Source organism: Hippopotamus amphibius, chromosome 9 (genome assembly GCF_030028045.1).
Source record: "Hippopotamus amphibius kiboko isolate mHipAmp2 chromosome 9, mHipAmp2.hap2, whole genome shotgun sequence".
Lineage (NCBI taxonomy): Eukaryota > Metazoa > Chordata > Mammalia > Artiodactyla > Hippopotamidae > Hippopotamus > Hippopotamus amphibius.
This window is the reverse complement of record NC_080194.1, coordinates 101,938,390-101,999,337: the sequence shown is the minus strand read 5'-3', so window position 1 is coordinate 101,999,337 and position 60,948 is coordinate 101,938,390. Positions and strand designations below refer to the sequence as shown.

The window sequence follows — 60,948 nt, the reverse complement described above, 5'->3', positions numbered from 1 at the left end:
CAATATTGCTCTAATAGGCTGAGAAAGAATTTATAGGCAGTTCTCAACTTAAGAACGCGTTGCGTTTCAAAAGGCTGTGTGTAAGCCAGGTGTTTGAAAACACATCTTCCATGAAAGTGGTGTTATGCAGGCTGAACTGACAGTCTTCACAACTTATTCAAGCCAGGATGCACAGCCTTGCAGTACGGATTATTATTTAGTTGGTGAATGCCATTCATAGCATTGCTGCTTTGGAACACTGAATTCTGAGTTTTAATTTGGGATGCCCAGATTGGAACTCCTCTGCCCCTTTCCAAAGGGAGCAAGTAAGGGGAGACACCAGGATTTGGGGTGATGGGTAGAAAGAGAGCAGAGTAGGATAACTTACTCCCTACAGACATGTATCTGCATAAAGGGCCTTATTTTAGATCACTCTCCCTTTAAATGCTCTGAACTGGACCAAAGACAATGTGCATTTAATAATCATTCAAGAAGTGAGATGACCAAAGGACTAGAAAGATGATAAAAGCTTGTTGACCTGGAAGAGCTCAACCCACGGTGAGGAGACACAGCTAAACGGCAAGCACCTCAATTAAGTGCTACGAGGAAGATGTGAACCAGCAAGGGCCCTGAGCACCTAGAGGAGGGGCACCCAGCCCAGATGGCCTAAAAAAGGCTTCCTAGTAGAGATGACGTTTAAGCTCAGCCTCAACAGACGTGGGATATTGTAACCTGAGATTCTCTACGTCACCACTATCCCTATACACACAGGTTTATTATTCAGCAAGATATTTTAAGAAACAATCAGTGTATTAATCAAACTGGAAGTCTTCCCCAAAAGGCCAAACATTTTAACATAAGCTTTTCTCCACTACTGACAGTTGTTAATAGTAAGGAGTGAAAACCAAGCATCAGCTTTAATTGGCTGCAGGAATATTTCACTCAAAAATGTTTTTTTTAAAGCCCATTCAGGTCATTCAAAATTTTTAAACATTTATTCCAGCAAATGCTCAGGGAGCTTACTCTGATTTACTGCCCATTCTGATAGGTAGGTTTGCTTTGCCTTAAGAAGACAAGATTCTTAAAAAAAAAAAAGTTGGATATGAGGAAATATTGACTATATTTAAAATTTAAAATCCACAAGGGGAAGTGGTAATCAAAAAAAACCACACAGTAAACATGTTTCCATGAAATCAAAATCTTTTAATAATAGGAATACTTACCCTCCATTTCTTTATTATGTTTTTACCCACAAAAGTTTACATAGTTTTTGTAAAGTGGCATCCTGGTAGTTGACATCATAATGATGCTGCGTATTAACACTCTGTATTGAAGAAGTATCACAAAAATCTCATGGCACATGATTTGCTAAGAAGTAGCATAGTAACAACTGGGAGAAGGTTGCTGGGTTTACTGCACTCTACTGTACGGCTTCTGTGGTACTCACAGTTTAGCTCAGGATTTTGCTCAAGTGTTGCCCCACCCATTTCCCCAGCACTTACAATCACTCACCAGCCTTCATCTAGTGGCCTAAAGGCCACGAGGCTTGTGGACAATAACTCCTTAGCAGGACAAAACTCAGATGCTTCCAAATGAGGAAAAAATACCATGGGCTGTCCCTCCTCCTGACTGCCCAGCCCAGCCTGGACAGCCTGTGCTCAGGCTCTGTGATGAGGCTGACACGCACCTGGGTATCTGCCCGATCCTGCTTTCCCACTTGTGCCCCTAAGACCCCAGTGTGGGCCCCACACCTTGTCTCCCTGACACTAACAGGTATTGGCCCTCAAACACACAGAAACACAATCTTGGCCTTGGCTTCTGCTCTATTTTGGTATTTCTACTTTTGATAAATTATTTTGTATTCCTTCGTAAAATCTAACCAATCCAATCCAATGCCACAGACTGTTCACTCTGAGTCTGATAATTTTCCGAGTGTCCTAAGGCAGTAGGCTCAGTTTTATCCAGGTGACAGCTCCCAGCGTCCCAGGAAACCTCAGATGTACGTGTGTGCTTTCTTCTCCAGCTACAAGGCCACAGAGTGGGTCTCCTGGAGGTTCTCCTCCAGCTTCAGTCCCAGGTTGTCGATTCCAATGCTGGTGACTGGTGGCACGCTGCTTTCAGCCAGCTCTGCTGTGCGCGTCGGGGTGGAGCAGTACAGAATGAACCCCACCATGATGACAGTGAAGGACAGGATGTAGAGTCCTGAAAACTAGGAAGAGAGAACAGGCTATGGACAGTGCTCCCTCACATACACATCTTTGCTGCTGCCTTTTGTCAACTGAGCTTTGAGGGTCACCTTCTCATAATCTTTTTTTCTGAAAGTTGCCCAAGGAGATGCTAATGGCCAAAGCTGTCTCATGTGTGTGTACTGGTGAATATGTGACTCTGCAAGGACCACCCAGACGTCAGCCAGCATTCCCTGGCACATCAGCCAGCATCCCCCAGATGTCAGCCAGCATCCCCCAGACGTCAGCCAGCATCACCCCGCACGTCAGCCAGCACCACCCAGACATCAGCCAGCATCTCCCAGATGTCAGCCAACCAGATTCTTGGATTTCTAGGAAATGGACTTTTGCCTTTCTCTGTGATAATCTAGCTGCATCCCACCTCGCAACTAGTCCCACTTACTTAGTGGAGGGAGTAAAAGGTCAGCATGGTACCGTGAGAGACCCAGTTTCAGACCCTAGTCACAGCTTACAACACTGGTATGAAGCAATTACAACACAACGGGGACTTCCCTGGTGGCCCAGTGGTTAAGAATCTGTCTGCCAATGCCGGGGACGCAGGTTCGATCCCTGGTCCGGGAAGATCGCACATGCAGTGGAGCTACTAAGCCCACGCACCTCAACTACTGAGCCTGTGCTCTAGAGCCCATGAGCCACAACTACTGAAGCCTACTTGCCACAACTACCGAAGTCTGCGCACCTAGAACCCACGCTCCACAAGAGAAGCCATCACAATGAAAAGCCCGAGCACCACAACGAAGAACAGCCCCCACTCACGGCAACTAGAGAAAGTCCGTGGGCAGCAATGAAGACCCAATGCAGGCATAAATAAATAAATAAATAAATAAATAAATAAATTTATTTATTTAAAAAAAAAAAAGAAAACACAATGGGTTGGAGGAGAAGAGAAAGAAGATGAAAGAGAAGAAAAAGTAAGACACATTCCCAAAGATAGAAGGTAAAAAGAAATGGGTTTGGAAATGAGTAGATTGCTGGTCATCTCCAGCTGTGGGCTTCAACATGTTAATGTTTCATAGACACTCAATTACTTCTTAACCTTAAACCTTTAGAACTTTCTAAGGAATGCAATAGCCACAGCCCTCCTGAGAGCTGGAAGGCCTCCCCTGGACTCAGTTATGATGCAAAGCCAGTGATAAGGTCAGGTGGACCAGCAGCCAGTTTCCTCCCTGGGTTTCATTCTTGGGTCCAGTCTCAGCACAGCACCCAACATATAGCTGAATAAATATTTTGGGGGGAAAATGATTCATAGAAGATTAAGGAGAGTTAAGGCTACTTAGAGAACCCAAAACTTTTAAAGTCAGTATCATAAAAGTCAATCATGCTCTCCAATAGAATGTTCACTGTTACCCATGGGAAAACCTAAGTAACATTCAAAATACATCCTGTTTGGTTTGATGGTTTTCAATATTTATACGAGAAAAGTATCTTGTTGCTCTTAAGAGGGCAGGTGATTAAATTAAATTAAATGTAGGCACCTTTATTAGAAGAGAGCAACTCTGAGGGAGCGAGATAACAAGTCTCCTGAACTAGAGGCTCCTACCTTGTTTAACTCTACCCTTTGTGTCTGCATCAACACAGGAAGTTCCTTATGGCTACTCTGTCCAGTGAGCATTTACTCAACATCAGTCAGAGGAGGCAGAGTCTGACAGCAATGAATGTAGAAAAATTTACTGTCTTTTTCAACTGTTTCAAAATATCAGAGCCAAAGTTATTTTAGATACTACAATTTTTTTAATTGGTCATACACTGAGCTTATGATTCTGTCTTTAAAAATGTCTTCTAAAATCCTAGGTATCTTCTTTATGCTCTGAATGATTTCCCTGTAATGTACTCTGAAGATCGCAGCAGACCTCCTCTTTGCTCCACAAGTCTTGAAACAGCCTTTGACCAAAAAGAATAAAACCTGATCTGAGTTAAGAGTGAGCTGCTAGACATGCAGCAACAAAGAAACATAAAGCAAAAAACTGCAAAGCAATTTATAGTTTGCATGTTTTACTTTTGAGAATAATAATATAAAATCATGTGCCCAAAAAAATGACACACAAAAAGGTTTGTTCTCATTCAAGTTAATAGCAGTTAAAGAGCAGATAGCTACATTAAGGGAGCTTATAATACTTAGGTAGCAACAAGTATACTTTCACTTTGAAGCTTTTATTTTTTTAACCTTACTTCCCCCTTGGACATTACTTTACTTATGAGTGAAAAGTAAAAGTTAAACTACTATAGCTATCTCAATATGTTTAGTTAAAAAAAAAAAAGGACTTCCTAGGTGGCGCAGTGGTTAAGAATCCACCTGCCAATGCAGGGGACAAGGGTTCGAGCCCTGCTCCAGGAAGATTCCACATGCCGTGGAGCAACTAAGCCTGTGGGCCACAACTATTGAGCCCATGTGCCACAACTACTAAAGCCCAGGCACCTAGAGCCTGTGCTCCACAATAAGAGAGGCCACAGCAATGAGGAGCCCACGCACCACAATGAAGAGTTACCCCTGCTAGTCACAACTAGAGAAAGCCCATGTGAAGCATCAAAGACCCAACACAGTCAATTAATTAATTAATTAATTAATTAAAAAAGCAAAAAGAAAAACAAAACAACAACAACAAAACAGCACAGGTTAGCAGGGCCAAATGTTACACTGCAGAGCTCTCAGGCTTTCTCTGGGTGTGGGTAGCTATCAACTGGCCTTGAACTGCAGAATAAAAACACCATGGTCCACTAGTGGTGGCCATGTGAAATGCAAGAATAGCACCAGAGAACAGCTAACTCACTTTTAAGGCCCACTTTGTACCCCTTAATGATTATTATCAGAGGAAAAAAAAAATCTAGGCCTGTCAGGATCACTTCTCTCATTCACTTTGACATTTGTTACTTTTTAATGATGCCACCAAAAAGCTATAAATACTTCTTCAGTCTCAGTTCAGGAATAGCTTAACCAGCAAGTTTGCAAAGATAATAGCTGGTTCCTGAGATATGTAACCTTGCAAAGCAAAAATGGTTTATGCTTTTTTTTTTCTTTTTTGGCCACACCATGCAGCATGCAGGATCTTAGTTCCCCAACCAGGGATCAAACCGGTGCCCCAAACCCGTGCCCCCTGAATTGGCAGCGCAGATTCTTAACCATTGGACCATCAGGGAAGTCCTGGTTTATGCTTCTTAAGCAGAAATTTCTGAGAACACACTGAAGTAGGCATTGTGAGTTCATGGCCAATTCCTGGGAATAGTGTATATCAGTGCCAAGCAATTTCCACCCAGATACAAAATTTCATAAGGATAAGGAAATATAATTGCTATCCCCAACTAAAACTAAAATTATCAAGCAATAGCTGACATTCTAACTATTTGTTTAAATGACTGTCATAGCAGGCAGATCAATAAGCTTTATATTACGGAAAGATGGATTTCTAAGGCAGTAGTTCTCAAAGCAAAACTCTTATAATAAGACTAACATGCTATTTGCCTGGAGTGAGTGTCCAAAGAAATTCTTGTCAAGGAGATGAGAAGGTTTTATTTTGGGATCTAAAATCTTAAAAAAAAAAAAAAAAAAAAAACCATTACTTCTTTTAAACCAAACAAGTGTCCTTATTTGAACAAGATCTATTTGCTCACCTTATAGCCAAACAGAAAGAGTCCAAAAAAAAGACTGTAGAGGTCAGCTGTCAGGATGCCCAGGTTGACAGAAGTGGCACTAGTGACTTTAATCACCAGTGGCATGAAGCTGTACAGGCAAAACATACAGAGGGCAAATGCTACAAACAGCAGGGCTGTGAAAAAAAATGAAATATCTAATGTTATAGGAAGAAATCAAAAGATAAAGGTGCTTTTAAAGCTTGATTGATATATAAAACTCCCTGATACCTTTAACATACTATCCACAAAGCCCCTTGTTAACAGCAAACATTGCAAATGAGATATACAAAGCTCTCAGGAAAAACATGATAAGATATGATGTAGATGAAGAACTTAAATTCAACAGAGTGTTAGATGTTCAAGGCCACAGACTCTTGCTTATGGTGTGAATAAGTCAACAGCTCTCATCACCCCCTGCTATCCACCTGCCCAGGGCAAAGAGATGCCGATGATAAAAGGCATCACGGTTGGACATGGTTTGTATGGCTGAATCAGAGTAAAGTATTTTTAGGGTATCAAAGCCCATTAGGTCCATTATCTTCTGTTCATCTCATAAGAGCTAGTCATGCGGGTGCTTATAGCAGTATCTCTACTTCACTACCGCTTCTCCAGCCTCACTCCACACACACACACACACACACACACACACACACACACACACAGGCAATCTAATTTATTTACTTGAATGAAATCATCCATGCATGGTAAATGAATTTCAATGACACTTCATGTACTACTCAATTTCTTTCCACCCATCACTAAATAAAGTTCAAATCTTTCCTAACTGTCCCACCACTGTTTCCTTCTGTTATTTACCAGTGCGGACACCTACAACCATCAGATGAGAGTAGCAATGGAAGGTGGTGGTGACTACACACCATCAGATTATTCAGGTTAATGCTTCACAAATTACATCAAGCAGACAGTCTTCGCAAGAAGTCTGAGGACTCGAGATACAGATCTAGTTGAAAGCTAGTGTGACCAAAGGTCAGTCTTGTTCAGAATTCCTAGTCAAGAAAGGCTATTCCCGAAGGTAAAGATTAAGGATTAACTTTTATGGGGGTTCATTTACATGTTCTCAGAGAAAACTCAAGGTAAACCACTACAGATCTCTGTGTACTAAAAATGCCTAAATAGTTTTATTAACATGAAGTATTTATTTCTTGGTGTGTGTCAGTGAGGGGAAAGACTAAAATGAATTATTACATATGTACATACCAACTTTCCAGTCCCACTGAATGCTGGCAATATCCTTATACTCCACAATCAATCTGTGATTAAAACAAGAGGTCACAGAGAGATCTTTATACTAATTTTCACTATTTTACAAGCAATTAAGTTGCTTCAAGCTTTAAGTACTTCACCAAGGTGATGAATTATGTTGACTTTTCAATTTTTCTTAGAGTATAAAAATAATTATCTTTAATTAAAGTGACAAAGACTAAAACCCAAAGGAGTCCATAAACACAAGTTTGACACCCTTAGAAGCACTCTCCAGTAGTCAACTACAGGAGGAAAACATGATACTGTGTGTTCCCTTTGAATAGGAGGTTACTATTTTCTAGGAATAATTGGAAAAGAAAGTCTTCACTGGTAATGTAAAGTCTACCACCTTATAAGCAGGAATCTTAAGCATCACACATTATAAGAAAATGAGGCATAATTCTTGACATTTCAACAATCTTCTAATAGATATTTAGCAAGTTATTGATTTCAAATGTGAATTGGGGCCAAATAAATAATGAATATTAGTAGCTAGAAAGTAATCATCTATGACATGTTTGCTTATATTGTTTTTTAAGGATAAGTTTAGAATCTTACAGCTGTATGCCACTGATAATTGTTCCAAACAAGCCCACCATTCCTAAAAACTCCTGTCTGCTCAGCTTCTTCACGATGTATTCTTCACACACATTAGAAACAGCATAGAGGGAAGCCCCAAGAAGGACCAAGATGTCACCAATCAGTACATTACTACCTATAGGGAGATAAGCCAAAAAAGGAACACATTTGTCACTAGGGAAAACTCTCCAGCTTGCTTCCAGGAGTTTATCTGGCTCATATTCATTTAAATAAGATTTTACAGAAGAAGAAAGCCCGATTTTTAGAAGTTTAGACTCTTGCTCCTCTCACTTTCTGGCACAATTCCGCTTTCATTTTTATTTGGGATCCTCAGGAGACTAGCAGATTGGAAGATGGTGGTGTATACCATAATGATTCTATGACATGAGAAATTAATGGAATTTATTTATGGGAATTCATTGAAAACTATAGGTAAGGAAGCTAGGTAAGAGGTAATTTTCTCAATCAAAGGAGACACTGAAGTCACTTGTAGATTGGGTGAATTCACAGACGTTATTCAGATTTTATGCTATCAACTATCTGAACCTTGACATAAAGAATATCAAAATGTTCTCATCTACAGAATAACTGGAAAAGAGGTCATTCAGTGAACACAAAGTCTCCTTTTCGATGAAAACAAAAAACCAAGAATCTACAGTAGGATTTCCAGTAACTAATCTAAATGTATGGGCCAAAAGAAGATTATTGCAAATATATAAATTTCTCTCTTATGACACAAAACAAACTATTTAGTGTGACAAAAAACAGCAAGGACTTTGGGCAAGTAGGCACATAAAGACAGCTGTGTGGAAGCAGTTAGAGGACCAGAAGCAAGCAAATCTAAAAATTAAATTTTAAAGACAGTTAATCAGGACATGTTCTCTGCCTTTATCTTTGCAAAATAAAAGTGAGGACATAAGCAAAACGTCTTCTGTGACAAAATCAGAAGCAAGGAACACAGTCTCACCTGAATTGTCTTCCCTCCCTGCTAAGATGTCTGCACCAACCATGGTTCCTACGCCCAACAGACAGACAGCCACGGCGATGAAGTGGACCACTCTGTATCTCGCATAAAGAATAAACCACGAGAGGGCCATCAACACAGGAATCCCAAAGCAATCCAAAAGCTGCATGGAAGGAGAAACAAATGGCGTAAAACACCTCTCATTAGCTAAAAGATGAGCAAGTAGTAACAGGAGTCAGTGCTTACTGAGCGTGTATTATTGCCAGCCCCCTACTAAATGCTTTACCCGGATTAACTCGTTTCATCCTCACAACAACTCTATGAGATTGGAACTGAGGTCTCCATTTTACACACGAGGAAAACAAAGGCACAGAGAGGTTAAATGAGTTGCCCAAAATCACACAGTTAAAAGTGGGGGAGCCAGCTGATGAGCCCGGGAATTCTGCCCAACAGCCTATGATTTACCCCTACACTCCCACCTGTGCTTATCCTGAGGCCCAGCAGACACTCACTCAGCCAGCAAATACGTAAGTACGTGGTATGTGGGAGACACAGTGAGAGGAGCTGGGAGACAGAGGACAACAGAGAGACACAGAGGGGACCACACAGAAGGCCAGACAGACACAGGAGAATCCCACAACCAATATTTAACTGCAGCTGGGCTAAGAGCTACAAAACAGTACAGGTTATTATGAGAAAGCAAACAGACACCATCTCCCTGACAAAGTGTCCCACCCCACCATAGAAGACAGATACTTGCTATAGCAAATACTCCTGCTCATCTTCATTATATACTCCTCCATCACCTGTTGATCCTGGGTCCAGAAAATACTTGCTACACCCCTGATATTGCCAGTCTGAAAGGCAGGGGGATTAAGAGTGCCAAAATTACAGCAAATCCAAAATCTCTGTCAGATAACGGAAAAAGAGATTCCATTCACTGGATTCTTACTCACAAATTTTGTAACATGCACTCAACGATAAACTGTATTCCTTTTACTAACAATGTTCCTGATGCTGTCTCTTGATTGCTCATCCTGTTCTTTTTTTAACCTTGTCCCTGATTTGCTCTGTGTCTGTTCAGTCTTGGAAAAGGCAGGCCCCTAAATCTCCAGCAGCCTGTTTGATCCTGTCCACAGTTATTTACTGATGGCCTCTCACTGCAATGTCAAGCATAGGAATGGGCACCTTGCCTTGTGTTATTTATTACAGCTGCAGAACTCTAATCTCTTAAGTGCTTTATTGAGCCTGCCTGAATAACAAATCATTAAACAATGCAAATGATAATAGCTTGTCCTGGAAGACACCAACAGAATCCAGCCATAATGAAGTAACAAAGTCTAAACTACATTCCTCAAACAAAAAAAGTAGAAAAAGTCACTCTAAAAACTATCACAGGAGACTCCCTATCCTCAAATTGTGCCTGAAAATCAAACTTAAATCTGCTCTATTTCTAACAGTTTTTGGCGGGCAATGAGTGGCCACATAAGGGAGTCACCTACATCTTGGTAAGAGCTCCCAAGGCCTCAGGACCCAGCCCTGCCATTGACCAGCTGTGTGATCTCCAGCTAGTCACCCTTTGAGTCAAAATCTGAAATCAACAGGCCAGACCACAGATGAATGGATAAAGAAGATGTGGTACATACATATAATGGAATATTAGCCATAAAAAGGAACGAAATTGGGACATTTGTAGAGACGTGGATGGACCTAGAGTCTGTCACACAGAGTGAAGTAAGACAGAAAGATAAAAGCAAATACCGTATATTAACGCATATATGTGGAATCCAGAAAAACGGTACAGACAGACCTATTTGCAGGGCAGGAATAGAGATGTAGACGTAGAAAATGGACATGTGGACACAGTGGGGCAGGGAGTGTGGGACGAAGTGGGAGATTGGGAGTGACATATATGCACTGCCATGCGTAGAACAGATAGCTAGCAGGAACACACTATACAGCACAGGAAGCTCAGCTTGATGCTCTGTGATGACCGAGATGGGTGGGATAGGATGGGGATGGGTGGAAGGGAGGGGATACATGTATACATATAGCTGATTCACTTCAGTGTACAGCAGAAACTAACACAACATTGTAAAGCAGTTACACTCCAATAAAAATAAATAAATAAATAAAAATTGGTCAAACCAAATGATCTCACAGGTACCTTCCCACTCTAAAATTCCATGACTTCTAATCTGATATCTATCACATTCAGTCATTTATCTACAATGAAACTTTCAAAATGTATTCTTGGTGACAGATGTCTTCTGTTTGATATTTTTAGTTCTAAGAGCCTCCCGATTTAATTTAATCTTTAAAAATTATTGTACAGTCACAGTAAGCAAGGTACTAAGTGAGAACCTGGAATGAGGGGGAGGCATGGGTATAAACATGAATTAAGACTTTATTAGAGATACAGTGGAGTACAGAGGAGAAAGTGAAATTGAATTAGGCCTTAGAGAAGGGGCATTCTAGAGAGAATAGAGCAAAACAAGAGAGAGAAGCCTGCTGAGGGTAGGGAATGTGTAGATGTGGCAGTGAAGTGGGAAGAGACATGACCACAAACCTAGGCCAGCAATGTCAATGGCCACATCATGAACTACTATCTTACTATTTGTAATTACAGAATCTTTGAAGGAATCCTTAAGAAGGAGGTTCAAAGACCATCCCATGTAAACCTCCACCTTTTCAGGCAGACTTCCCTGGCCATCCAGTGGTTAGACTCCACGCTTCCACTGCAGGAACCATGGGTTCAATCCCTGGTCAGAGAACTAAGATCCTGCGTCTCATGTGTGGAAAGAAAGAAAGAAGGGAAGGAGGGAGGGAGGGAAGAAGGAAGGAAGAGAGGAAGGAAGGAAGGAAGTTAGTTCCACCCTTTCTGATTAACCAGGGCAGAGATTTACTCAAGGAGAGAATCCGTTTGAAGAATTCCAATGACAGGCACTCTCCAGTGCTGGAAGGATCTTTAGTTGTTAGATGTGCTTTTTACAGTAGGGCTTGCTAGTACCATAAGTACATAACTTTTGACAACCAAAAGCTTAGGTTTTTTTTTACAAGGCTAGAATGAAAGAAATTGTTTGAGATTAGTTTGAGGCACCATCTTTAGTCACAAAAACCCAGCTGTAAGTGTTTTGTTTGGCTGTGTTTAGACCTTCTACCAATTCAAAACTTCTAATTCTCATTAGTCAGAGATCAAAGTTTCTGGAAATTGTAATCAAGTAAGTAAATTGTGTATGAGATTATGAGGGTAGATGTGACTAGAAAAATGCCATTTTCTACATACTTATACTCATTATTCATTGCTAAAAGTACACTTAATACTATTTGTGATGAACTTCATCTTCTAGGTAACTTATGGTTTTAATTTTTATGAAATTCTGAGTTTTTCATGTGCCTCCTATGATGTCTGTCTTAACAAATATTTCCTATCTTGGCTTTTTAACCCATGCCAGTCAAAACCAATGAGATTTGCTGAGGACAATGCTGAGCACAATATTAAAAGGCATTCTGGTAATAATAGCATTTAATGCATATTCACATTGGAAAAATACTGTTTTCATTAATCCTTCTCTTTAAAATAAATCTAATCTCACTTCAATTTTTCCATGTTCCTAAAATTTGAAGACAAGATCATCTCTGTTTTATATAAAAAAAGTGATGCATCAGGACTTCCCTGGTGGTCCAGTGGTTAAGACCCCGGCTTTCACTGCTGAGGGGGCAGGTTCGATCCCTCCTTGGTAGGGAATTAAGATCCCACAAGCCGAGCTGTGCAGCCAAATTAAAAAAAAAAAAGTGATTCATTAAAAGTCATAAATTCAGTAAACTGTGAAGTCTAAAGCTGGCATTGGAATCCATCTTACTTTCCTCTCCATTGAGAACACATGTTGCTGCAGCAGTGGGGAGGTAGTGTTATGCTACATTCCATAGTTTGCTAACAGTAAGACAACTTTCTGTTTTTGGCCGCCTCAGGCGGCTTGCGGAATCTCAGTTCCCAGACCAGGGATGGAACCGGTCCACAGCAGTGAAAAGTACTGCTATATAGGAACATTCTCCTTTCAATCCAGTGAGAATAAACCTAGAAAAGGAATGAAGATATGAGTTTTACTTCTGGCTACCATCTCTACCCAAGATGTCTAATACGTTCCTCCTAATTTCTCCTTTGTCTTGAATATCTACTTTACCCGCAAACCTCCAACTTTTCTGGAGCACAGTGGTATATCCACTTTATATGCCATGTTTAAGCAACACATAAAACAGAACTCGTGCCAACATCACAGCATCCATTGCCAACTAAATATTTATGTTTATTTTGGTAGCAACTGTTCTATTCTGCTACAGCATTAGCAGTTTGGGAACTGATTAACTTGTACACATTCTCACTAATTCCTGGAAGCCTTACTCATTAGCACATAAGCTCCACGGGAAAACAGCATCCACCTGTGTTTAGGTTTTCCTCAAGTGAGCAGGTTCTTAAAAAAATTAGGTGAGCAAATGTAAGCTCAGATTCTTCTCTTAAAGCTATAAAATCCAAACAGGTCAGCGGACTCCTTCTTACCTGGACACTGGTTAGAGTTGTGTACTGGTATGCTCTGACAATCAGGTAATTAGCTTCTACATCTGCTAGTCCAAGCAGGATGTACTTCCACCATTTCTTCTTTAAGATGTAGAAAAGGTTATCACTACCTGGTTGAAAGAAATCTAGATTAGTACATGTTACTTGAAAATGACTCCATGCATGTTAATTTAGAGATAAAGAGTCAAAGCAAGGGTTGACTCTGTATTTTGAATGTGGCCCCTACTAATGTCCATTACTCCTAACCCAAACTCCTACAACAGCTCAGCAGAGTCAGTCAGATTTTTTTCCAGTATGATGCCCAAGCTAAGTTGTCATCACAGACCAACTGTTCAATGAAAATACCAAAGAGAAAGGAAGTAAGAGAAATGTGGTTAAATTCCCTTTCCTACTGCAACAGAATTATAGCATCCAGATCATCCTAGGAAATGAAATGTTTTCTTATGAATTCATTGGTTATTTAACCTCCATTCATGGGCTTCTTCAAAGAAAACTCTGCATGTGGTCATTTTTTTGGAAAGGATGTGCTTTCAAGAGAAAATTAAGCCAGTGGTAAGTTTGGAAAAAAGGACTTAGTGGCACCATTGAAGAAACACCTTTTATCCCCTAAATTCCATTTATTCAAGTTAACTGTGATTCATTTTTTTTGGAGAATCTAGCATCACAAGGAGATATAGAGTTGGCATGTATACAAGAAGGCTTTATGAGTAAAATAACCTGCAAGGAAAGAAAGGCAATGAGAATCACAGCCAAATAATTATCATTAAACCCCAATCGGCAGGAACATCCTGAAAACACAGTCTTCCTCAACATGAGATGACATGGAAGGCATCTAATAACCATCCCTTAGGGTGGCTGCAATGATATATTTACAAATCACACTGACTTCCTAAAGGCCAGTGCTTACACACAGGAGCAAAGTCTGGGGTTATTAACCATGCACCAGTTCTATTTCCAACTCCTAAAGTTCTTGCCAGATTTGGTGCTTTCCTCTTAAGACACTTACCCCTTCCCACAACTGGTTTCCATTTTCTTTCAAAAATAAGTTATTCATCCTGACACACAGGAATACCACTGACACATTAAGGTTCATATTAAAAGAGGATTAGCAAACACCACCCTGGTGATTTTATTATATGCCTTAAATGTGATAAAAATGGGAGTACTGCACCCTCCGAATCAGTCTGGGTTACCCATTGTCTTTACACTCTTGAATGCAATCTTATTTAATTTATTTTATAACACATGCTCTTCTTTTGTGGAAGGGATGGCTCTTATCATGACTAGAATCCCCTAACACAGCAGGTGGTAAGCGCATGGGCTCTGGGGCAGGCTGCCTAGGTTGAAGTCTGGCTCCACCTGTATGACTTACAGCAAGTTAAGTGCTATATGCCTCAGATTATGGATATAGAAAGTGGAGATAATAATGATAATACTCACTGGATTTGTTAGGAGGCTTCAGTGAGTTAAGCAATTAAAATGATACCTGGCACAATAATGTTAGCCTAGTTTTTCCCATTTATATATAGCTAGCTAGAAATAATAATCCTACAAGAATTCTAGAACAACTTAACCAGCCAGTAATAAAAGGTGAATTCTTTGCCAATTCCTTGTTTTGTTTCTCTCACAACATAGACTTGATCTATCAATACATGCATTGGTGCTCCATCTAGCATTCTCCACTTACCTGAAAATATATATTTTAGAGAGTGAGGTTCTTGACTTTTTAAGTGTTTTTAATACTGTCTCTTAAATTTATCAACCATGGGGAGGAAAGAAGACCTAACTTGTAATGGCATTTACACTTTTTTTTTTGGACAACTCCTACATAACAATTTGGTGCTACTTATTTTAATCAACAATCTCAGAGAGTTATACATAAATCTCTAGTCACTAGTTTCATAGAATTCAGAGGTGCCATACTTTTCTAATAACTTTTATAAAAACAGCAGTAGTTTCCTGTACTTGGTTTTGCTCACATGTTATTTTTTGAATGTCTAGAGCCAAAAATGTTTAAGACAATTTGCTGAAAAGGTAATTCCAACATCTGACATACCTGATTGAAATGCCAGCATCACTGTATAAATTAGAAACAGTAAGCAGTAGTTGATAAAGCTCTGAAGCATGGGGGTATTCACTTTGTATCTTGCTGCCAGATACTGGCTGGTGACAGCTGTGCCACATATACACAAGGACAGCATCTGGCCCAGGGCAACTGTCTTCAGAATATCCCTAGAGAATGAAGCAGGAGACCAGAGTGACTGGCAAGGAAGTTATGTCTACACACACACACACACACACACACACACACACACACACACTTTAGGGCTAAAACCAAAACAGAAATGTTAATAATTCCAGATGGTTCATTTCATTTTATCACTTCATATGCACAAAAATTAAAGTGTTGGATTTTGAGAGACTACTGTTTTATTCTCTTTTACATTTCTAATTTCTCTCTCATTACCACAAAAATACATATTCCCCCAGTTCACTGATGACCTATCTAGAGACATTTTGATTACTTAGCCATGTCATATTTTATTTAAATTGTGTGTGTGTGTGTTTGGTTTTTTAAAACTCAACTTTAACTCTAGTTTTAAAGTCTTCCTATTCATTAAATGTTTAACATTTTGTCATCTTTTCATTCTCCCAGAGACTTGGTTTCTTCAACTAGAAGCAGAGGCTTTCAACGTTACTTACATGTTAGAATCACAGAGCTTTTAAAAATGCTAATATCCCAGGCTGCACCTGAGACCAATTATATATTCACTTCGGGGGGATGGGTCCAGACATCGGTGATGTTCAAAGCTACCCAAGCAATTCCAATAACAGCCAAGACTGTGAATCACTGCTCCAAAGGCTGGCACTTTGGATCCAGAGAAGAATAAGATCTAGACACTACTCTTTGACATTTTAAAAGAGAAGTACCTTAACCAACTACAAAACTGCAGAAAGTGAACTACAAAATAGCAGTCTTTTAACAGTGGTTTGAGAAAAGGGCTGAGAGAGCATACAGTGCTACTGGTGAATTCTGAGTGAGCAAGTTAGCAGGCTCAGAGAAAATTGAGAAAAGTTTTACGGAAGAGGTGATTTTTCAGTTAGGTTTGGAAGTATGTATATAAGAGGAAGAAGTCAGGAGAAGGGAATCCAGGAAGAAGTAACTGTAGGACCAAATATAGAGGCACAAACACGCAACAGTGGGTTCAGGAGACCCCAAGTGACCTCTGCCAAGGGCATGAGGGCAACAGCAAAGAGGGGTGGGCAAGAAGCTAGGGAAAGTAAGTAGAGGCCAGACTGTACAAAGGAAACTGGTGACTATGAGAAGGGTTGAAGGTTAGAAGGTTGATATAATGATCCGTGGCTGAACTGCAGCCATGTCAGTGTGAATGCTGAGTAGAGAGTGACATGAAAAACTCGCAGAGCCTAGTGATCCAGTACATCTCGGGAGGAGGCAAATGATCTCCAGGTTTCTGGACTAGATGACTGGGTGGATATGAGGCTGCTGACCAAGACAGGGCCTGAAGGATGAGACGCAGGCCTGGGCCAGGGGAGAGCACTGGGTGCAACTTGAGAGCACGAGAAAGCAAGATGGCTCAAACGTCATAGAAAAACATTAAGAGGTTTGTGACAGGTGGGCTCTAAGATAGCCACCAGTAAATCTGCTTCCAGGTAGTTTTGCTCTGTGCAATCTCTTCCACTTGAACGTGGGTTGGATCTTTGACTTGATTCTAACCATTAGAACACGAGAAAAATAACAGGACCCTACACTGTACAACACAGGGAATAGAGCCAATATTTTATAATAACTATAAATGGAGTATAACCTATAAAAATTATGAATCACTATACTGTACATCTGTAATTTATATAATATTATATAAATATGTATGTAATTATATAATATTATATAATATTGTACATCAACTATATTTCAATTAAAAACAAAACAAAACAAACAAAAAACAACCAGGATACCACTTGCATGAATACACTACCTGAGGCCATAACTTCCATCATGCTAGTCAGCTCTAGTGGTTCTCTTCCGTGCTGGCTCTGATCAAACAAGCTGCTACACACAGAGAGGCCCACACGGGAGGGAACTGAGGGTGGCCTCTGGTCAACAACTAGCAAGGAACTGAGGCCCTGAGTCCAACAGTCTCCAAGGAAATAAATCTTGCCAACTCAACATGAGCTTGGAAGCAGATCCCTCCCTAGTTATGACTTCAGATGAGACTCAAGCCTGGTCACACCATGCCTGCAGCCTTGTGAGAGACCCTGAAGCAGAGGGCAAAGCGAAGTCGTGCCCAGATGCCTAACCCACAGAAACTATGAGATAGCAGGTATGTGTTGTTTCCAGCCACTAAATTTGAGGTAATTTGTTACACAGTAGCAACAGATAACGAATATAAGGTTGAAACTCTGGACTTCAGAAAGACCATACCTGGGGACTTCCCTGGTGGCACAGTGGTTGAGAATCCACCTGCCTATGCAGGGAACACGGGTTCAGTCCCTGGTCTGGGAAGATCCCACATGCCATGGAGCAACTAAGCCTGTGAGCCACAACTACTGAGCCTGTGCCACAATTACTGAAGCCTGCACACCTAGAGCCCATGCTCCACAATGAGAAGCCTGTGCAACCCAACGAAGAGTAGCCCCTGCTTGCCACAACTAGAGAAACCCTGTGTGCAGCAACAAAGACCCAATGCAGCCAATAAATAAATAAATAAATTTATATTTTTAAAAAAGGAAAAAAAGAGACCATATCTGTTTTGCTCTCCACTACATATCCAGTGCTGTCACTTTGTTGTCGCTCAATAAATATTTGTCAAGTGAATGTAAATGGATAAAGAAATTAACAGATATGCCCAAATATATGGTTACCTCAAATATAAGACACTTCGCCACTTACCGAGTGAAGTGCAATAGTCAGAGAAAGACAAGAAATTATGAGAGTGCCATGACACAGAAACTAAGGGTAGAAAAAGATTTCAAGAAGGATGAGATCATCAATACTACAGTGTAAAAAACTGCAGAAAGGAAAGGTGTCATCACGGCTAAGGGACAGAGTTGGACCAGCAAGCTGGAAGCTGCTAGATAGCTGGAAGGAAAGCTTTTCGTTAGCAGTAATGACTAAAGTCCAATTCCAGTGGGCTGAGTGACTAGAATAGGAGCAAATTCATGCACCAAAAATAAATAGCTCTTTTTTTCTTTTTAATGATGAAAAGGAGAAAGCAATGGGGAAAGAGTTTGAAGAATAAGCAGCAGCGCCAAGGACAAGTTTTTTGCTTGTTTGTTTGTTTAATTATTATCTTGTTAAAGGAACAAGGAAAAAAACAAGTTTGGGAGATGAGCATAAAGCAACATAGGTGAAAACTTGAAAGAAACTTAAAAGAAATTAAAAGAGATGATGAAGACATACAGTTCTTGGCAGGTTCAGGGACCAGGATTGAGAATACTATAACTTTTATTTAAATGTTCTCCACATAAACAGTAAAACCTTGGGTTGCGTGTAACTTGTTCCGCAAGTGTTCTGCAAGACAAGCAAACATTTCTAATAAATTTTAACTTGATAAACGATCAGTGTCCTGCAATACGAGTAGTACATGATGCCGAATGTCACTTGATCACAACTGAGCCAATGGAGCTGACCACCAACCAACTGATGGATCTGCATTACGAGCAACAGCAAGAGGTTATGGAGGAGATCTCGTCTGCAGAGGAGGAGAAGAAAAAGGCAGAGGAATCCCTCACTTCAAATGAGATTAGGGAGATGTGTAAAATGTGGAAACAGTGCAAAATTTTGTAGAAAAGCATCACCCAAATAAGGCTGTAGCAGTGCAAGCAATGAATCTGTTTAACAACAATGCAATGTCACATTTCTGCAAAATCCTCAAAGGGAGGCAAAAGCAAGTGTCATTGGATAGGTTCCTTGTTAAAGTTGCACGAAAAGAAAAAGATTCCACTGAGCCAATAGACAGCAGCGATTCCGTTAGTGATAGTGAAAGTCGTCCTACACAATAACCCTCCTCTCTCTTGTCTCCTTCACACCAGCCATGGAGGTTTTAAAAGGTAAGTGCAGGTTAATTTATTTTTATTTATATTTTGTATTTATTTTCTTTATTATTTTGTATTATATTACTGTACTGTAATCATTTTTATATGAATATTTTTGGGTTGTGGAACAAATCACCTGTTTCCCTTATTTCTTAAGGGGAAATTCGCTTTAATATACAAGTTCTTTAGATTACAAAGTATGTTTCTGGAACGAATTATGCTCGCAAACCAAAGTTTTACTGTACTTCTTTCCAGAGTTGCTCTAAGCAAAACAGAAAATACCCAAACTGCAGAAAACACAGAATATCTGTTCTAAGAGTTTATAATGCATTTTTTTTCTTTGGAATATTTGTTTCAGTAATTTGCAACTAACCTCAAACAATCCTAACACAGGCAAAAAGGAAAAAGGGAAGTTTGCTGGGCAAGACAACCCTAAATATAGGCTTACAGAGCATCTACCATGTGCCGGGCCATGAAGATACAAACTGGATAGGGACTGTCTGTGCCCCAGAGGCTCAGAGACCACTGGGGATAAGTAGGTGTATAAACTAGTAATTAGGGCACAGACAGACAAGTACAAAATTGGGCTAGTTACAAAACCTTCATGAGTTCACTAGAAAAGCACAACAAGGAAAGGTAATCTCAAGCAGAAGGACGAGCAGGTACCAAGCACAGAGCTCTACAACAATACGGCACATTCAGGGATTTCAGGTGGGTTAGTAGAGCTACAGCACAGAATGTAAGAGAGAAAAACAGCATTAGCAGATGATGGAAAGTCAATAGAAGCGAGATCAAGAAGAGATCTAAGGTAGGTTCTAAAGTTGCTATCTTATCTTGCTGGTCATAAGCTCACCGAAATCTTCTGAATACAAGGGAGTAAAGTGATTAGCAAGGCAGCAACTGAGCATTCCTGGGTCCCTAAATATGTCACAGCACACAGCACATGTCAGAACACAGAGCACAAAAATCTTACCCTTAATTCCTGCCATGGAAGCCAATTAAAGGGGAAAGCTGACAGAGACTGATCTGTCTAACATAATACCCAGTTTTCTGGATCAGACACCTGAGTAGATTAACAACGTGATTAATCAAGATCCAAAAGACAAAAGGAAAAGGCACATTTGGAAAAGAGAATAACTCCATTTTGGACATGCTGAATTTTCTTTAATTATGAAAGAGTAAAGAAGAAATGTCCAGGGACTTCCCTGGTGGCGCATTGGTTAAGAATCCATCTGCCAATGCAGGGGACATGGGTTCAATCCCTGGTCCAGGAAGATCCCACATGCCGTGGAGCAACTAAGCCCTTGAGCCACAACTACTGAGCCTGCTCTCTAGAGCCCGCGAGCCACAACTACTGAGCCTGTGTGCTACAACTACTGAAGCCCGTTCTCCACAACAAGAAATGCCACTGCAATGAGAAGCCCGTGCACCACAACAAAGAGTAGCCCTCGCTCACCACAACTAGAGAATGCCCATGCGCAGCAACGAAGACCTGATACAGCCAACAAATAAATAAATTTATTTAAAAAAAAAAGAAGAAATGTCCAGTAGACAGTTTGGAGCTGGGAAAAAGGATTGGATTGGGGAAATAAATTTGGAAATCATGATCATAAAAGTAACTGAAGTTGGGATATAAATGAGATCACTAAAACATATACCTAAAAATTGAAAAAAGAGTAAAAAAGAAACACTCTGGGAAACAGCAACATTTAAGGAGTAGAGGAGGATGAAAGGGCATGGCCAGAGGGAGGCAGGGAGAAAGCAAGGAAAAACACTCCGGAAGCAAGTGTAAGTGGCATTTCAAGGAGGACGTGCTCTACGGTTTGAACTGCAGCAAATTCCTCCTAACTGCTCTTCGTGCTCTACTCTCTCTCTCCACAAATCCAATCTCTACACTATTGCAGGCGTCAGTGTTCTGGATGTTAATCTAATGGGATCAACCCCTGTGTCTAAAATCTTTTGGTGGTCTCCCCTTTGCTCTTAAACAAAAGCCAAACTTTTAAATGGCATTACAAAGGCAAGCCTAGCATCTGACCTCACTAGCTCTCCAGCCTCATCTTGGACTACACTCTCACAGCTTTAATTTTTAAGTTTTGAAATTTCTTATAGGGTATTAAAATATAACAAAGTATAAAGCATAATCAACAGGTACTCGTGTATCTATCTACCAGGCAGCTTAAGATATAAAATACTGGCAACATCAACAAATCCTCCTCCTGTTCTCCCCAATCTCTTAGCCCTCCTGAGATAAGTACTCTCCAGAACTTGGTATTTAACATTCCATGCATTTCCATATATTTTCATATTTATGTAAGTCCTTACACAATATATATAATTGTTTTGCCTGTTTTTAATTTTTATATAAACAGCATCATGCTATATGTATACTTTTGCAACTGGCTGTTTTGATCAACATTGTGCAACAGAGTCATCTATATTGATACGTTAGTTCTAGCTCATTCCTTTCCACTACTATATAGTACTCCACTACATGATTATAGTATACTTAATTTATCCATTCCCTTATTGATTATTAGGTACTATTCCAATTTTTTTTTTGCTCTTATAAACAATGCCTCTACAAACATCATATGTATGTCTCCTGACACACATATCTAAGAGTTTTTCTGGGTTTTAGCCAACTAGTGAAAATGGGTTACTGATGTGCTAAGATATAATCTCTTCAGCACTCAGGATGGCCTGATGGGTACCACCTAGACACCTGCTGGAAGCAGTGAACTCAGAGTACCCTACAAATATAATGAGTTTCTATTTTGTGTCATGAAGTTTAAAGGAATCATTTGCTCTAGAGATATATTTAAGAGTAGAATCATTGGTTTTAGGGCATATCTTCAGCTTTACTTGTTTTGCTAAAATTTTCTTCAAAGGGCTACATTACTCCATGTAGTTTATTTACTCTGTTACTTTCAAAGGGAAGGAAATGAAGCAACTTCCACTCTTCAAGAGGCAGAAATGATATCAGGAATTGGCCAGATCCAAAGACATTTTATTAGGCTTTTGAAGGAAAGTTTCACCCAGGTGAGCAAAAGGTTAAGGACTTGCTCCCACAGAGCAGTATTCTTTCTAGGGATGGTCTACCTGTCACAGGCTGATGTGGCAAACTGGATCCGCAGGATGCTACCTCTTTCTTCTGTGCTCATTTCTTCCTGAAGGAGGCACAGTTTGCATTGATTCTGGATGTTATGCTGCCCTATCCTAGGCATAAGAAATTCACCACTTGGTCCTGTAGAGTGTACTGGGAACCTACAGGAGTATAGGCCAAAGCCAAAGAGTGAAAAAGTGCATTTATTTTGTGTCACTGTCCCCAGCCACATACTTCCTTCAGGAATCACATGGGGAAGGGTACCTGGCCAAGGAAACTGTTCCAATTTTCTGGTATTTCATTGCTTAATGACCTTCTCCTTCCTTTAAACTTCTCCTCTTTTCCATTGAACAAAGTCTCAGAATTGCCGGACTTTGTCACTAACGTCCACTTTTTTAAGTTGAGACTGTGGCCCAGAAGGGGGGCGTGTCTTGCCTAAGATCATATGGGAGCAGAGTCTATGCGCAAATTGTCTGACCATTAAACATCTGCTGTGCACACTACAGAACATGGTCTTAGGATAGTAAGTGAGGTCATCTCTCACAGCTGATATTTTCTTACCTTTTGTACCTCTTTGTCCTCACTCACCTTTCCCCACACACATCCCTCTCTTCGCCTTCTTTCACTTCTCCATGATTTTATAACGGACCTTAAATTAGAAAACACCTTCTTCAAAGGATCCCTGCACCCCACCTTGCAGTCAGGAAAGAAAGGGTCTAGCCTAATTTCTCCGCTACCAGTATTAACACTGTTTCCCCATATGTCAGGAGGGCACTGGATGTACAAAGCACAGGGCACCAAAAAGCTAACCAAGAGGCTGATAACTTTATCAAATTCAGAACATTCTGTGCACACAATAGTGGGCCCGAAAGCAACAATAAATGTGAAACATGTGAGAATAAGAAATGCAGAAGCACTAAGCCCTGTTCACAAATTGACAAAATTCCTCCAGTAAGCTCACATTCACATTCTGAAATAGTACAATTAAGCAAGCTGTCCTCCAACTATAAAGTATAACCATCTTCTAAAAAAAACAAAAGTCATAAATTGAGTATGGAGATTTAAAGTTACAGGAATGCCCTTCTCTTGGCTCCTAATCCTAATGACCTCATCTATAATGGAAGAGGAAGAGAGCCAGAACGAGAGCAAGCGAGAGAGAGAGAAAGAGGGAGAGAGAGGAGCTGAAGGGGGTGGAGGCTGAGCAAGGGAGGAAGAAAGAAAGCCAATCAGACCTGTGGAGGGAGACACCAAAGCCTCAAAACAATTTTTGCTACTTACGGCTTCACATTCAAGCATTTGGATTTCACAAGGTCTTCGCTCATAAGAAATCTGAATTAAACACAGGGACTCTCTCTACACCATAACAATACCTGGTCCTCTCTAAGGGAAGCTGCCAGAAGCAACATGCACCCAGCCACAGGACACATCCTGTCACTGTTTCTCAAACGGAGCCTCCGCTGAAGTGAACTTCAATGGCAGGATATGACCCAACTCCAAGGCAGGCTTCCTAAGGCAGCTTCATGCTGTGGGAGCCGGGCATCCAGAAAGCAGAGCAAATAAGCCATGGATCGTTGAGGGGGAAACAGGCAAAAGTAAACTAAATAGCATCACCTCTGACACATTACTATCTGGATATATTTTCCCCTTTCTTTCTTCCAGAAAATCTAAAGTACGTATTTTAACATCCCCTCAATTCCAAAACACACACTCATGCACACACTTTCCAAAGAAACTATAGCTTCTTTTTTTTAATAAATTTATTTATTTATTGGATTTATTTTTTTATTGGCTGTGTTGGGTCTTTGTTGCCAAACACGGGCTTTCTCTAGTTGCTGCAAGTGGGGGCTACTCTTCATTGTGGTGCGTGGGCTCCTTATTGTGGTGGCTTCTCTTGTTGCGGAGCATGGGCTCTAGGTGCGTGGGCTTCAGTAGTTGCGGCACATGGGCTCAATAGTTGTGGCTCACGGGCTCTAGAGCACAGGCTCAATAGTTGTGGCGCACAGACTTAGTTGCTCCATGGCATGTGGGATCTTCCTGGGGCAGGGCTCAAACCTGTATCCCCTGCATTGGCAGGCAGATTCTTAACCACTGTGCCACCTAGGAAGTCCAACTATAGCTTCTTTTATTCATTTATTCAGTCAGTAAACTCTGCAGTCATGTGCTTACTAATGTTTCTTGGGTGCCTAGTATGAGCTAAGCACAAGGAATTTAGAAGTTGAAATGCCCACGTATTTCATGGTCCCAGGCCCACCTCTGTCCAGACCAGATCAGCAGGCTCTTGCTGTGTGCCCTGAAAAAATACCTCATTCCTCTATGCTAGCACCTCCCACACTGCTTGTGCTTCCTTCCCCAGGAGTCTAAGCTCCAGGAGGACATGGACTCCTTCTCCAGGGGTAACACAGCGGCTGGCACAGAATAAGTGCTTCAAGGATATTTGCTGCTGTCGAACATGCTAAGGAGCTTTCTGTCTGGTCAAGGAAACAGACCTCACAACACAGAACCACAACAAAAGGGGAAAGTGTCAAAACAGTTGAATGCATGGCCAGGGGGAAGGAAGGGTCAAGGCTGCCTGGAAAATGTTCACAAAGAATGAGACACTTGAACACAGACCAGAAATGTGAACAATTTCCAAGAAGATTCAGGAATGAAGGAAAGGCTAAATATGGATTTTTGCCTAATTCAAACACTAGCTTTACATAAAATACACAGTAAAAACAATGACAGGATTGATTCATTTATTCAGCTCTTCCTCATTTGGAAGGTCAGGTGAGATTCATAGTCCTCTATCTGGGGGTACATTTAAGAATCATTAGGAGCTTTAAAAAACTCCTACACTAAGACATCAGCCCAGGGCTTCACTGGTTGCACAGTGGTTAAGAATTCGCCTGCCAATGCAGGGGACACGGGTTCAATCCTTGCTCCAGGAAGATCCCACATGCTGCAGAGCACCTAAGCCCATGTGCCACAACTACTGAGCCTGTGCTCTAGAGCCTGCGAGCCACAACTACAGAGCCCACATGCGACAACTACTGAAGCCTAGGCGCCTAGAACCCATGCTCTGCAACAAGAGAAGTCACTGCACTGAGAGGTCCTGGCACTGCAACGAAGAGTAGCCCCCGCTCACCGCAACTAGAGAAAGCCCATGTGCAGCAACAGAAGACCAACTCAGCCAAAAATAAATAAATAAATAATATAATAAATCTTAAAAAAAAAAAAAGACAGCCCAAACCAGTTGCATGTGATTCTTAAGAGGTCACATCCAACTATAAGCCCATTTTAAAAGCCCCCAAGCTGCATCTAAAACACAATGAAGGGACTTCCTAGATGGCGCAGTGCGTAAGAATCCGCCTGCCAATGCAGGGGACACGGGTTCGATCCCTGCCCCAGGAAGATACCACATGCAGCGGAGTAACTAAGCCCGTGAGCCACAACTATTGAGCCCGTTGGCCGCAACTACTGAAGCCCATGCACCTAGAGCCCGTGCTCTGCAACAGGAGAGGCCACTGCAATGAGAAGGCTGTGCACCATAACGAAGAGTAGCCCCCGGCTCGCCGCAACTAGAAAGCCCGTGAGCAGCACCGAAGACCCAACACAGCCAATAAAATAAATAAATAAATAAATTTACTTAAAAAAAAAAAAAACACACAATGAAGATGACAAACCAATGAATTATTTGAAGAAAAGAGTGTCAAATGACTGATAAAATGCATTGTTTGAATGCAAATCACACACTTATCGTTCACTTTATGTCTCAAATCCATGCTGCTAGGTTGCACATTATCAGCTAAAGGCAAGATTTAGTGTTAAAACTAAAGACTTCTATGCAACCATCTTCTTGGGGAGACTTAAATCCATCATCTCTGCCATCTGTAAATACCTGTGCTAGAATACTAATTTGAGCAATTCTATAAACATCCTACTACAAATCTGAAAAGAATAAATCCTCACATGTAGCACATAGATTATCCAGTGTCCATTAGTATTTTTTTCTTCAGATCGGAGTATAATTGCTTCATGATGCCATTTTACTTTCTGCTGTACAACAAAGTGAATCAGCTGTATTTATACATATATCCCCATATCCCCTCCCTCCCGCGACTCCTTCCCACCTTCTCTATCCCACCCCTCTAAGTCATCACCCATCACAGAGTTCATCTCCATGGGTTATGCAGCAGCTTCCCACCAACTATGATTATACATTTGGTAGTGTATATATGTCAATGCTACTCTCTCACTTCGTCCCAGCTTCTCCTTCCCTCCACCCGCCGCCCCGCTCCCGTGTCCTCAAGTCTGCTCTCTACATCTGCATCTTTATTCTTGCCCTGTCGCTGGGTTCATCAGTACCATGTTTTTAGATTCCATATATATCCCTTAGCATACAGTACTTGTTTTTCTTTCTTACTTCACTCTGTATGACAGTCTCTAGGTCCATCCATCTCACTAGAAGTAACTTGACATTTTATGGTTAAGTAATATTCCATTGTATATATGTGCCCCACATCTTCTTTATCCATTTATCTGTTGATGGGTATCTAGGTTGCTTCCATGTCCTGGCTATTGTAAATAGTGCTGCAATGAACATTGTGGTACATGTTTCTTTTTGGATTATGGTATATGCCCAGGAGTGGGCTTGCTGAGTCATATGGTAGTTCTATTTTTAGTTTTTTAAGGAAACTCCATACTGTTCCATAGTGGCTGTATCAATCAATGTACATTCCCACCATCAGTGCAAGAGGGCTCCCTTTTCTCCACACCCTCTCCAGCATTTATTGTTTCTAGATTTTTTGATGATGGCCATTCTGACCAGTGTGAGGTGATACCTCACTGTGGCTTTGACTTGCATTTCTCTAATGATTAGTGACATAGAGCATCTTTTCATGTGTTTGTTGGCCATCTGCATGTCTTCTTTGGAGTAATGTCTATTTAGGTCTTCCGCCCATTTTTGGATAGGGTTGTTTGTTTTTTTGATATTGAGCTGCATGAGCTGCTTGTTTATTTTGGAGATTAATCCTTCGTCATTTGCTTCATTTGTAAATATTTTCTCCCGTTCTGAGGGTTGTCTTTTTGTCTTGTTTATGGTTTCCTTTGCTGTGCAAAAGCTTTTAAGTTTCATTGGGTCCCATTTGTGTATTTTTGTTTTTATTTCCATTATTCTAGGAGGTGGGTCAAAAAGGATCTTGCTGTCATTTATGTCTTAGAGTGTTCTGCCTATGTTTTCCTCTAAGAGTTTTATAGTATCTGGCCTTACATTTAGGTCTTTAATCCATTTCAAGTTTATTTTTGTGTATGGTGTTAGGGAGTGTTCTAATTTCATTCTTTTACATGTACCTGTCCAAATTTCCCAGCACCACTTATTGAAGAGGCTGTCATTTCTCCATTGTATATTCCTGCCTCCTTTGTTAAAGATAAAGTGACCATATGTGCATGAGTTTATCTCTGGGCTTTCTATCCTGTTCCATTGATCTATATTTCTGTTTTTGTGCCAGTACCTACTGTCTTGATTCCTGTAGGTTTGTAGCATAGTTTGAAATCAGGAAGCCTCATTCCTCCAGCTCCGTTTTTCTTTCTCAAGATTGCTTTGGCTATTCAAGGTCTTTTGCATTTCCATCCAAATCGTAAAACTTCTTCTTCTAGTTCCATGAAAAATGCCATTGGTAATTTGATAGGGATTGCACTGAATCTGTAGACTGCTCTAGGTAGTATTGGCATTTTCACAATGTTAATTCTTCCAATCCAAGAACATGGTATACTGGTATATCTCTTTATCTGTTTGTATCATCTTTGATTTCTTTCATCAGCGTCTTATAGTTTTCTGCATACATACCTCCTTAGGTAGGTTTATTCCTAGGTATTTTATTCTTTTGGTTGCAATGGTAAATGGGAGTGTTTCCTTAATTTCTCTTTCTGGTATTTCATTGTTAATGTATAGGAATGCAAGAGATTTCTGTGCGTTAATTTTGTATCCTGCTACTTTACTAAATTCATCGATTAGTTCTAGTAGTTTTCTGGTGGCGTTTTTAGGATTTTCTATGTATAGTATCATGTCGTCTGCAAATAGTTGCAGTTTTACTTCTTTTCCAATTTGGATTCCTTTTATTTCTTTTTCTTCTCTGATTGCTGTGGCTAAAACTTCCAAAACTATGTTGAATTAATAGTGGTGAGAGTGGGCACCCTTGCTTGTTCCTGTTCTTAGAGGAAATACTTTTCAGTTTTTCACCACTGAGGATGATGTTGGCTGTGGGTTTGTTATACATGGCTTTTATTATGTTGAAGTAGTTTCCTTCTATGCCCACTTTCTGGAGAGTTTTTATCATAAATGGGTGTTGAATTCTTTCAAAAGCTTTTTCTGCATCTATTGAGATTATCACATGGCTTTTATCCTTCAGTTCGTGTGGTGTATGAAGGATGTAGTATATCACATTGATTGATTTGTGTATTTTAAAGAATCCTTGCATTCCTGGGATAAACCCCACTTGATCATGGTGTATGATCCTTTTAATGTGCTGCTGGATTCTGTGTGCTAGTATTTTGTTGAGTATTTTTGCATCTATGTTCATCAGTGATATTGGTCTGTAATTTTCTTTTTTTGTGACATCTTTGCCTGGTTTTGGTATCAGGGTAATAGCGGCCTTGTAGAATGAATTTGGGAGTGTTCCTCCTTCTGCTATATTTTGGAAGAGTTTGAGAAGGATAGGTGTTAGCTCTTCTCTAAATGTCTGATAGAATTTGCCTGTGAAGCCATCTGGCCTAGTAGAGTATTTTAAATTAGACTGGAAGAAAGCTTAAAAAAATTATAATTTTTATTTACATAGTAGCAGCCTAGATCACCTGTTATATTCTTTCGTATCTACATTTCTGTGATTCAGAAATTTAACCATTAGTGTATCATCTAATGCTAATAAGCCTAAGTAGCTAGCAGTTTTGAAGAATCCACATTCTGATGTCACAAAGGCATATTCAAAACTCAAAGTGGCCTAGCAAGCCAAATTTCAAAGAATAGAAAGGGTAGTAGTATATACTCTTACCTCAAAAGGAAGGCAAGTAAGGAAAGGTCATTTTCTTCTCCCCACTGCTGGATTATGTCTTACTCATAGTAGATGCTCAGTAAATATATACAGACTAGTCACTACAGCACTATTCATAACAGTAAAAGTCTAAAGAAAAAAACCTATATGTCTAAAATAGTGTCGCAGGAAAGAAAGTGGGGCGCAAGAGGATGGTCACGTCCCAGGTCTCAGGCGAGTCCCTGGGATGGTGGCCAAGAGTGGGTTCTTAGCTTAGCGCAGGAAAGAATTCAAGGAGAGCCATAGTGAAGTGAAAGAAGGTTTATTCAGGGAGATACACACTCCACAGGCAGAGTGTGAGCCACCTCAGAAGGTGAGAGGCACCAGGCTACAAGGCGGTCAGTTTTTATAGGGGTGGGTAATTTCATAGGCTAATGAGTGTGAGGATTATTTCAACTATTTTGGGGAAAGGGTGAGGATTTCCAGTGGCCCACTTTTTTAGCCTTCTACGGTCAGCCTTGGAACTGTCATGGCACCTGTGGGGGTGCCATTTGGCTTGCTGATGCCCTACAATGAGCATATACTGAGGCTCATGGTGGCAGTCAGTCATCTGCCTGTCATTCTTTAAAGGTTGTGCCCTGACCCCTTCCTATCTCAGGGGACTAGCTTAATAAACACAAAGGAGTACCAAGCAGCTACAAAAAGCAAAGCAAATGTCTCTATACATTCTATAAAATGCCTGCCAGGATATACTAAAAAAAGAAGCAAATGTGGATGAAAATGGGTTGGAATGCAAACATTTACCTCCAGTTGTTAGTAACTTTAAATGATAATAGGTAACTGTTTTTACAGTTACCTGTAGGTCAGGAGAGAGAAAAAGTAAGAGCTATATACATCTGAATAGGCCTTGTTTTACAGATTTGTCTTGGGAGCCATGCAAATATTTTACATAATTATAAAACAAAAATTAAATTTGAAAAAGCTACATGTAAAATTAAAAACATAATTTTAAATGAACTCAAGGATGTCTTAAGTTGGTGGCAAAACCAAATAGAAAAGAATTATTTCAAGTGACTTTATTTTTTTTTTATTTTTATTTTTTTTTATTTTTTTGGCACACGGGCTTAGTTGCTCCATGGCATGTGGGATCTTCCTGGAGCTGGAATCGAACCCGTGACCTCTGCATTGTCAGGCGGATTCTTAACCACTGCGCCACCTAGGAAGCCCTCAAGTGACTTTAAAATGCACTAATCTGACAGTACATTCCTAATAGAATATACCATAGGAACAATAAGAACTGTAAAATATCTTACACTGTTTAGATGTAGTGTTGATATTATTTTGAGACTGTGTGCATATTGTGGAATAAAGCAGATAAGAAATTATACTAATGCATTGATTTCTGGTACAGGAAAAAGGAGATGAAGATGTAAGATTGAAGAGGTTATATTAAAAACCCTATGGTTCTGAACTTTATTAAAAGTCAGAATTAACTCAAAGGGCAGTCCTGCCCTGCCTATACGAATTATACCTCAGGGTAATGAGTTGATGACAGGGAATTTGTAGAAATATGTATATAATAAATAAAAATGCAATGACAGAAACAGAATATCATTTTACAACCCTTAATAAAAGAATTAATGTAGGCAATTAACCTTGATAGCTCCTCATATAACCAAAAAAAAAAAAAAAAAAGCAAACTATCTTCTGAAGACAGTACACAATGCCTATGAAACAGTCTTGCCAAAAATGCATGATCACAGGATTTTTAACAGGGGTCCATGGATCAGGTCCAGGAAAATATTCTGGGGATATGTGAACTTGGATGGGAAAAAAAAATACATCCTGATCTTCAGTAACATTAAACTGAAGTTTATCATTCCCTTTGATTGTGAACATAGGTAACAAACTATGGAAGTATTAGCAGTACCTATGACTTTTCTGCCAAAGAATTCACAGGTATTTTCATATCATATGACAACTGTTGCTGAAATTTCAAAATATCATCACTACTCCAAAATCATGGTAGTTAAAGACCCATTGTGAGATCTTGTTATTTAATGTGTTTTTTTTTAAAGAAAAGAGGCACATATATTAACATCATAATGTGTTTTTAATAGTTTAATACATAAATAGATGTAACTGGTTTCCACTATAATCCTATATATTTTACTTTATGCATTTAAAAACATTATTCTAAGAAGGAAATACTGTAAACCCACCAGAAAGATACAATCAGCAAAACCCAGAGTGTGAAAAACTCTCCATGACAAATAAACTGTTTCTTCAAAAATAAACTGCAAGAAAAAAAGAGCCAAAAAAAGAAAAAGACAAAAATAAAAAAGAGCCAAGAGGAAGAGGAAACATATAGAAGAAAGAGATGTAGATATAACAACCTGTTGAAATGTATAGACCTTATGTGCACCTTGATTTGAACAAACTATTTTAAAAATTAAGTTATAATTGGGGAAATGTGAACATGGACTAGATATACGGTAGTAAGGAATTATTGTTAATTTTTAGGTGGAATAATGGTACTATGCTTCTTAAGTCCTTATCTTGTAGAGATTAATACTGAAATATTTATGCATGAAATTATATGATGCTTGAGATTCACTTTATGATAACCCAGAAGGGGTGAAGAGGAGAAGTATAAATGAAATGAGTTGATAATTATTGAGTGATGGGTACATCACAGCAAGTAATAGTCTCTACTTTTATTTAAATGTTCTGGACTTTCCTGGTTGCGCAGCAGTTAAGAATCCGCCTGCCAATGCAGGGAACATGGGTTCAAGCCCTGGTCCAGGAAGATCCCACATGCCAAGGAGCAACTAAGCCTGTGCACCACAACTACTGAGCCTGTGCTAGAGCCCTTGAGCCACAACTACTGAAGCCCGTGCACCTAGAGCCCTGCTCTGCAACAAGATAAGCCACCGCAATAAGAAGTCTACGAACCGCAACAAAGAGTAGCCCCGGCTCTCTGCAACTAAAGCCCGCATGCAGATCCAACGCAGCCAAAAATAAAATAAATAAATGTTCCCATAATTTTTTAAGCCTAACAGAAACCCCAATTTACCCATGATAAACCCAAACATTACATTTACTTACTTTCAGTTACAGTTATACTGTAACTGTTACCAAGCATGGTAACACTCATTTTCTCTTGCTAACCAGAAGCTTTAGTGTCTCATTAGTTAAAAGAGAGAGCGAAAAATAAATTCATTATTACTTAACAAACGCAATTTAGAGGAGTTTCAAAATATATAGTTCCTGGCAGAGAAGTAATGAAAAGGGGTTTACAATGGGAAAAAATCCTAAAGACTGCTGATCTAATAAAATGTCTCATGTTATACTCTACTTAGTATGTGTTTGGCTCCCCAGGTAGGCTGCAGGCTTCTAAAAATGCAGAAACAATGTCCTATTCATCTTTGTTTATCCAGTATGTGAATCAATATGGACTGGCTACATTGCTGCAAAGGTAGAAAACGCCCCCAGAGAAAGAGGCCTTTTGAAGCCTCTATTAGCCTATCTGCAGCAGGTGGAATTATTTGTGGGCCACAAAAAGAAATCATTCTACAGTGTAACTTGGAACTGTGTCAACCCAAATGCCATCAGAAAGCATTCAACTTCAAACTGAAAATGAAAAATAAGTTGCAAGGCATACTGAAATGGGACAAAGTGACTGTGGTCTGCTCTGCTGGGCAACATAAATCCTAGAAAAAGGAAACTTGCCAATTATTACAATTTCTCTAGCCCTATACAGAAGCAAGAGTCCATTAACAAGTCAGTCTTAACTGCTTGGAAGTTAGATACCAAGAGTAGAAGCCAGGATGTTACCAAGTAAGAGGAGACATGTACTTTCTTTTGTCCTCGTTCTAGATTTACTAAACAACGTCAGATCTTGTTGTTCCTAAGTAGATTTTTTCAGTTGGGATGATTTCACTGTAACCAGCTGTCAGATTTAACAGTGACAATTCTCATTACAAATTAATACATTTATTTTCAAGTATAAATGTAAGTCTGAACACCAAGAGCTACTTTATCTAGAGCCCAATCACCCCCAAGTGCACAGACCATGACGTTCCAGATATACAGAAGTGGAAGATTCCACCAAGGAACAGAAATCCAGAGGTTCAGACATCAGCTTTCTTATCTACAATGCTAGAAACAGGTTCACAAAACTTTGCCAAAACCACAGTCTATTACTTAATGAAGTAATGAAGCGGGCTTGTCCAAAAATTGCCCCATAAATTATAACACCCATTATATTTTCTTAGATTTATAATTATTATACAGAATAATGGAATAGGACACTTTGAAATTAGCAAAACATTTTTCTCTACTTAACTTCACCATATGTCATGTTGAACTTCTTACACTAGAAGGGGAGGGGACAAACTAACCAATTTTGCGGTATTCTATGACAATACAACAAAGTTCAGAGAAGAGCAGACTTAGGGTGGGTCTAGACCCAGCAAGTAGCCCACTGAATTACATGCAGTCACTTTAGTTGTAACTCAGGATGTTTTCAACCAAAATGAACTTCAACCTCTGGGCCTTAAACAACTCTTCTAATTCCTGAAACTCTCATTCTATTCTAACTGCAGAAACAAGAGAGGGCCTAGAGCCAAAGGATACTAGTGAAAGAGGTAAGAAACCAATGACCAGGTTGGTCGACGGATCAAACTGCCTGATTGAGCCTTAAAATTAATGTAGAATTTGGGTGGGATTATAGGACTTTTGTTGTTTTCTTCTTTATTCAATTTGTACATAGCAAGTTCTCTAACAATAAGAAATCTATTTTTAAAAATCTGTTTTCTTCCTTTAAAAACCTGTAAAGTGAAGGGACCAGAAGAGAACATAACATTAGAAGACTTCTTTGACTCCTCATTTTGAATCCTGGTGCTAATACAGATTCACAGCTCACCTGTTTCTCCCCCAACCTCCTATGACCTGCGATTCTCAGCTGACAATTCAAGATTTCCAAACTGCTGACTTAAAGCTCCCTGGACTCGCCAGTGGGACACCCAGCATCATCAAGTATTACTTATTTATTACATTCCTGCTAATGGACCCCATCAGAATACCTTTATGTTTTTTATAGTGCCTTACAATTTACAAAAACTTTTCTCTACCCTCTTTGATTTTTGATCCATTTGACAGTGCTGTGGAATTAAAGACAAAGAAACTGAGGCTGAAAGGTGAAATGGGTCACCTATCTGATGTTCAAAAGTGGCAGAATTAGGTACAAAATACAAACCCCAACACTAAGTAGAGTGCTTCTGCTAGCCCACTATGTTCCCTCCTACATGATTCTGTTAAAATAACTTCAAAGTAGAGGATTCATCTCTTCTTTTTTTTCTCTAATGAAATATTTGATGAAAATGGATGAGGCTGCAAAAATATAGGCTGTAGGTGGAGCAGTGGTTAAGAATCCGCCTGCCAATGCAGGGGACACGGGTTTGATCCCTGCTCCAGGAAGATCCCACATGCCACAGAGCAACTAAGCCTGTGCACCACAACTATTGAGCCTGCGCTCTAGACCCCGTAAGCCACAACTGTTGAGCCCATGTGCCGCAACTACTGAAGCCTGTGTGCCTAGAGCCCGTGCTCCACAAAAGGAGAAGCCACCGCAATGAGAAGCCTGTGCACCACAACAAAGAGTAGCCCCCTCTTGCCACAACTAGAGAAGGCCCGTGTGTAGCAGTGAAGACCCAATGCAGCCAATTAATTAATTAATTAATTTAAAAAAATTTTTAAAAATACAGGTTGGATAATTCTAATGCCATCTCTTTCTATAAATGCCTGACTTCTTATCTGATCATTTGAATATAACTTTAATATATTTCCCATATATTTTTATAATAGATAAAATATTCCATAATAACTGCAGACTTGGTTTGCATAGAATTAATTCAGTTATTATAGAATTATAATTATTTTACATTTTACTTGGAATTTTGTGTGTAAATATATCCTAATACACACCAAGCAATTTAATAAATACTGTGCACACTACTGAAGTATACAACCTTCTGCAATACCTGCCAACTTTAATCATCACAGTGTCATCCCACAGCCAATAAAGAGAAGGCTACCAATATCAAGTCCTCTGAAAAATTAGAGTTAAGCAGAATCACACACACACACACACACACACACACACACACACACACACACACCCTCCTCACACAAATAGAGAAGTGTGGAGAGAGAAAATAACCACCTGAGGTATTTGAAGGTAACTGCACCTATGGAGTAGAAAGCTGCAGCTTGTTCGAGGGAGCTGATCTATCTCAGGGATGATGCAACCAAGATTATACCTGTGTCTTTTTTCAGGAGACGGGTAGCATTTGCAGCAGTACACCACTCCTACCTAGAGACTGCTTAGTAGAAATAGTCCAACCAGGAGGCAATTGCAGTAACTCACAGTGACCTTTATAACCATCTTTTTAATGGTACCCTTTTCAATTCAGCAAACATTTTTTTAGTTCCTGACACTATATCAGGCTCTGGGAATATAGAAAAATAATAGAGAGCCTGCCTTCATGAAATTCACAATACAGCAGGGAAGAAAAACAGTAAAGAAACATTTGGGATGGGACCTAACCTAATTTGAGACTTCACGCAAGGCTTTCCTCATGAAGTAATGTTTCATCTGACACAAAGAATGAAGTCAAGTTGTTCAGGTTAACAGAAAGGAATAGAAACTGCTGTCCTGTTACCTGAACACTTGGTTCGCTTCTTCGTAGGTGCTGAGCCAAAAGACACAGCCAAGCCAGAGAGTGGGAGAAGGAAGGATTTATGACCTGCAGCAAGAACAGCAGGCATCTTCCCCAAGCAGTGTCTCCCCAACAGCAAAACTGGGGAATTCTGCAGCTAAGGGCATATGCATATTCATGAAGGCACTGAGCAGAGAAGAATTCAGCACAGAATTGGGACAAAGGTTGAGAGTCCAAGCTTTAGTTGACTGAAATCTCAATGAGGGTCAGAAAAGGTCAACATCATCATTCCTTAGATTCCAGTTGATCTGATGGTTGAGCACTGCCCGGGGCAGGGGGTTGGGGTTCAGTTTTGCAAAACAGCCCAGGACTGTGCTTCAGGCTACCTTTACCAATGAAACAGAACTGGGAGTCTTTATAACCGATTTATTCTTTGCTACTTTTACTTTTCTTGCCTAAAAACTCGTTTGTTCTTTTCTTCCCTTAAGATCACTAATTACTGAGACCTGTTCAAGGGCAGTGTGGCCAGGCTTAGATCACAAAATGGCTTAGGCCTTTCTCTACTGTCAAGAAAGCCACGCCTGGTTCTCTTTCTCCAGGGACCCCCTACCCTATCTGCTTAAAATTCACAGTATTGTGAATTCTCCAGGGTGCCTGGAGCCTAGATGCAGCTCATCCAAAGAAATCAGCAGCTACCAAATCTCTTTCAAACCTGTGTTACAACCTGAAAAGAGTACCAATTCTTGGTTGAGTAATTCAAACACTGACCATGTGCAAAAGGTGTAGGTTAGATGAGCTGAGAAAAGGTTTCCTGGACACTTGAATTATTGCTTACATTTTTACCAGCATCCAGGTGGCCTTTATGCTCTAAAGCTTTTTTTTTTTTACTGGAACCAATTTTAGGCTCTGTCACCAAATGTAGTAGGCAGAATGTCTCCCAAAAATGTCCATGACCTAGTACCCTGGAACCTGTGAATAGTTCACCTTACATGCTGTGATATTATGACATAAGAAATACATATTTTAGGACCTCCCTGGTGGCACAGTTGTTAAGAATCTGCCTGCCAATGCTGGGGACACGGATTCAATCCCTGGGCCAGGAAGATCCCACATGCCATGGAGCAACTAAGCCCGTGTGCCACAACTACTGAGCCTGTGCTCTTGAGACCACAAGCCGCAACTGTTGAGCCCACGTGCCGCAACTACTGAAGCCCATGCACCTGGAGCCCATGCTCTACAATAAGAGAAGTCACCGCAGTGAGAAGCCCAAGCACCACAATGAAGAGTAGCCCCTGCTCACAGCAACTAGAGAAAGCCCGTGTGCAGCAACGAAGACCCAATGCAGCAAATTAACTTAAAAATAAAAAAGAATTCAGTTTCAAAAAAAAAAAAAGAAAGAAATACATATTTTAGTCTTGGTTTCTGGCCATATCCTAAAACCCTTGTAATTTTCTAAATAAGAATGAAAGGAGCACTTTTGTTTGTTTGGTTTTTGGTCCCCAGTTCCTGAAATAGCTCCAGAGTGATAAAGGTGAAAGAATCATCTATTGCCGTTCATAACAGGCCCTTTTCAACCACAGCAGAGTTTATGTTAATAACATGACTTTAAGAAAGCCCCTAAGGATGGGTGCGGAGAGGGGCTGGAGGTTGAGTTAATCACTCGTGCCTACATGAAGAAGCATTCATAAAAACCCTAACCAAGGTATTCAGAGGTCTTCCAGGCTGGTGAACATACTGAGGTGCTAGGAGGGAGATGTATCTGGAGGGGCATGGAGGCTCCACACCCCTCCTCCATGCCCTGTGCATCTCTTCTGCCTCACTTTTCCTGAGCTGTATCTTTTTATAATAAACTGGCAATCTAATAAGTAATCTTTTCCTGTGTTCTGTGAGCCGCTCTAGCAAACCTGAGGAGGAAGTTATGGGATCCTCTGATTTATAGCTGGTTGATCAGAAGTACAAGGTGATAACCTAGGACTCCTGACTGGTGTCTGAAATGGGAGGCTGGTGGGGGGGCTTGTGGGAGGGACTGAGTCCTTAACCTGCGGGGCCTGCTCTAACTCCAAATAGTGTCATAACTAAACTGGAGCACACACAATTTGTGTCTGGAGAGTTGAATTGGTTGATGTGAGAAAAAACTTCCCCGCCCCCAACATTTGTTGTCAGAAGTATTGAGTTTAGGAAAACAGTTTTTTCCTTTTACATGGCAAAAGGGACTTTGCAGATGTGATTATGGTTAAGACACTGAGATGAGTCCTTAAAGGGAAGAAACTTTCCCATCTGTGGTTGAGGGAGGTACGACTACAGAAGAGTCAGAGAGATGCAAAGTTGCTGGCTTTGAAGATGGGAGAAGGGGCCAGAAGCCAAGGAGTGCAGGTATCCTCTAGAAACAGAAAAAGGCAAGGAAATCCACTCCCCCTAGAGCCTCCAGAAAAGAACACAGTCCTGCTGATACCTTGCTTTCGGCCCAGTGAGGCCTGTGTCAGATTTCTGCCCTAAGGAACTGTAAAATAATAAATCTGTGTTGTTTTCAATCACTAGATCTGCAATAATTTATTATGACAGCAACAGAAAACTAATGCACCAAGTCAACTTAGTTGCACATGACACTTAAAATAATACTTCAATCATAATGTTATTTAACTATTTCCATTCATCCCAATGAATGGCTTTAGTAACAAGATAATCACATCAAATAAAAAGCCTATTAAGTAACTGCAAACAAAGTTGATCAGGAGCCACCCTGGCTTAAAACACTTTCATTGTTTGCTGGGAAGAAAATGAAACCATGCCATCAAGTTAGAAACTACTGAACTAGTTTCATGCAAACCAACAAAAGTAAAAATTGGAAATCCCATGATTTCCTCTCACATATTACGTCCTGCGTGACCCTTAGATAGTCAAGAATACAGGAGAAACATATTAATACTCACCCTCTATAGAATAAAAGGGAGACAAGTGCCAGTCACTGTACTCAGCTTTTATGTATATTAACTTACTGAATTTTCATACAAACCTAAAATGTGGATATCATTTTGCCAAAGTTTAAAGTCTTTTAACCAAGTTGATAGGACAAATAAATAGTGACACTAGATTAAAATTCAAATAAGATTCTAAAGCCTGTGTTCTTTCCATTTTGCTAAGAAAATGAAATAATTGTGGGAAAAAAGAGAGTAAGAAGGGTGCCAAGTTCCAGAATGATGATCTCTCAGTTCCTACAGCATTTGCACTGCAACCCTCCTTTCTCTTTTCTACATTCTGTCTGCAGTGCTGTATATGCCTGTTGTATTTGTTTTCCTAGATCATTAATGCAGAAATTGTGCCGTGCATACTTTTGTGCCTGCCCCTTAGATACACATCCACACAGTATCCAGCTCCCGCACTGTTATGGTTGTCACCATCCTTACTTACTGTTACTATCGTTACTGTTACAGTAGCAATAATAGCAGTATCTGACACTGCTTGAGTGCACACTAGGTACCAAGCACTATTCTAACAATTTCACTATTTCATAATCCTAATTCACTTAATCCTCCCAACAAGCCTATAAGGTAGGTACTACTTTTATTGCTATGTATAGATAAAGAAACTGAGGCATAAGACATTAGGCAACTTGCCCAGTATCACACAGCTAGTAAATGGTAGGACCTGGAGAGCAGACAAGCAGCGTGGCTCATAATCACTGTTATACTGGAAGTACAGGAACCCCTCCCCTTTATCCATGGGGGATACATTCCAAGCACTCCAGTGGGAGCCTGAAAACATGGGTAACACTGAACCCTACAGATGCTGTGTTTTTTTCCTATACATACATACCTATAATAAAGTTTAATTTATAAATGAGGTAAGAGATTAGCAACAGTAACTAATAATAAAATAGCGCAATTATAACAGTATACTGTAATAAATGTTCCGTGAATGTGATCTCTCTCTCAGCACATCTTATGCTGCAAATTTAATGCCTTTTCCATCTTAACTAAGCATGTATCACACACTGTGGCTGTAACTTTTACAGTTTGAGGTGCGACAGCAACACTAGCACACATTTCTTTTCCCTTCTTCCCAATTTCACAGATAAAAGATTCATTCTTAACGCACATCTTAGCAACCTCAGCAGACAATTTTTTTTCCCTTATTAAGTAGATAACTTCCACCTTTTCAATTAAAGAAAGCAGTTTATAGCTTCTCTGTGGTGTATCCAAATTGCCAACGTCACTACTCTTACATTTGGGAGGCACTGTTAAGTAAAATAATGGTAACTTGAACACAAGAACAGCTGATCTGAGAACCAAGATGCTACAACTGACGACTGGGCAGGACACACGGGGCAAAGGGATGATTCAAGTCCCAGGAGGGATGGAGCAGACGACACAGGATTTCATCATGCTACTCAGAGCGCCACACAATAGTTCTAAATGAATTGTCTATTTCTGGAATTTTCCATTTAATATTTTCAGACTTCAGTTGACCATGTGTAACCAAAACTGAGGGCAGAGAGGATACTACTTGCATTTATTAGGGCTCAAAAAACCTTTATTATTATCCTAACAAAAGCGAGGCGGCTTAATAAAAATAACTGTGTGTCAGGTGCCAGACTGAGTGCTTAAATATACTGTTTCACTTAAATCTCACAAAGACTTTTATGAGAAAGAGATTACAAGTACACCTGTAGAGGTGAAAAAATTGAGTTTTAGCTGTTCAGTTTGTATTTTCCCATCCTACACACCACCTCCCTGATAAGAACAAAAATAAAATATACAATATTGAGGATTACAATCCATGCAGAGACCAATTGATACAAATTACCCTGCATCTCTAACAATGGGCATTAACACACCCATCTGATTATATGTTCTATGATTAATTATTTTAATAAGGGGTGTTCTAATTACAATAACAAAGAGGACATAAAATCTATTTATGATATCCTCTGTCTGTCCTCCAATTTTTGATTGGCTGAAATGAAAAAGTCTTGAAACACACATTCAACCCACCTGTTCTCTTTGGTCACAGGTCAGAGAAACTTGAGTTCTACAGCCTACAAGGGGGTAGGGGACAGCACTAAACTGTGGGCAGTATGTAGAGGATGTGACCTCTACCTCTAGGGCTCTCCCTTTCCCCAGACACCTCTGTGAGAATTCTAAGAGGGGCACCAATGTGAACACCCTCCAAAGGCTGGGAACAGGAGCTCCAGGAGGGCTGACACCGTTGGGTGAAGGGATGGAGACGGGGAGATTCAGAAGGACGGGATTAGTATTGGGTAATGGGTGCACTGCTGTTTCAAGAGTCTAGATGACTACAGTTTATGACCCTGTGACAGATGTACAACCCTCTCCCTACCCAGCCAAGTCTGGCAAAGGCAGTATAGAAAACAGACTAACCCTGTTCTCAATGCACAGCCAAGAAGCCGTGACCCATAACATTTTGAATTCCTAATACTGCCTGCCCATTGAGGCTGAGGCTGAATAGCAACTTTTGAAGAACTTTTTTTTTAACCATTGGAAAATCTAAACCTACATTCTCTTGTGGGTTATCAAAACAAAAATACAGATTTCAAAACTTGACGGTTTTGTTTTTTTGTCCATTTTTGTGTGGTTTAAACTATAAACTATAATCCTCAAATGAAGATAATCAACTGGTCTGCAGTTAGAAGAATGAAATTAACAGCAACAGCAAAGCACAAATAAAGAGACAGCAGAGAATCCACTGTGGCTTGGGTTCCCGCCTCCAGCTGCCTCTCTGCTCTCTGTGGTTTCGCACTTTAACCCTCCTTGAATTCTGTGGAGTCATAAAACCTCTGTTTTACCTACAACAGTGGTGAGCTGCATTTCTCTGCTAACAATCAAATTAATACACTATTAGAACACCAACCAGGCTCCAAAAGAAAACAGGAGTCTAAGCCTGAATTAGAAAATTCCTGAGGACTGGGTGTGGGCAGGAAATGGAGGTGTAAGGGAGATTTCCTGTGAGTCATGTCAGTCTTTCAACACTCCGCAGGCCTCAAACCAGAAAAACTCATTCCCCTCCTTAATCTGCTTCATTTGCTCCTACTTTACGCCTGCCAGCTCTCAACTACTCTCAACCTTTTCAACTGAACCGCCACTATTAGTCAAGCAGAAGTAAATGAGCACGAGTGCAGAACCTGATACAAGCCCCAATTTTTTCAACTCTCAGGTGGTATCTTTAAAATCTAAATAAATTGCATTGTGCATAGAGACACCATTTAATACAAAAGTAATGGCAAAAGATGGGTGTTTCACAGAAAATATGCGTATTTCTCGAAAGTGGAAAAAAATAAGGCCAATAAACACACACAGAGACCCAGCTTCAGTAGTGATCAGGAATATACAGATTAGGAGATACCCTTTTACATTCATCTGACTGTCAAAAATTTCAAAGTCTGATAATATCAAGTGTTAGAAAGGACATCTGTTTCACAGGATTTCTCACACCCAACTGATGGGAGTGTAAATTGGAAAAAGTTTGGCATTATTTTATAAAGTTGAACAATCACATACCCTATAATCCAGCCATTCCTCTCCTAGACGTATGTATATGTCCATGTGTGTATATAAAAGAAGCTCTTACAAGTGATCAATAGGAGACATCTACAAGAATGTTCCTAGAAGTCCTGTTCACTATTGAAAAAAAAAAAAAAGAGGAAAAAGCCCAAATGCCCATCAGCAGAATGAGGAAATCAAGTGTGGTTCACTCACAGGAAAGGATATTACACAATGCAAAGGGGAGTGTCTTGCAGCATCTCACAACAATATGGATCAAACTTAGCAATGTGATGTACGGGGGGTAAATAAATCCCAACGCATTATCTATAGCATACCTTGTTAAAAAGTAAAATAATAATAATAAATAATTTTTTAGAAATACATAAAGGCACAAAACTATATCAAAATGAGAGCAAGGAAATGGCGAAAGAAGGATCCAGGGTGGTGATTATCTCTGGCTGGGGAAGAAGGGATATGAAAGAGGGGATGACCAATAAATAGGTAGGTGAAAATTACCAGCACAATACCAGTTTTAGGGCTGGGGAGCAGGTAGACAGGAACTTATAGCACACACAAAAAATTAACTTATTCATGGGCCAACAATGAAAGGGTGTCATGAGCCAGGGATTATGATTAATACACTTCTGTGCAACTGGAATCTAAAAAATAAATGATGCTCCAGAAAGAGCCTTATATTTGTTCTGTGACTTTGTATACTCTCTGGCACCCCAAAGGGATACAAATAGCCCAGAGCAAAAACCCCAGAGGGTAAATTGTCCAAGGCCTGTTTTTTCTGTTTGGTGCCCAACTCATAGGAAGCAGGATCACCACCCTGGTTAGTAGCACAGGCTCTGGGGCCAGACTGACTTAGGGGAGGAGCTGAAACCTGGCTGCTTTCCTTACTACTGTGTGAACAATCCTGTTAGGGAATAAGATTTAACCTCTCAGTGCCTCAGCTTCCAAATGTGTCCAACAGGCTGGGTTATGGTGTAATACTCACTGCAGAGTATTACTGTAAGGGTCACATGAGTCAGCCCACACGAGATCCTGCAATGGTGAGGTTGCTCCAGGTATACCAAGTAGACTTTACTCAACAAGGATTGGCTTTTATTATTATTTTTATCTCTGGCTTGATACCACAGTGAAAAGCTCAAGAAATATTCTCCGAAACTCTTTTATGCAGTACTGCTCTGGGAAGCTCTAAATCACAGCACAATAACACTAGCCTCAAGCACTCAGTAGGATTTGTTGGACTGAAGAAACTAAGTTAATACATTCCTTAAATACTCTGGTTTCCAAGAAATGACTAGAAATAAGTTTGGGGGGCTTCCCTGGTGGCACAGTGGTTAGGAATTCACCTGCCAATGCAGGGGACACAGGTTCAGTTCCTGGTCCAGGTAGATCCCACATGCCTCCAAGCAACTAAGCCCGTGTGCCACAACTACTGAGCCCATGTGCTGCAACTACTGAAGCCCACACAACCAGAGCCCATGCTCCACAACAAGAGAAGCCACCACAACAAGAAGCGGCACACCACAACGAAGAGGAGCCCCGCTCGCCGCAACTAGAGAAAAGCCTGCACACAGCAAGGGAGACTCAATGCAGCCAGAAACAAACAGAAAGGAAGGAAGGAAGGAAGGGAAAGAAAGAGAAAGAAAGAAAAAGAAAGAAAGAAAGACAGACAGAAAGAAAGAGAAAGAAGGAAGTTGGGACTCAAAGGTGGTTTTTCATGGAATCTTTCTCTGCGTTATCAGCATAAATAATCAAGTTTTTGTGACACGTTACTTATCTGATGACTTTAATCAACATAGACTCCTGTCACCATCTAAAAAAAGTCCCAAAATCTGTGGACTTGAAGTTTTTATAATTTATCAAAATAAAAACCATTTAAATCTTTATACATGGACTATTTATACTTTCACTACGAGCAATTCTAAGAAACTAGGTTACCTGGTTTCTACAGGGTTAATAGGCTAGAAGTCATAATTTAGAAGGAATGACATGCTCAGTCATACAGAAAAAAATCATGTGTGACAACTGTGAGAAAAAAGTCAGAAAAAAATAAGACAAAAAATTAACTTTACTGGCCCCTGAGTCTGTCACGACCACTCAGCAGAATAATTTTAATGACCGTGAGCACCACAGCAGTGACCCTGAATCATTAAGAAAAACTGACACGGTGAATGCACTGTGTTTATTAAAAGGCAAGTAGTCTCATATATCTGTTTTAAATGTTTTAAATATACCATGAAGCCTTCTAAATACTGGGTTTTTTCCTTGGTAAAATCTCTAGGATTCGTAGCAAATGGACCTCCTACGTAATCCAACAGGTTGGCCTGCCCTAGAAAGTCGTTTGTTACAAACCAATTAAATGTTGAGAACTGTTGCCCAAAACTATGAATAAATTAATTGGCAGAAGTGAGTAATCCATTACACCAATAGTGCCATCTTAATTGGGTTTAAAAGTAAAGTTTAATACTTTACAAGAGTGAGTCGTAAGTTATCTGGAAAATTCACCTGCGTGAAATGATTCATTTTTTCTGATGTTCCTCAGTAAATAATAATATAGAGAAGTTTTATAACTTTTTAACAAACTTACCAAAACTTATGTACACAAGCAGTAACCTGGAGAGGCAATTCACTTCTTCCACAGCTGTGGCTAATGAACATTACCAGTTTTGTCACAATATGGTAAATGTAATGAGTTAGGAAACGGGTACCTGAAGGGCATGGAGGAAAGGCCCCCAGCAGAGAGACAGCAAGGAGCCAGGGAAGAAGACTGCCTGACCGGTGCTGTCTACACAGAGTCTTTAAGCTGCCACGAGGTCACACAGGAAAGCGTTCAAGGAGGGAGGTAAGAGATGAAGATGCACGCGGTGACGTGTGCCAGCAAGGGACACAGAGGCAACATGCTGGTGTTCCTGGGCTGCCCCGTGAGACATGGACGTTCTAGGAGCCGAGCCTGGGGAGGGCAGTGGGCCAGGGACAGAGGGCCTTACAGTTCTTGTCAAGTACCTTGAGTTCTCACAGAAGTACAAATATTGCAGGATTCCACTTACATAAGGGATCTAGGGCTTCCTAGGTGGCGCAGTGCTTGAGAATCCGCCTGCCAAGGCAGGGGACACGGGTTCAATCCCTGCTCCAGGAAGATCCCACAGCCGGCGGAGCAACTAAGCCCGTGCACCACAACTATTGAGCCTGTGCTTTAGAGCCCGTGAGCCACAACTATTGAGCCCATGTGCTGCAACTACTGAAGCCCACATGCCTAGAGCTTGTGCTCCGCCACAAGAGAAGCCACGGCAGTGAGGAGCCTGCGCACCACGACAAAGAGTAGCCCCCACTCACCGCAACTAAAAAGAAAGCCCGCGCACAGCAAAAAAGACCCAACACAGCAAATAAAATAAACAAATAAATTTATTAAAAAAAAAAAATAAGGGATCTAGAAGAGTCAAATTTGTACAGACAGATAGTAGAACAGTGGTGACCAGGGGCTGAGGGGAGACAGGGGGATGCGGAGTTAGTGTTTAACAGGTTCAGAGTTTCTGTCTGGAATAATAAACAAGTTCTGGAAATGGAGAGCAGTGATGGTCGCACAACATTGTAAATGTACTTAATATCACTGAATTATACACTTAAAAATGGTTAAAATGGTAAATTTTATGTTTTATATATATTTTACCATGATTAAAAACCACTAAAAATATAATTCTTGTGTTCAGGTAAAGAAGACAAGGAGGAAGTGGGGGGGGTGGGGAGGGGAGGGGACAACAGCCAGAAGAGGTAGCAACAGCCACAGCTTGAGTTCCACCCAGTAACCAGCACTCTCAGTCTTGTTGTAGCTGCAGAACTCTTTCTTCAAACATCTTGCACAAAAGCCCAACTATAAAACAGGCAAAGCAACACACCTGGTGGGGGCCGGCAGCCAGCCCGGGAGCCCACCAGCTTCTATTTTCCAACTTGCCCCCATAACCTCCAGGGAACCCCAAGAGTTCCCTCCATTTGCAAACCACTGGTGCAGGTGACGGGAGGAAGCCAAAAGGTTTCAGCCCAAATATGGTGCAGGGAGATTTCTGGGCCAGTACCATAAAACAGTCTGCTTTGGAATCAGACGAAACTATTTCAGCTCTGCCTCTCACAAGCCATGTGCCCTCAGGCAAGTTACTTATCTGCCATCAAAGGGGCTAAAAAAACTTTATAAGGACTGATGAAATGTTACTAGGATGGCTTGATGGGGGTAAATTCTCATTTGGTGGCAGCTATTGGTACTCTTTGGTTTTATTAGGCATTACTCTGGTTCCTGTGTAATGAGATGACTTAGGATAGGTGGAGGCATGGAAAGAAGCTACGACAAAAGTCCAAGTAATGATAAAGGCCTAAACTGAAGTAGTGACAACAGGGATTGGAGGGGGAGGCGGACTCCAAAAATGTTCTGTAAGAGCTGTCAAGATGTAAAATAAGCACTGGCAGCCACCCCACATTCCTCCAAACCAACCTGGAGAAAGGAGCAGAGATAAGTACGAATAACCCAAAGGTTATTCCTAGAACTGGTCTGGGGGAGGGAGAGGACTATACCCTGGGGCAAACAGCCAGTGCTCAAGTGGAAGGCTTTTAAAGTCCACCCTTACCTCTCCTATACAGGGCATTACTGCCCATCCCTTTAACAACTTCCTGCAGTGTTGAGAAGTTAAAGAGGTTCGGGCTTTCTAGCCAGGAGCCATTCCTCCACCCACCTCCCTCCAAGCTCCTAGGACTAATGGGCTACAACCTAGAGAGACTGCCTCCTCCTTCTTCCAGAGCAGCTGATGATAAAGCCAAGGTCATAGAATATAGCCTGATGGAGGGGTGTCAAACAACAGCAATCAACAGTGGTTCTGTAACGCCCAAAGATTCTTCACTCTGGGACTCCTCCCCTCCCTTCTACTTAAAGTCACCTGGAGGGAGTTGGCCAGGCCTGGCCATTGACTCTTCCCCAGTTCACAACGGGACATGTATGAGAATGCTCATCACAGTGCTGCTTGTGGCTGAGGGCTGGAAACTAGCTGAGTGTCCATCACAGAAGGACCATGAAACCACACAATACTCTGCAGCAGGTAGTTAGAAACAACAGGCTAGATCAGTGGTTCTCAACCAGGGGTCATTTGGTCCCCAGGGAAATATCTGACAATGTCTGGAAGATTTTTGATTGTCACAACTCAGAGGTAAGGGGTTGGGGGGAGCACTATACTGGCATCTAGAGGGTAGAGGCCAGGGATACTGCTACATCCTACAGTGTACAGGCCAGCCCCCACAACAAAGAGGTATTTGACCCAAGATGTCAATAAGGCTGAGACTGAGAAACAATGGAGTAGATGAACAAACCATGACTGGCTCATAAACATATAGTGCCAAATAGAAAAAAAAAATTTTTTTTTTAAGAGATGTAATCTATTATAAAATTCCTATTTGGAATTAAGGATTCATTTAGTCAATCTCTACACTTGGCAGAGAATACAACAGTGACCAAAACTAGATTGGATTCTTCACCTCCTAAAGCCTAGTAAAAGTGGCAGATATTAATTAAATCTCACAAATTAAAAGGGGAGGGGAGGAAATATTTTGGAGACTGGTAGGATCTAGAGTTCCCTAATCCCCCACTTGCAAAGGCCACAAAAAGTTCCTCAGTCTACATCTTTGCTTAAATAACACCACAGAACAATCCCTCTCAGGAGGGCTACACATCAGCTTAGGACTGTGCTGTGCACACAGTGAGTGCTCAATAGATGTCTGCTGAATGAACAGATGAAGGCTGTACAGTTAAACACCACTAAATGACTCCTTCAAAAGTTTCTGGGCCTTAACCTTTGAAATGAGGAAACCAAACAGAAAGGAAGCACCAAAGGGCCAGGCCCTTTACTAGACAGTAACAGAGAGCACACATGTAGACTGGCCAGCTACTACTGTGCATTCCTCCTCAAGACCATGCCCCCCTCAAACCAAGCTATTTGCAGTTTCTTAAGCAAAACAGTCTCTGGCATCTCTAAGCCTGGACTGTCCTTCCTCACCTAGTCCACCTGGAAAACTTATTCATGCTTCAAATTCCTGATCACCTTCTCTGTCAAGCTCCCCAACCCTACTCAAGCTGGTGGACTTGATCTCTGGCCTCCTCATGCCACAATGTGTTTTGAGCTCACCTCTACAGTACTTATCATAACTTCTTACTATAATTTGATTATGAGTTCTCTGGGAACAGGAACTATATCCTACCCATCTTAATAGCCCAGAGACGAGTCTAGAACCTAGAACATCACAGATGCTTAAGGTTTGTCGAATGAATGAATGAATACATGTCCTGACTGTGCTACAAAAAGAATGGGATAAAATCAATGCCCTCAAAAAGTTCACCATCTATTTGACAGGAAAAGGATAAATATGTGAAATAATAATTAACAATTTTTGCTAGATATAAACTTGATAGTCATTATAAGAAACATGCATTTTTTCATATTTGAATTAGAGTATATGTTAGGATATAATCTGCTAGACAGTACACATACAATTAAATAAATATCCTCAGGTATTCCTGGAAATCCATATCCTCCTATCACAGTATTTGTCATTTGAGTTGATAGCAATAAGTGACAAAGCTGAAATTACAAGCAGAGTCCACTTGGAAACAGAGCGCTCGTTACCATAAATGCCTGGCATGGTCCTCAATAAGTTTTTATTGAATGAGTGACCTGATATTCTTAACCATAGAGAAACATTGTCTGTCTACTACTAAGGCAGGTGTATCAGGAGTTGGTGTTACCTAGAATATATCCCTCTCATAATGAAAACAGAACCAGCTCAAGGCCCTAAACTTTTCCCCTGTTATTCACTACCCAGTTGCCAAAAGAGGTATTATCGCCCCCTTTTGGTAAAAGGAGTAGAAAACAGTTGTGTGGCCACAAACTATCCCTTTATATCCTAATCCATCTGGTGATACCACATCTGCTCACTGACCTCTCTCCATCCCCTAATGGTTAGGGATTCATGGAGCTAAACTCAAATTTAGGGGATAAGTTTCAATATTGAGAGTTTCAAATACTGAATATAAGGAGTACTGGATATCGGGGAAGCTGAATTTTTCTGTTTGCTGGGTTAGACAAGGAGAAACTGCAAATCTAAATTCTTTTAGAATTTGTGATTGGATGGTTGCCAGAGGTAGGACTGAAAATCTTAAGGAACAAAAGAGCTCTGCCAACCAAAAAAAAAAAAGCTCCAGCCCAACACGCCTCAGAATGAAGATCAATAAAGGGAAGAGTGTAGGGAGCATAGGGAGTATGGCAGAATGGGAAGGAAGCCTCAAGAACCTAAGGCGTCCCTCATTCATTCATTTATTCATTGTGGGTTGTAGGAAATACAAAAATTTTAAAGACTTGATTCCTGCTGTTAAGGACTTCATCCATCAGGAATGTAAGATGCATATAAATAGTTATCACGCAGGGAAGAAAGTAAAAATCCATAAGAGAGGCACCAAAGTGTGTTCAGAGACAGAAAAAATCTCCTATCTAGGAAGCTATCAGATATTCCTGGTAAAACATACCAGATTTTGAATATATTAGAACATTAGGAAATATATATATACATATTACTAATCCTTGTTATGTCTTGCTAAACCAATCTGTCTCATCAGGGTTGCTGTCTCCTGAAGCAACAACACACCTTCCCATTACCCAGGAATGCAGGGCTGATGGTGGGTATAAACTAATCAGTGCTTAGTACCATGAATCAGGCTCTCTGCCACTTCTGTACAGTCAGCCACTTAACATCCCAACAAAGTAGGTTCTATTATTATCCCCATACTACAAATAAGAAAATTGGGACACAGAGAGCTTAAGTGACTTGCCCAAGGTCCCCCAGCTGGTAAGTGGCCCAAACAGGATTTGAGTCGAGTCTGTACACTTAGACATTACACTACACTGCCTCCCAGCTGAGAACTTATGGCTAAATTTATCAGACATGCTGTATATAGCTGGGTAATACAAAGTGATTTTGGGCCAGCTTTCCCCTTTAAACACACACAGCTATTTACATGACAAAAATACATACACCATTATTGATCTAGTTTTGAAAATGGTATGACTTTTCAAGACACAGTTTTCACTATCCTTAACGGAAAATTCACTTTGTTATATGTGAAAAAAAAAATCAAACGCCTGTTTCATGAGATGCCAATGGCCAGGAGTAGTTAAGGCCAGTTTAGACTGGGGCTGGCAGGCGCCACCACTTACAGGTCACCGCGTGGCTTTGGGGAAGCGGCTTAGCCTTCTTTGTTTCTCCATTGGCAAAGTAAGGATAACAACAGTGCCATCTCATAAAATGGTAAGGATTAAACGATATTATCCATACACATTGCTAAGCACAGTACTGACACAGTGAATGCTCAGTGAACGCTGGCTTCATTACTTAGATCCTGAGTTATCTGTATTTCCCGGATGCAAGTCGTCCAGTAACCACGGAAATGCTTTCCGCGCCCCAGAGTCTCTGCCAATCAATCCCTTGAGCACATTTCTCTCTATCTTCCGCAGGGCACAGTGACAACATAAGCAGGCTTCCCTGGACCCCAAACCCGCTGGCTACGTCTTGCTCAGCCCTGGGAAGGAGGCAGGTTCTGGGCTGCCTCGGGGAGGCACACAAAACCCAACCCAGATTTCTCACTTGGGTGACCTCAGCTTTCAGCAGAGGGTCACCCGCGCAGTCTGCCGGGCTCCACAGCAGAGGAATGTGGGCACCAGCGCCAGGAATATAAGTTCGCCTACCTACTAACCCCGAGGGGGGCACCCCTCCTTCACAGCATCCCTGGGGACTTGGTGCCCTCCCCGCCTGGAGGTCACCGGGGATGGACCTAACAATGCCAAGAGAGTGAATTTCCCCTCAAATCGTCTGAAATACATTCCCACGATTTCTAAGAGGGAGTCAAGGGAGGGCCAGCAAGCGCTTCATAAAGCCGGTGAAGAGTAACTGCCCTGAAACACAAGCTGCGCCCCGCGACCCAGCTCCCGGGTGCGCGCCGCCGCCACGTGCGCGCCCAGGCGTTCCCCACCACCCCGCGCCCCGCCGCCCCGCGCCCCGCTCACCAGGTGAAGAGTTTGCCGCGGATGCGGCGCAGGAGGCTGAAGGACGCGCCCACCACCCCCGGCGCGTGCGGCTGCGGGCCGCCGGGTCCCGCCGGCGAGGCGGCCTCCATGCGAGCCCGCGGTCTGCGGCTCCCGGAACCCCTCGAAGTGCCGGGTCCCGGAAGACGGGAGGCGGCGCCTGTGCGGCCGGCGGGGGCTCGGCTCGGCCCGGGAGGCTCGCGTCCCGCTCGCGCCTTGGCCGCGCGGGCTCCTTCTGCGGCAAATCATTAACTGGCAAGCCTCGGGGCCAGAAGATACATCTGTAGATCACAGCTCCGGAGCCAGGAGCAGGAGGGGAAAGGGAGCTTTTTTTCCGCGTTGGCAGTCGAGCTTCACTGTTGGGTGACACCCCATATGTATTTCAAGTTCTTATGGTCCCTTATTTAAAATCAGCAGGTGAGGTGAAGCGAGGTTATGCCCGCGTGCATTAACCTAAGAAGCAGGGATTTAGCGACTGCCTGACCTTTGCTATCTGGGAAGGACCGGCTGACTCCTCCCCTGACCTAGACCCCCTCCCTCTGGCTAACTTATAAAAGATATTTCCCATCTAACAGAACTGAAGACGCTTTAGTTCTGTGTTTCCTTTCTTCGCAAAACATAGGTAAGATCCTATGTTTCCTATCCTTTAGAGGATCCTGGAAATAAGTCTTCACCGTCTTTGTGGTGTGTCTCCTTCCTTACAGGTGTATTAGGTTTGCCTTTCAATATTCAGAGATGCTAGAGAAGATGCCAACCCCTGGCGCTCAGCTAAGGTGCCCTGGGCCTGGGTCACGCCTTCCGATGCTTCTGCGGACCAAGGAGGAACTAGGAACAGGGGTCGAAAAGTTCCTGATTCACTGACAAAAGGACGTTGGTGGGTCTGGTAGACTGCTGCTTCCGGAAAGAGATCAGGAAGACAAAAGAAAAGGTGTTGGGGCCATTTTTTTCCTGACCACCTCCTTCCCAGGACAAGGTCCCGGCGACGGGAGGGAGGAACATGTTGTGAGAAGATTCTAGAAAAGAAAATAGATTTTGAAAAATGACATGTAGCTTTAGGAACCCCAAGTTTAACAGCTACAGAAACCCCAAAATTTAAATGAAATGATTTTTTTTAATTGTTTAAGAAAAGAGAAGGTGATAGGATGATGGAAGCACAGATTGGAGTGAGAGTTTGGGGGATGGAGGAGTCTCTACAAGCCAAGGAATAGAGGCAGCAAACAGAAGTTTAGAGCCTTGAGAAGGAAGTAGCCCTGCGGACTGAAGCCTTAACTATATTGCCCAGTGAAGCCGATTTCTGACTTCAGACCTCCAGAACTGCACGAGAATAGATTTGTGTCGTTGTAAGCCACTAAATTGATGGTAGTTTGTTACAGCAGCCATAAGAAACAAATGCAGATGGAGTATATACACTGACTTGTAAGGGATCGTGATGTACTGTCAGATGAAAAAAGTAAGTTGCAGAGTTGCAGAATAATTGTATAATATGATTCCATTTTAGTGAAAACCACCAACTAAGTAACTTAGTATCTTTTTATATACATATACATCTATCTGCATATCTTTATGCTCACTTGTGTTCATATGAGCAAGAAGAAGGGTATGAAAGAGTACACAGCAGGCCATAGTTACTGGTTTAATTTGTGAGGGTGGTGGGAATGGGGAGGGGGGTTGAGTAGGGCAATAATGGAGAATTGTTTTATACCTCTTCATTTTGTGTTTTTACTGTGGGCATATACTACTTTTGCAATTTGAAAAATATTCAGTTAAGACATTTTTCAATAAGTCATGTTTGGCTCAATATTACCCCCACAGGAAAATGGGGCCAAGAAATATAGTCAACCACTGATGTGGATTCTAAAGTTATGGGCAAAGTTATATGTACTTTCTAAACAGAAAATCCCCCTCAAAAAAGTAGCACTAGTAGTATTGCTCTAGCTCCAAAATGAGCTCACCCTCTTACTGAGGATTATTGATCAGCCTACATTATTTGGTATCAGGATTAAAATACATTGAGTGGATTTGTGGACACTAATCCACAAGTTTTTGTCAAAGGAAATTTACTGAAAAACTTTGTTTAGGTGCTGGAGATTTTGCACATAATAACCTTACTTCTTACAAGTACCAAAAAAAGAGATACCACTTATTGAGCACCTACTGTATGCCAGATACTGAAACAGGAGGGCAGGGGGCAGGGCACAACCTTTGAGAGACTGACACAGCCCCCAGGGATGCGACATAAACTGGTAAGAACCAAATGGGTCCAAGATGGCGGACAAGTCAACTTCCACTAGACCTTGAACCTCACTGTAACACATCAGCAAGGTAAATGACGCACGGCAGGCGCCATGACAGTTCTCAGGGAGACCATAAGGATCAAAAAGTGGGTGGTGGCCCAATTCCTGGAAATCCCCGCCCCGTCTGGAAATAGCTGGAAAACTCCACCCACTCATTAGCCTGTGAAATTACCCACCCTTATGAAAACTGACAACCACATACCCTGGTGCCACTCTCACCTTCTGAGATGACCCACACTGTCTGCAGAGTGTGTTTCTCTCTAAATAAATCCACTTTTTACCTATCACTTTGTCTCTCACTGAATTCTTTCTGTGATAGACATCAAGAACCTGAGCCTCAGTAAGTCCAGACACCAGGAGAGTGTTTCTAAATTAAAAGACGGTGGGTTTGAGTCCCAATCAGGGTTTTGGCCAGGTTGGAGTCCCAGCATATGGGTTCAGGTGCATGGTTTCAATGCTATATGTAGTTTTCAAAACTGTTCCAGTTATCTATTGTTATGTATCAAATCACCCCAAATCTTAGTGGCTTCAAACAACAATCATTTTATTATCTCTTGTGGTTTTTGTGGATCAGAAATTTACGAAGGTCTGGGCCAAGCAGGTCTGGATCCAAGTCTTTCATGCAGTTGCACTCAGAAGGTAGCTGAAGCTGGAAGGGAAGGGGGTGAAGGTGGGAGGGTGTTAGGGCTACAGCATCTAGGGGCTGACCAGCATCTCTCCACTTAGTTCCGTGTGGTCTCTCATTTGGGCTAATTTGGGCTTCCTTGTAACCTGGTGACTTTAGAGGAGATGGCCTGGTTACATGGCAGCTGGGTCCCCTCCAAACGAGTGTCCTAAGAGAAAAAAGCCAAAATATTGTTGTGTTCTCCAGCCAAAGACTACCATGAATATATATGTAGTTAAACAAGTTGACAAACCCATGGGAGAATTATTGGATGTCTCAGTAAGAAGCTTTTAGAAAGAACCTATTATAGGATTTGGGCTTTGGTTGAGTGGTTTGAGGGAGGGTCTAAGGAAGCAGGGATTGATTCGTCCTTGACTGAATGCTGTCGGATTGGATGCAATTCTGATTGGTATCTCAATAAATCAGACTAGGGTGAGGATAAAACTACACTTGGTGTGGAAGTAGCAGTCACTCATTTTGACCAAGGGAGAAGGAGAGTTGGTATTTTGGGCGTGCCACAGTGAGTGACCTTGTTTTTATGTTTAGATAAAATTATGAAGTGGCCTTGTTTTGTCTCATTTTATCTTGGTCTCAAAGTAGTCTTGTCTGAGAGTGGTACTCTGAGATTATGTCCAATAAAAGAAAAATATGGCCTGGCCATGAGTACCAGGCAAGCTTCCAAAAGTTAAAAACACTTTTCGTTTTCTTTCTCAGTATCTTCTTTCATGACTGTTGGGAAAAAATTAATAAAATAGTCTTGCTCAAGCTTCAGAAGCAGAAGCAGGCCTCTGACCAACCTGTGACTCTGCCTGGACCGCCTGTCTACTTACACACCTAACAATTGCTGCTGGCAAGTCAAGCTGCGCTTACGGTAAGGAAGGGAGTAGGTCTTGGAATTTCTTGAGCCCTGGAGACCTGGCCAGTCCCCCAGGGTCTGGAGAATCTTGTGACTCACATGATGAAACCAAAAGTACTGTTAAAGTTCATCCAGCACTGCCTTTTTGCATGCAAACTGATGATATCAGTTTGTGGCCAGGAATTATAAGCAGAAGCCCCCAGAACTCCAATCTGAAGTCCCACCGAGGAGTAGACGCACTACTCAGGACCCTTCCCAACTAGGGTTCCAGATTGCTGTCACTCAGGACTTCCCAGCTGTTGCTTGGATCTGGAAGTAGGTGTTGGCCCAATTCGATGATGTATACCCTGTTATGTTTCTCTAATATTCTTATTTCTTTCCGTCTAATGATTGTATATTAAAATTAAGTTAAACCACCTGTTATTAAAGAATTGATTAAAGCAGTTTATTTGGGGACTTCCCTGGTAGTTAAGAATCCACCTGCCAATGCAGGGGATATGGGTTCGAGCCCTGGGCCAGGAAGATCCCACATGCCACAGAGCAACTAAGCGTGAGCGCCACGACCACTGAGCCTGTGCTCTAGAGCCCGTGAGCCACAACTACTGAGCCCAAGGGACACAACTACTGAAGCCCACATACCTAGAGCCTGTGCCCCACAGCAGGAGAAGCCACTGGCATAAGAAGCCCACACACCGCAGTGAAGAGTAGCCCCTGCTTACCACAACTAGAGAAAGCCCATATGCAGCAACGAAGACCCAAGCCAGCCAATAATAAAGAAATAAATAATTTTTTTTAAAGCTGTTTATTTGTGTAAAACGAGTGGTTATTTTGCCAGTGAATCCAACAAACCTTAAAACTGGAAGCAGGCTTTCAGCAAAGCAATGACCTAACCTTAGAAGTCACATAGCATCATCTTCACCACAATTACCAACCCATCCAGATACAAGGGGAGTGAATATAGACCTTGTCATGGACTGAATGTTTGTGTTCCTCCAAAATTCATATGTTGAAATCTAATTCCCAATGTGATGGTATTTGGAAGTGGGGACTTTGGGAGGTAATTAGGTCATAAGAATTGAGCCCTCATGGAAGCCAGACAGCTAGCTCTTTTTCTGCTATGCGAGGACACAGTGAGAAGTTAGCAGTCTGCAACCCAGAACAGGGCTCTCACCAGAACCCAAGCATGCTGGCACCTGGATCTTGGACTTCCAGCTTCCAGAACTGTGAGAAATAAATATTTGTTGTTTAAAGCACACAATCCACAGCGATTTGTTAAGGCAGCTCAAATAAGAAACCCCCCACCTCTTTTATTATTATTGTCACTATCTCTTGGCTGTGTCACGTGCCACGTGGGATCTTACTTCCCAACCAGCGATCGAACCTGCACCCCCTGCATTGAAACCTCAATGTCCTAACCCCTGGACTGCCAGAAAGTCCCAAGAAAACCCCCACCTCTTGATGGGAGATGTGTCAAAGTCACATGAATGTTCATGGAATGGGAGCTATTGTTGCAGCCATCTTTGGAAAATATAGTCTGCCACAAATGCTTTCCAAAATGCTAGGCTTATTCACACCGATTAGCTTACCAGCACTATTTTTTGAGGTGAGTAACCTAAAGCTCAGAAAGATTAACTTGCCCAAGATCTTCAGAATAATAAATGACTGGCTCTGAAATCAGGGTCCCCAGGCTGCCTCAGTGATTTAACTGACAAGCATGCATGAGCCTCTTTCCCACTATCTTTTCTCCCCTGTTTATAAAAATAATTGTAAATAAACATACTTTTAAATCTCAGCAGGGACTTCACTGGTGGTGCAATGGTTAAGAATCCACCTGCCAGCGTAAGGGACACAGGTTCAAGCCCTGGGCGGGGAATATCCACATGCCCCGGAGCAACTGAGCCCGTGTGCTGCAACTACTGAGCCTGCGCTCTAGAGCCCAAAAGCCACAACTACTGAAGCTCACATGCCTAGAGCACCTGCTCCACAATAAGAGAAGCCACCTCAATGAGAAAAGTAGCTCTGCTGCTGCAGCTAGAGAAAGCCTGCGCTCAGCAACAAAGATCCAACACAGCCATAAATAAATAAATAAATAAATAAATAAATAAATAAATAAATAAAATAAAGGATAGGGTTAAAAAAAAAAAAACTCACCAAACACAACATATTGTATAATAAAAGCCATTATGGATATTTAAGTGTCATATTAAGATTGTCACCAATCAAAAAATGTGAGATAATAGTTCTAAGTGTTTATGATTTTATGTTATATTCTTTTGTGAGGCATTTTTTTATTATTTATTTATTTATTTATTTGGCTGCATCAGATCTTAGTTGTGGCACGTGGGCTCCAGAGCATGCATGCTTAGTTGCCCTGAGGCATGTGGGATCTTAGTTCCCCAACAAGGGATCAAACCTGTGCCCCCTGCAGTGGAAACACAGTCTTAACCAGTGGACCACCAGGGAATTCCCTAGATTCACTTGTATTATTTTTTAGATTCCACATGTAACTGTTATCTCATAGTATTTGTTTTTCTGTTTGGCTTACTTCACTAAGTATAATAGTATCTAGGTCCATCCATGTTGCTGCAAATGGCAATATTTCATTCTTTTTTATGGCTGAGTAATATTCCACTGCATGTATTGTACCACATCTTAAACCAGTCATCTGTTGGTGGCACTTCGGTTGTTTCCATGTCTTGGCTGTTGTAAATAGTGCTGCTATGAACATTGGGGTGCATGTATCTTTTCAAATTAGACTTTTCATTTTTTCTGGGTATATACCCAGGAGTGGAATTGCTGGATCATATGGTAGCTCTATTTTTAGTTTTTTAAGGACACTCAATATTGTTTTCCATAGTGGCTGCACCAGTTTATATTCCCACTAACAGTTTAGGAGGCTTCCCTTTTCTCCACACCTTCCCCAGCATTTATTATTTGTAGACTTATTGATGATAGACATTCTAACCAGTGTGAGGTGGTACCTCATTGTGGTTTTGATTTGCATTTCTCTAATAATTAGTGCATTGAGCATCTTTTCATGTGCCTGTTGGCCATCTGTATGTCTTTGGAAATTTTTCTATTTAGGTCTCCTGCTTATTTTTTGATTGGGTTGTTTGTTGTTGTTTTGATATTGAGTTAGTTGTTTGTATATTTTTTATAGTAACCCCTTGTCATTCGCATCATTTGCAAATATTTTCTCCCATTCTGTAGGCTGTTTTTGTTTTGTTGATTTCCTTTGCTGTGAAAAATCTTCTAAGTTTGATTAGGTCCCATTTGTTTATTTTTGCTTTTATTTGTTTTGCCTTGGGAGACTAATCTAAGAAAATATTGCTACAATTATGTCAGAGTATTTTGCCTATCTTCTAGTTTTATGCTGTCATGTCTTATATTTAGGTCTTTAAAGCATTTTGAGTTTATTTTTCTATATCGTGTGAGGAAGAGTTCTAATTTCATTGATTTACATGTAGCTGTCCAGCTTTCCCAAAACCACTTGTTGGAGAGACTGTGTTTTCTCCACTGTATATTTTTGCCTCCTTTATCATAGATTAAGGTGCATGGGTTTATTTCTTGGCTCTATATTCTGTTCCATTGATCTATATATCTATTTTTGTGCCAATACCATGCTGTTTTGATTACTGGAGCTTTGCAATACAGTCTGAAGTCTGAACCTGTTATGCCTCCAATTTTGTTCTTTTTCCTCAAGACTGCTTTGGCAATTCTGACCCTTTTGTGATTCCATATAAATTTTAGAATTATTTGTTCTAGTTCTGTGAAAACTGTCCTGGGTACTTTGATAGGGATTGCATTAAATATGCAGATTGCTTTGGGTAGTATGGTCATTTGAACAATATTAAATCTTCTAATCCAAGAGCATGGTATATCTTTCCATTCCTTTGAATCATCTTCATTTTTCAGTGTCAATGTTTTGTAGTTTTCAGTGTATAGGTCTTTTGCCTCCTTGGTTAAGTTTATTCCTAGGTTTTGTTTTCTTTTTGCACACAATTCTAAACAGGATTGTTGTTTTTTTACTTTCTGATATTTTGTTATTAATGTAAAGAAATGCAACAGACTTCTGTATATTAATCTAGAATCCTGCTATCTTGCTAAATTCATTATTAGTTCTAACAGTTTTTATGTGGAGACTTTAGGGTTCTCTATATATGAAGTATCACGTCATCTTCAAATAGTGATATTTTTACCTATTCCCTTCCGATTTGTAATCCTTTTATTTGTTTTTCTTGTCTGAGTGCTGTGGCTAGGACTTCTAATACTATGTTGAATAGAGGTAGTTCATTGGGCATCCTTGTCATGTTCCTGAATTTAGCAGGAAGGCTTTCAGCTTTTCACTGTTGAGGATTATATTGACTGTGGGTTTGACATAAGTGGTTTTTATTATTTTGAGATGTATTCCCTCTATACCCACTTTGGTGGGAGTTTTTATCATGAAGGGATGTTGAATTTTGTCCAATTTTTGTTTTGTTTTGTTTGCATCTATTGAGATGATCTTGTGGTTTATGTCTTTCCTTTTGTTACTGTGGTGTACAACATTGATTGATTTGCTTATGCCAAACCATTCTTGCATCCCTGGAATGAACCCAAATTGATCATGGTGTATGCTCTTTTTATGTATTGTTGGATTTGATTTGCTAATATTTTGTTAAGGATTTTTGCATCTGTATTCATCAAGGATATTGACCTGTAACTTTTATTTTGTGTAGTGTCTTTGGTTTGGTATCAAGGTGATAGTGGTTTCACAAAATGAATTTGGGAGTGTTCCCTCTTCTTCAATTTTTTTGGAATAGTTGAAGAAGGATAGGTATAAGTTTATCTTTTAAAGTTTGGTACATTTTCCCAATGAAGCTGTCCAGTCCTGGACTTTTGTTTGCAGGGAGTTTTTTAATTACAGAGTCTATTTCACTGCTAGTGACCAGTCTGTTCAAATTATCTATTTCTTGACTCAATTTTGGCAGGCTGTATGTTTTTAGAAATTTCTCCATTTCTTCTACATAGTCTTATTTTTGAGATATAACTGTTCATAGTATTCTCTCATTATTTTTTGTGTTTCTATGGCATTACTTGTTATTTCTCCTCTTTCATTTCTTATTTTGTTTTTTTTTGGGGGGGGGGTCCCCTCTCTTTTCTTCTTGGTGAACCTGGTAGAGGTTTGTTGATTTCATTTATCTTTTCAAATAACCAGTTCTTGTTCTCATTGCTCTTTTCTATTGTTTTTTAATTTCTATTTTATTTATTTTCTCTCTGATCTTTATTATTTCCTTCCTTCTGCTGACTGGGTTTTGTTTGTTCATTTTCTAACTCTTTTAGGTGATAAGTTAGGTTGTTTATTTGAGATTTTTCTTGTTTCTTCAGGAAGACCTGTATTACTATGAACTTCCTTCTT

General features: G+C 40.8%; 1 protein-coding gene across 4 annotated transcripts; it reads right to left on the bottom strand.

Annotated features, from left to right (window-relative positions):
• Positions 1-1,172: 1,172 nt before the first annotated feature.
• On the bottom strand, positions 1,173-51,900 carry SLC35F2 (solute carrier family 35 member F2). Of its 4 annotated transcripts, XM_057695783.1 has the most exons (9): positions 51,719-51,898; positions 15,291-15,466; positions 13,217-13,344; positions 8,662-8,821; positions 7,674-7,830; positions 7,071-7,123; positions 5,832-5,986; positions 5,672-5,748; positions 1,173-2,188 (listed from the first exon to the last, which is right to left on the bottom strand). In XM_057695783.1, exons 1-9 carry the CDS (start codon positions 51,826-51,828, stop codon positions 2,047-2,049), a joined length of 1,158 nt encoding a protein of 385 aa, XP_057551766.1. In that variant the 5' UTR covers positions 51,829-51,898; the 3' UTR covers positions 1,173-2,046. The 4 variants fall into 4 exon arrangements, with proteins under 4 accessions (XP_057551766.1, XP_057551768.1, XP_057551767.1 ...); XM_057695785.1 differs by lacking the exon at positions 15,291-15,466 and having other exon boundaries at positions 13,217-13,340; XM_057695784.1 differs by lacking the exon at positions 5,672-5,748 and having other exon boundaries at positions 51,719-51,897.
• Positions 51,901-60,948: the final 9,048 nt, after the last annotated feature.

What these genes read in the sequence shown, in the direction of transcription:
- SLC35F2 (XM_057695783.1), bottom strand. Translation starts at nt 51,828, where the DNA reads ATGGAGGCCGCCTCGCCGGCGGGACCCGGCGGCCCGCAGCCGCACGCG. An exon ending in ATTATCAGTGGCATACAGCT is followed by an intron (nt 7,124 to 7,673) that starts GTAAGATTCTAA and finishes TTTTAATCACAG; the next exon opens with ATTGATTGTGGAGTATAAGG. An exon ending in TCAGTGGGACTGGAAAGTTG is followed by an intron (nt 5,987 to 7,070) that starts GTATGTACATAT and finishes TTTTTTTCACAG; the next exon opens with CCCTGCTGTTTGTAGCATTT.